Source organism: Pelobates fuscus, chromosome 6 (genome assembly GCF_036172605.1).
Source record: "Pelobates fuscus isolate aPelFus1 chromosome 6, aPelFus1.pri, whole genome shotgun sequence".
Taxonomy (NCBI): domain Eukaryota; kingdom Metazoa; phylum Chordata; class Amphibia; order Anura; family Pelobatidae; genus Pelobates; species Pelobates fuscus.
The window spans coordinates 279823385-279895473 of NC_086322.1; the positions used below are offsets into that span (position 1 = coordinate 279823385).

The 72089-nt window shown below is 41.8% G+C and overlaps 1 protein-coding gene across 1 annotated transcript; it reads left to right on the top strand.

Moving 5' to 3' along the window:
- Positions 1-10309: 10309 nt before the first annotated feature.
- Positions 10310-52944, top strand: ABI3 (ABI family member 3). Its single transcript, XM_063425530.1, has 9 exons — positions 10310-10589; positions 12164-12331; positions 13559-13735; positions 27848-27933; positions 30900-30974; positions 31646-31749; positions 34178-34273; positions 38915-39004; positions 52492-52944. Exons 1-9 carry the CDS (start codon positions 10443-10445, stop codon positions 52545-52547), a joined length of 999 nt encoding a protein of 332 aa, XP_063281600.1. The 5' UTR covers positions 10310-10442; the 3' UTR covers positions 52548-52944.
- The last annotated feature ends 19145 nt before the right edge of the window (positions 52945-72089 follow it).

Here is a 72089-nt window from a genome sequence, read left to right on the forward strand (position 1 = left end):
TTGATTCTCCCAAGTTCCTAAATAAAGATTGGCATAGGACGGGGCACACGAAGTCCCCATAGCTGTCCCTTTTATCTGTTGATAGATAGTGCCATTAAATAGGAAAACATTCTTGGTCAATACCATTCTGAGTACATTTGAGACGAAATCGATATAAAGGTTTGAGGACTGGGGTTCTTGTTCCAAAATGGCTTTGATGTTATCAATGCCCTTCATGTGTGGGATGGAACTGTACAAGGATTCTACATCCAGGCTACATAAACATGCTTGCTCTGGTATGCATAAGTCCTTCAAAAAATTAAGCATCTGCTTAGTATCTCTTATGTGAGATGGTAGTCTTGACACCATAGGGGATAAGATTTTATCAAGGTATATACTCAAATTCTGAGTCAAGTTGCCACACCCCGACACAATTGGTCTACCGGATGGATTATCTAAAGATTTGTGGACTTTTGGCAAGCTGTAAAATGTTGAGAGTACTGGCTGTTTAACCAACATAAAATCAAACTCATTTTTAGTGATTACTTGGTCTAATAAGCCTTGGTTCAACAAGGTTTTAATTTCGGCAGAATATTGTGAGGTGGGGTCATGACAAAGGATCTGATAGGTTTCCCTATCGTCCAACAGGTGTTGTGCCATTTGAATATAGTTGGACCGATCCATAAGCACAATATTCCCCCCCTTATCAGATGGTTTAATCACCAGGTCATCATACTCAATCAGTTGTTTTAATGCCATTTTTTCTTTATTAGTCAAGTTACTGCAGATTTTAATTTTCTGATTTCTCAAGTCTGCTTTCTCAATGTCCCTACAGATCATATCTAGAAAGACTTCAATATTTTTGTAGTCCTTCAGATGAGGGGTAAACCGGCTCTTAGGTGCGAGATTCGTGGTTGGAATCTTGTCTACAGGATCATTAGAGTCAAGAAGTTCGATCAAGGTGTCTAGGCAGTCCATGTCTGTGACTGTCAATCCTAGGCTTAATGCTTTTACTTCTTTTTTGTGTGTGTGATACTTGTGTAAAGCTAACTTGCGGGCGAACAGATGCAAATCCTTTGTCCACATGAATTTGTTAAAAATTGGGGTAGGTACAAAGGATAGACCTTTAGAGAGTAGTTTGTTTTGTACGGCTGTTAGGGTAAGTGAGGACAAATTTATAACCCTTAGGTCACCAGTCACTGACGTCGGTATGGTCTCCGACCCCTGCCTCTCTGTGACTGTCTCGTTCTGGGGCGTTGGACTTCGTCCGCCTGTCTCAACCCTAAAAAATCCACCCCTTTTCTTAATATGCTTTTTGGTGCTGCTGGTACAGGGTTACTAGTTAAATTATCGCCTTCATTGTCTGTTGACTCATATTCAGATGTACTAAAATGATCTGAATCAATTCTAGTTCTCCTTTTGGTCTGGCGATAGATCCTGCCTGTCTCGAAATCTGAAGTGTCTCTTACAAATTTATGATGTTTTTTAATTTTTATTTGATAAGAGAACTTATCCAAATTAGATTTGAGTTTTACTTCTAGAGTTTGGAACTGGGGTTCATCTTTAAACCTTTGAATGTTTTCAATTTCATCATCTAGGTTTTTTTGAATTTTAGCTAGATGTAACGTCTCATATTTGCATATGATTGACATAAACGTGGTGGAGCATTTAGCTGCTGCCTCCTCCCATTCTTGATTAAAGCCTTCTATTTCAATATTCCTAGATGGTGGGACCAGAACTCTTAATCCTCTAGGTATAATCTTTTTAGCAATATATGTCTCCAAGGTTGAGATTTCCCAACTTGTTTTGATTTGTTGTTTGAAGACCTTTGTTAATTTGTTAAAACCACTTTGTATATCTACTGGAGGTAACGTTTTAGGTGGAGAGTTAGTAGAGAAAATGGCATCTGCGTCTGAACCGCAAGTCACGGAGGGGTAATACACATGTCGGATACACACCGGCAAATTGTTATAGGCTAATCGTTACAATCCCTATATAAACGAGCATAAAGCCATACGGAGGTTCATTACTCCTGACGACGGCGTGTTAGCACGCTGAAACGCGCGTCGAGTTTTCTTTTATTTATTTTGTTCAGTTGATTCACTTAGGTAGCACTTATGGATTAGTTTAAGTTAAGTTAATTTGTATTTTTAGCTACTTAGCCAGGAAGAGAGAAGGGTAATAGGTAGGCACTTGTGATTTTCACTGTGCCGAGGTATAATAGTTTTAGGGACCTCTCTTAGGAAGAAGGTCCTTATTGGGATTGGGGGCCGTTGTTTATGGGGGATTTAGCTTGCTCCCTTTTTTTTCCCCCTTTGGAGGTGTTCCTCCCCCCTACCCTCTACTTTTTCCCTCAATCTACCTATACTGTCACAACCTTACAGTTTGGAGTAATTAGTACCATTCCTTTTTTCGTTTGGCTATCTCCCTGTTTAAGAGTTGTTTGGATTTGCATGTGTATTTACACATCTTATCCCTGTACCTTGTCTTCTCTACCTGACTATTTTTATTCCCTTATATCCCTAGGATTATTAAAGGTAGGGACTCCTTTCTCATCACAACTCTCCCAATTAGGGACCTTGTTTGGGTTCCGTCCTATTTTTTTGTTATTTATAATTGTGGGTTATTCCCCAGCAGGGAGGAGTTAGTAGGGCTTTTCTCACTTTTTTCATACATTTTCTAATATAGGTGTTAGGCACCGATCTAAGCCCCATAACATCTTCTCTATAGAGTATATTTTGAAGCGATTTGACTATCTAGCCTATTCAAGCCCATGGCGGTATTTCTTACAAACAAAGTAGATCATAAACAATGGTGCTCAGACGCAGATGCCATTTTCTCTACTAACTCTCCACCTAAAACGTTACCTCCAGTAGATATACAAAGTGGTTTTAACAAATTAACAAAGGTCTTCAAACAACAAATCAAAACAAGTTGGGAAATCTCAACCTTGGAGACATATATTGCTAAAAAGATTATACCTAGAGGATTAAGAGTTCTGGTCCCACCATCTAGGAATATTGAAATAGAAGGCTTTAATCAAGAATGGGAGGAGGCAGCAGCTAAATGCTCCACCACGTTTATGTCAATCATATGCAAATATGAGACGTTACATCTAGCTAAAATTCAAAAAAACCTAGATGATGAAATTGAAAACATTCAAAGGTTTAAAGATGAACCCCAGTTCCAAACTCTAGAAGTAAAACTCAAATCTAATTTGGATAAGTTCTCTTATCAAATAAAAATTAAAAAACATCATAAATTTGTAAGAGACACTTCAGATTTCGAGACAGGCAGGATCTATCGCCAGACCAAAAGGAGAACTAGAATTGATTCAGATCATTTTAGTACATCTGAATATGAGTCAACAGACAATGAAGGCGATAATTTAACTAGTAACCCTGTACCAGCAGCACCAAAAAGCATATTAAGAAAAGGGGTGGATTTTTTAGGGTTGAGACAGGCGGACGAAGTCCAACGCCCCAGAACGAGACAGTCACAGAGAGGCAGGGGTCGGAGACCATACCGACGTCAGTGACTGGTGACCTAAGGGTTATAAATTTGTCCTCACTTACCCTAACAGACGTACAAAACAAACTACTCTCTAAAGGTCTATCCTTTGTACCTACCCCAATTTTTAACAAATTCATGTGGACAAAGGATTTGCATCTGTTCGCCCGCAAGTTAGCTTTACACAAGTATCACACACACAAAAAAGAAGTAAAAGCATTAAGCCTAGGATTGACAGTCACAGACATGGACTGCCTAGACACCTTGATCGAACTTCTTGACTCTAATGATCCTGTAGACAAGATTCCAACCACGAATCTCGCACCTAAGAGCCGGTTTACCCCTCATCTGAAGGACTACAAAAATATTGAAGTCTTTCTAGATATGATCTGTAGGGACATTGAGAAAGCAGACTTGGGAAATCAGAAAATTAAAATCTGCAATAACTTGACTAATAAAGAAAAAATGGCATTAAAACAACTGAGTATGATGACCTGGTGATTAAACCATCTGATAAGGGGGGGAATATTGTGCTTATGGATCGGTCCAACTATATTCAAATGGCACAACACCTGTTGGACGATAGGGAAACCTATCAGATCCTTTGTCATGACCCCACCTCACAATATTCTGCCGAAATTAAAACCTTGTTGAACCAAGGCTTATTAGACCAAGTAATCACTAAAAATTAGTTTGATTTTATGTTGGTTAAACAGCCAGTACTCTCAACATTTTACAGCTTGCCAAAAGTCCACAAATCTTTAGATAATCCATCCGGTAGACCAATTGTGTCGGGGTGTGGCAACTTGACTCAGAATTTGAGTATATACCTTGATAAAATCTTATCCCCTATGGTGTCAAGACTACCATCTCACATAAGAGATACTAAGCAGATGCTTAATTTTTTGAAGGACTTATGCATACCAGAGCAAGCATGTTTATGTAGCCTGGATGTAGAATCCTTGTACAGTTCCATCCCACACATGAAGGGCATTGATAACATCAAAGCCATTTTGGAACAAGAACCCCAGTCCTCAAACCTTTATATCGATTTCGTCTCAAATGTACTCAGAATGGTATTGACCAAGAATGTTTTCCTATTTAATGGCACTATCTATCAACAGATAAAAGGGACAGCTATGGGGACTTCGTGTGCCCCGTCCTATGCCAATCTTTATTTAGGAACTTGGGAGAATCAAATCCTAAAAGCGCCACATCTACGGAAATATTCTGAGTCAATATCATGCTGGAAAAGGTACATCGACGACGTACTAATTGTTTGGACAGGGTCTGCCAAGGATTTTGAAGACTTTGTTAAAATTCTGAATATTAATGACTTTGATTTAAGATTTACCAGTGAGCTAGGAGGTAACAGAATTAACTTCCTGGATATTACTATCGAAATTAAGGAAGGGAGAATGGTCCAAACAACTCTGTTTAAGAAACAAACAGCTACTAATAGCTTTTTAAACTGGACCAGTTACCACCCTCAGCCACTCAAGGCTGGTATTCCAATAGGCCAATATCTCCGATTACGACGCAATTGCTCGTCAACAGAGGACTTTAAAATCAAAGCCTGGGAGCTTAGGAGAGCCTTTAAGGAAAAGGGATACCCGAATAGGGTCCTTCGTAGGGCCTACACCAGGGCCATTAAGACTGACCGCGACACACTTCTCACTGACGAGAATACACAATCAGCAGATAAAAAACTGATACGATGCATCGCTACATACGACGCTGGGTGGGACTATATGATAGACTCTCTTAAGCGATATTGGCCGATCCTGAAGTCGGATCCACACTTAAAACAAGTAATCACTAGTTTTCCCTCAGTGACGGCAAGGAGGGGAAGAAATTTTCGAGACACTTTGGTGCAGAGTCACCTGGCACCAAGGAAAAGAGGCACCAATAATTACCTACCGAAAGGCTCGTATAAATGCGGGCACTGCAGCGCATGTGAATTTATGGAAAAGAAGTCCAAGGAATTCACTGACAGCAACAATACAGATGTTTTCCCTGTTCGATCATTTTTTAACTGCAGAACAGAGGGTGTGATTTACTTACTAACCTGCTCATGTGGTATTAAATATGTGGGGAAAACCTTTAGAGCATTTAAACTATGGATCAGGGAACACGTGAATTCAGTTAGGAGACCGCTAGAAACTCCCATATCCCGCCACCTTAAAATACACCATCAGAACTCATCTAAAAAATTGAGGTTTATGGGAATTGAGCATATCCCTCAGACTCAAAGAAAAGGTGACTGGGATACGAAACTGAGACAGCGCGAGTCCTATTGGATCTACAGATTGAAGACCCTTTCCCCCGCTGGCCTAAATGAGGGCTTTTCATTTTCCGCTTTTTTATGATTACTCTTTTAGATGTAATATATAGTTAGGGACATCCCTCACAATCCTATGTATATAATAAGTAGATTGGACACTTGTATATAGTTACTGTTCATATAAATGAATATATTATCCTCCACATGTTTCGCTTTTACCCTGGTGCGAGATTTAATATAAGGATCATAAATTTGGACAGCTCTTGTATGTGCTTTTCTCCACAATTTATCAGATTCACCTGTTATGCTGTAAAATAGGGAGATGTATGTAATTCCTAATACTCCCATACAGTAGGCTCCTTTATTATACTCCCATCATTAGGCTCTCGCTTATGTATTTTCGGTTTACGTTGGGAACATCCTAATACTCTCTATATGGCTATGTGTCATCACACCTAATAAGGATCCTCTTTATTGATGTCCTAGTAATGTACTACTAGGATACTGTGGCAATGGGACTATAAACTCTGGCTGGCAAGCCATACCCTGTGACCACCCGTTTATGTGCCAAAATTCCCTGTCAAAGTATCATGATGGGTTGCTCTGGACACGGACAATATGGGAGGTCTCATCAGGTTTGACAATCCACGTCACCAGAGGATCTCTTAGGTATTTGGAGTTTACGTAGACCGCATTCTACATGGGAGGAGTCATTTGGGAAGGATAACGGCGTCATTGATTGACGCGATTAAGCCACTCCCCCCCCCTACGCCCCCACGTGGGTACTGTCCAATCGGACCGTAACAGCCTGCGGTCATATGGTCCAAGAGGCCATCCAATAGGAAACTGGGTTGGCCTCCCTGTGACCAATCAACGAACCGCAAGTCACGGAGGGGTAATACACATGTCGGATACACACCGGCAAATTGTTATAGGCTAATCGTTACAATCCCTATATAAACGAGCATAAAGCCATACGGAGGTTCATTACTCCTGACGACGGCGTGTTAGCACGCTGAAACGCGCGTCGAGTTTTCTTTTATTTATTTTGTTCAGTTGATTCACTTAGGTAGCACTTATGGATTAGTTTAAGTTAAGTTAATTTGTATTTTTAGCTACTTAGCCAGGAAGAGAGAAGGGTAATAGGTAGGCACTTGTGATTTTCACTGTGCCGAGGTATAATAGTTTTAGGGACCTCTCTTAGGAAGAAGGTCCTTATTGGGATTGGGGGCCGTTGTTTATGGGGGATTTAGCTTGCTCCCTTTTTTTTCCCCCTTTGGAGGTGTTCCTCCCCCCTACCCTCTACTTTTTCCCTCAATCTACCTATACTGTCACAACCTTACAGTTTGGAGTAATTAGTACCATTCCTTTTTTCGTTTGGCTATCTCCCTGTTTAAGAGTTGTTTGGATTTGCATGTGTATTTACACATCTTATCCCTGTACCTTGTCTTCTCTACCTGACTATTTTTATTCCCTTATATCCCTAGGATTATTAAAGGTAGGGACTCCTTTCTCATCACAACTCTCCCAATTAGGGACCTTGTTTGGGTTCCGTCCTATTTTTTTGTTCTTTGTACCATAACCACTACACTGAATTGTAGTGATTATGGTGCTTAGCAAACCCTTTCAAAGTTTTAGAATAGCTCATATCAACATGTATTATATGTGTAAATGTCTAGAAATAGATATTGTATGAATTTGGTAATTATGTTATACTGTGTGACTTGTCTCCTGTATAATGATAGTAGGTACGCTGTACTGTATGAATAGTGGTACCTTTATAAATATTTACCCCACTTGAAATCCTATGCATGTGTTCCGATTGCTTACCTCCCATTGTTGAGAGGTAATGCCATTAGTCTTTGTAATGTTTTGTCAGCTAATTTCTTGGTCGATGCTCAAAATATGTTTCCCCTTCTCTTATCAGAAACCCTTGTTCCAGGGTAACCGTTTTTCTGCTTTAATCTTTGTCTGAATTGGATTGCTACATATTGCCGAACATCTATACTCCCTCTACGTTAGCCTGGCTCTATTTCTTTGTGTTATGTGGCCAGTGTGTGCCCTGGGGGTCCAGCCTCGTTCTCAGTCTTTGGTGTACTGGTCACAGCCTTCCTGCAGAGCAGGATTAATCGTAAGATGGCATTAGGTGGCGGCCTTTTGCCCAGGGGTTAGTCAAGGGCTCCATTCACCATACCTATGTCAAGAATGAGCACGGAAGACTCCAAGCTGATAACCTGCGGAAGGTCCATGCGCCACGCTCTAGTCCTCCTCTGCTGTGTTCCAGCTTGTTCTCTCATTATTAGTTTAAACTGCACTCGTTACATTTGCTGTTTGTCTTAAAGTGGCCCTGTCACCTTTTGGGGTCTTTGCAAAAATCCCCGATGGTAACTTCGCCTCTTGGTGTTTAGTGGCCACAGGGTGCAAGGGAAGGTGAGTTTTACTTTCCTGAACTTGTTCCTCATGGCCGCCATCATCAGCATCCGGTGGGTCCTCTTCACCTCCTGGTGCTTCATCTGCCAAGAGCCAATGCCAGCATTGTACTCCTGCACATCCATAAATATTGTCTCTTGATGAGCAAGACAATGGTTTATTCCCCCAGACGTCCTTCGCAATGGCTGATAAAAGTGACAAAACATGACGAAAGTAAACCTGCCTTTTGTCCAGTGTTGTCAAGCGGAGGAAACTTGCATAAGGCAAAGTAGTATCTAGTTTGCCTTATGTATTGTAGGAGAAGTACATTGAAAAAGAACAGATTAAGAGTGTGGAAGAGAAGAGGAACTGATTGAAGTAAGATAAGTATAGGATGACAGAGCTGCTAATGGAGTGGTTATGGTGTACCCCTGCATTCTCAATGCTCAGTACTCAATTCTCAGCCATTAAGGAGATACATAATTTTGTTTTTGCAGCCCTAGTCACGCCTCCCTGTATGTGTCCTACACATTTCCTGTAAAGAGAGATCTACTGTTTAAATTTCCTTTTATTAAACATTTGGTTTACGTTTGTTTCTTAACTCCTGCTAGAGCCTGCAGGAGCCTCCAGTGTGTGGTTAAATGCAGTTAACACAACAGGAGAGAATTTTTAAAGCAAACACACTGTGCTGTTACATCTAATTTGAAAAATAAACAATTTGTTCATGCAGGCAGTGCGAGTCACAGGCAGAGGATATGTGTCTAGGGTTGCATAAACTGACTACTATAGGTACCCAGACCACTTCATCTCCATCATTTTCATTCTTCTGTTGAAAACATTGCCGTTCTAAAAATCGGCAAGGTTTTCTTTGCAGGGTTAACCTGCTTCTATTGGCTGTCACACTGACAGGCACTAGAGGTACTTCCACGAAATGGTGGAGTCAAACTCCACTATTTCTATGAAATGTTTTTAAAGAGATCATCCGATTGGCGCAGAGTGGCGTTTTGCCGTGCACTGCACTTCAAATGCTTTCCTGTGGGAAAGCATTGGATTGGTTGAGATAATCGATGAGATCATCGATCTTGCTGATCTCTGCCAAAGAGGCAGAGCATCACAGAGGAGACCTATATAATGACTATAGTGTTCGGAATACATAGTTGTATTCCTAACGATATAGCGCCCCTTTAATTGGGCACACAGGAAATGACTTTATTGTAAAATTGCAACAGTTTGCCTGGTATAGTCCTTTCTCAGGGTACAGACTGCTTAAACTGCATCAATATTGGTATTACTATTTGTAAAGTAACAACATATATGGCAGTACCTGTCCGGATCTCATGCACAGTATTTTATACATTCCTTGTTTCGGGCTAGGTTCCTTTCTCTAAAAGGACTGTGACGTTGGGTAGAGCATGAGACAATATTAGGTGGATTTTAGGATCGATTTCCACCTCTGCATATTTTATTTGGGTTGTTTGGGACATATAGCTGAGAGTATTGGTACACCTGCATTTTAATTAAAAACTGAAATGCACCCTTCGCCCTGAACTCCGACTGGAGTTTGCCAAAATGCATGTTAACAAGCCACAATCCGTTGGGGGAGAATGTCCTTTGGACAGGCAAAACAAAAGAAAAGAACACTATCCCTACCGTAAATCATGGAGGAGGCTCAGGTATGTTTTGGGGTTATTTTGCTGCATTGGGCACTGGGTACCTAGAATCTCTGCATGGCACCATGAAATCAGACGACCATCAAGGCATTGTGGAGAGAAACATACCGCCCAGTGTCGAAAAACTGTGTCTTAGTTGCAGATCAAGGGACCTCCCTCCAGCAGGATAATGGCCTAAAACATACTTTTTATCACTTGAAAACTACTCGGTTTAATGCATGCTCCCTAAATGGGGTTATGATTTTTATGAAAAGCACCCCCCCCCCCTTCACCCCCCAGATTGTCTTTGCTTCCTACACTGATGCATCTAAGAAGACACCCAGGTACAGTCGACGAAGCTGTAAGAAGATAGCCAAACACATCCCTGATGTTCCAAGTGCTTTCTTTGTACATATGAGAATTGTGTCAGAGGTTATGTGTGGAGCAACATTAAAGGGTTCTTGGTATCATTTACATAATGTGTCTCTTACTATGTCATTTCATGTCGGTCTTCGCTTGCTCTGTGGTTTATACTGAGGAAGTGCTTGACGGTCACAGTCATTTTCTCAGACACTGTTGAACGAAGTGTGTGCTGCTGCAGAATCTCTGAGATGGAACGAAGCACGGGAGAGGTCTCCACAATGCAGACAAACCTTAAAGACCACTACATGAATATTACTACAGCTAGACAGGCCTTGAGGGACAGCTACCAAAACCTGCTAAGTGTTGCAGACTACTGCGAGACAAACTACGTGGAGGTAAGAACAACGTCATGGGATGCTGAGGTTCAGTCAGAGTGTAATAGTGTAGGCAACATTCGGCACTTGCCATAATGCTGGCAAAGCATCATGGGAGATGTAGTCCACAACACCTGGAGTGCCGAAGGTTGCCTATCCCTGGTGTAGTATCGAACAAAAGATATAAAGCAGCCAATAGGTGGATGGGCGTGTGAGGTGTACAATTTACAGGTATACAGTAGGTGTGTATGTATATAGAAGTACATAAAGGTAACATTGTATCCCAGAATGCACAGGGCTATCTGCTACAATGATAATTCAAAGTGCATTTCGTGTTTGAGGTCAAAATAGGCAAAATAAAAACATTCTCTAAATCAGCTACTTTGACATTAAATTTGAAATGTACTGTGAATTCTCACTTTATGAGCCCTGATGGGCTTTTTTTGTTTTACAAAAAAATAAATCACAGTATATATTTAAGGTATACACCCTACATGCAGAGATTGAATGCATGAGAAAATGTTAGAAATACTGTTTTTGGTTCATAGAGAGTTTTGCAACATCCTCATTTTAAATAAAGAAAAGTTTATCCGTAAGAGAGGATTGGGTTGACAGATATTACAGAGGACACAGTAAGTGAGTCTATCTACCTCTTTATATATTGACCAGTGCAATTCAAGGAAAGAAGAGGGTTATGGGTAATCTAAGACATTGAAGAAAAATAAGATGGGCATAAAATATGTTTCGGGTAAATACAGAGATTTATCATTAAGAATAATATTAAAGGTTTACTCTAGGATTACTAGCCTGTTTTTTACTTTATAAAACACTACTTGACATTTTGTACTAGGTCCCGTCTCCCCTTTGTAAAATTAAAAAGAAGGAGTTAAACTTACCTGGAATCCAGCGCCGAGCAAAGATCCCAGCACCGCTGCCTTCCACGACCCAGTCCAATGTCAGCGGTGCCCGATTAAGATCCAACCAAATGCTTCTCTTTGAGAAGCATTTGATTGGACTGTATGCCCGGTTCAGAGCATACGCGCATGCTGTGAGATGGGTAGAGGTGGGAAGGAAACGGTGGACGAGGGAGGAGATACAAAACCATCAAAAAAACGATTCAATGCAGGGAGAGACTGCTCAGTGTGAGGGAAGAGCAGGCTATCCCTTGTAGGTGCACCATCTACAAGAGAGAAGATGGCTTTGTCTGTCGCCAGCGTAGTGAGTGCCCTGGCGACAGACGTACATTTTGCACAGAATTGACATTTTGGCAGTCCGGAACAGCGCTCCTGGCTGCCAAAGTCATGTGTGCTGAGGGTGTAACTAGCGTTTCAAACAGAAACACTTAATTTACAGATTCCTACCACCACAATAACTTCTAAAAGCAGAAGTGGTCATGGCGGTTTGGAGCAACTCTTTAAGCAAGTGTTATTACAATAACCTTCAGAGAAAGCTATCTGGTGAATTAAGAAATTCCTTTCCAATATCAGAGATCCTAACTGAACCTCACTTAATGCTGTTTGGCATTTTTATTGTATCGCAAATCCTTTGTGCATAGAAAAGGTTGGAATTTCACCAACAATGTGTTTTTTTTCTAGGCTTCTGACAAACAAAAAGCTCTGCAAGACACAATGTCGCTAGTCACCCAAACGCTTGCAAGTGTGGCTTCCCAGGTGGTGATAGCATCACGTAATGTGCTTTGCATGTTGGAAGAGCAGGGCAATATTCTTGTTCAAGAAGAAATTAAACTCCACTTCATGTCTCAGGTGAGTCACCGTCCATTGATTGAGGTGTTAATCACCTTGAATAATTCCTCTTCTTGCATTGCCTTTAGAAAAGGACTCATCTCCGTAACACACACAGCTAGTTAGCTAGTTTTGCTGTTATGAGCCTGGAGATTAGATTATTTGAATAGATACTCCTTTGGCCGTCCCTGTCCACCTGTGCTCCTTGAGGGGACTAAGATTGTCTGAGAATTCCCAGCCTCTTCCTGGTCTCTTGGAAGCCTTCAGATTTGCAGTAAACTATTTGATTTAATTTATTTATTTGCATCCGATATCATCTTGACCCTGCACACAAAAAATTTAAAATTTAAAAACCTTGTGTGGAAATATTAGGATACCTTTGTGATATAATTAAAGGAACACTATAGGGTCAGGAACACAAACTTGTATTCCTGACCCTATAGTGCTAAACCCACCATTTAGTTGGCTTGACCCACCTTAGTCCCCCTATAAAAGTTTAAATCTCCCCTTATTTCCAGAGCTGCACAGGTCCGCCGGCGCTGGCTCTGCCCCCTTTGTGACATCATCAAAATGGCAGATTTTTAGCCAATCCAATGCTTCTCCATAGGGAAAGCATTGGATTGGCAAAAATCGGCACGGGGGGCAGGGAAAAATGTGGTTTTGGCCAATCAGGACCTCCTCATAGAGATGCATTGAATCAATGCATTTCTACGAGGAAAATTCTGCGTCTCCGTGCAGAGCGTGGGGACGCTGAACGGCATTCTGCTTACTGTGCAGCCCTGAGCCAGGAAGCCCCTCCAGTGGCCATCTAAGGAGTGGCCACTTGAAGGTGTCCCTAGGGGAAATGTAAACACTGAACATGCCTGAAGGGAGCTGTTATACTCACCAGAACAACTACATTAAGCTGTAGTTGTTCTGGTTACTATAGTGTCCCTTTAAGTTCAATATGATGGGCATTAGAAAATTAATATCAGCAATAGAAACCCACATACCCAACTACAAACATTTTTAAAAACAAACACTTTGACTGTCTACTTCATTATAAAGAGTATGTAATGGTCAAGACAAAAAATAATTCTTTGATATGTATCTCTTTAGGTGTATTTCTCGCGTACAATATATTATTGGCATAAACATTTTACTTATTTAATTTTTTAAACTGTATTGTGTATACTTCTTCAAAATAGTCTTGCAATTGAGCCTTACAATTCAGTAATGTGGATGCTAATACGCGTGTAATTTTACCAGCTCCTAGATATCCACTCCGAAAAAGTTTCTCGTCATAAAATTGGCCCTTTGACTACCAGAAAGAGATTCCCACATGCCGAAAAAATTCTAAGTGAGGAGAAGCCAGGACGACCAACTACGTATACCAGGAATCCACTTAATTTTAAAAGCCTGGATAATATTGGTCACGGAGTTATGGTGAGAATTATGTGTCTTATTTTGGAAAATCAGGGAAATTTAGGAAACTGAAAAAAAGTGAATTAAGCATTGCACGAAAACTGAGATTTAAAGAAAACGTTAAAAACGGGTGAAAGCCAGACACCGAAAAACTCACAGGGTCATTTGTTAAAGGTGAATTGTTGGAAATTCAATGTGAATTGCAGATTTTAACCCAAGATAGACAAACTGTAAACCTATCGTCCATGGGGTGTGTGTGTGTTCGTTCTATGGGGAGTTCTGCCTGTGTGTGCTGGTTGGGTATTGTGTGTGGGGGATGAATTTTGTCAGGTCCAGTGGGGGAGCTCCAAATATCAGGTACAGACCACTTTAAAATGCCTTTTCGGATTTGGCGTTCAGTCAATGATTCAGATCTCCACATGTGGCGTTTTGAATCATTAGGAAATGCTGGGCGGACCACAAGGGTACTCTAAAAGTGATCTGTACCTCATATTGGAACAGATCCCAATGCTTCATCAATTAAATGAGAGCGCACAGGGTCCTGCAGAGAGATTTGTTGATCTTCCTGACCGTTAGAGGAGGGACCGTTCAGAGATCACTGGGCCCTAGACGACTGCCTAATCGCCTAATATGTACTACGGCTCTGTACTAAGAAACTTCCCTTAGCAAACTATGCACAAGAGCATCATTCGATCCACCCATGCTGAGCTGAATGGTGCTGGCACAGAGTAATATCAGTCTGCGCATGCACTGTTCTAGGTGAGGCTGGCCGGGCAGGCTGTCAGTCATTCCCCTTATTTGGGCAGACATGGCCCTTTACAGACTATCGGCCCATTTTACTAGTGGCACTACCGTTGAGATCCGCCTACTCCCTGTCCTGGTTTCATACCGCTCAATGTTGGTAAGTATGTAACAGACTTGGAGAATTTCTCGAATTCCCCTTTTCTAACTTAGAATTTGAAATCCATTTTGAATTAAATTTGATTTATTAACAGTTCAGACATTAATGAAGAACCCTGAGAATGTATTGCAATGGCGATATGATCAACAAAGCAATGTAAGTTAGCAGAATTCCCATATTTTTACTTTTCGGAAGTATAATTTTTAGGCTTTACATAAGTGTATATAAAAGGTGTAGGTAGTGGAGCGCTGAATGAGAATAAATGTAGATGAGAATAGGGTGCAAAAATAGGAAACCTAACAACCTATACCAGGCATAGGCAACCTTCGGCTCTGCAGATGTTTTGGACTACACCTCCCATGATGCTTTGCCAGCATTATGTGTGTAAGAGCATTATGGGGGATGTAGTCCACAGCATCTGGAGAGCCGAAGGTTGCCTATCCCTGACCTATACAATACTAGACAAAATAATCCGATAAACCCTTCTCTGATGGAGTGGACATCTTAAGCAATTTTTTTTGGGAACCTAAACCTAAACTTATTCATTCGTTCTACATATTTAATTTATTGACGTTTGGTGTATTTTGAGTGTGTATGGTTTCCAATTCAAGCCATTAGCGTAATACCTATTAGAAGAGAAGGGTTTATCAATAATTTTTCATAAGTGTATATAGTTTACATTCCTGCTTTATATTTTTTTGTGTATTCAAGTGACCGCTTATTTTAATCTTTCCGTGAATGTAATTACCTAAATAGAAAGTGATCATGCCAAGGAAAGTTCATATAAAATGTGACTTTCACAGTGAAGAAAATGGAAATATGAGTACAACCAATTAGGTCATTGTAAGAGACGGAGGATGGTGCATCACAATATTCTAACTAGTTATTGTAATATTCCGACGGCATTTACCACCAGTGCTGTATCAAGCATCCATATGTTCTAATATGGGTTTAAAGTGTGGATATAACACAGTGATACCTGCCTGGTGCTTCTCAGCAAAAGTACAAAAATCCAGTATATAGGTAGCACTCTCACGCCTTCACCGTTTCAATTTCAACAGCAAAACCTTCATCAGGACAGGATGTGCTATCTATATACTAGATTTATTTATATATATATATATATATTATTTTAACCTTCCGACACTGTTGCTGTTTTTTTTTTCCCATTCTGTATAGTTCTAAACTTAGACTTGGATCATACCTTGCGGTATAATGTGGATGCTGTGAATCGTGACAAGCTTATTTGATGGCTCCAAGTATAAATAAAAACAATATAAATACAACTCCCCCTCCAAGATTGGCATCCCGTGAATTTGAAATCCAGTGGGAAACCAGGAGGGGCTGGTGACGTGAACGCCTAAAGGGGGCAGACCTGTAAGAATAATTGACAGTCCAGCCTGGCTTGAATGCAGGCCAGGCTTCCTGCCAATCACACAGGCCTGCCCACTTCCTGCCAATCACACAGGCCTGCCCATCATTTCAATGCTCTGCATGGTCCTAGTGCTATTAGTGAATTATGTTCTCGCGCTACACTTTTTGGGGAAAGTTTCCTGCTGTATCCAAAAGTAGGACATCAGGAAACAACCCAGGGTGGCGATGGTGGTGGGTCCTTAAATCGTGAATGTCATGCCAAAGTCGTGATGTTTTGGAGGCGCTGTTGCTTAATCTGTGTTTTTGTATATGTTTTTGGTCTATACGGCAGCACCACTACTGACAAGTGCATGTTCTGGGTGTGCCTCCAATTCCCATTTTCCCCACAGATTAAAGGCAGTGCAACATTAGGAATATCACTATTACGTGCGTCAAGATAGGCAGACAGAAGAGATATGCCCCTCCCCATTCTACCCTCTGAGCTATAAAAGACCACAAAGACCAAATTGCCTCAGTTGTTGGCCTTAAGCAAGATAGGTAGCCAGGACTCTGCCGTCATGTGAGGCAGCTGTGGCCGGGGAGGGCTCTGCCAGATTGGAGAGCAGATCTGGTTTTGGCCAGCTCTTTCCTCCTCGAGCAATGGAATGTATAGCAGGTTCCTGCATGCCACGCTCTTAGCACTTGCACCAAGTCTCTGCTGGGTGCTGGAAGTGATGTGGGCTTGCACGACTGGGAGACTCTGCAGGTGTAACGCACGTACTGGTTGAGATGCACTCACTGAGAGATTGCAACATGCATGCACAATGTTAATTTAGCTCTGGCGCCAAATTCAAACAGGAAGACCCTTGGAGACTATATATACCCAGTGTGATGGACAGCCTGGTACCTCCATCAAGCTCGCTTCCTAGCTCTCTACTGGGACACCTGTAGTGCTTCAGCCCCTAGCTGCTGCAGCTTGGCTGGGGTCTCTCCATCACTTCCAGCCCTGGAACAGGGTCCTCAAGTGATTAAGCTCTCCTGCAGAGAGTATGGCTGCATACCCAAACACTAGCCTAGACTCAGTGAAGGGTGAAAATTAACTGTTTTTTCAGGCCAAGTTACCTGCTTATATACACGACCCCCAGCAGGGGGTCTTCATTCATGCATACAGTAACCCTGCCCAGGAGTCTCTGTGTCTGGGACTGGGAGATTTGCCTTTAATAATAATAAAACACCCCAAAATACATATAAAACAGATAGGAACCCCCACAAGTCCTACATCCCCATATAGCCTTGCTCTGAGTGCCCAAGTTGTCCAAATAGCGCTCAGTATAGGGGAAGCGCCACTGGGGTAAGTTCTGACTAACCGCACACATGGTCCTATGTTCAAAATAGTTTTTGGGGTAATTAGAGCTTTTGCCAGTCAACTTTCGGAAGCTCCTGTGGATGAACTACAGGATGCTTCTCCTGGCTCTCGGGGAGCGTTTGTTCCTTACCGTCTCGGGCACCTTCCCTCCATAAAGCACTCTCCTGGCAGGCCAGCAAGGGGGTCAAAACACCAGACAAATATGACCGGGAACATAGCCGAAAACAGTTCCAGAGTGATTGCGGCTAAGTACAGCAGGAGTCTGTTCGCGGGTTGGTTCATGTGAGCGACACCAGAGAGCAAGTGTTTGGCTGAATTCGGGAGAGGGAAGGTACCGAAGCGGAACCAAGGAGAAGTCTCTTGGGGAGGCCAGGCAGGTTAACTCCCGAACAGGGTGTTTGGATACGGCCCATAGTCCTTGGGCAGGAGGCTAGCTAGCATGCTCATCAAGGAGCTGAAGAATTTGAGAAAGCTGAATTGTCCTCTTTCCTGTCTTGTTTCCAGTCCAGTCTCCAGCAGACTTTTTGTGAGATAAAAAAAAAGCAGCTATTCAAGGCGGCTTAATCTTCTGTTACCCCTGAGTGGGATTTAAGACCCACTCATAAAATAAGAAGTGTAAAAGGGAAGAATCTCCTGACTCAAGTACCGATTCATCAGATAGTTCATCATCTCAAGATTCTGATGCTTTATCAGAGTCAGAGGATTTAGCTTTTCCCAATGAGTTATTACATACGCTCATTAAAGAAGTTTCCTTATGTATGGAAGATACTCCCGACCTCCGCAAACATAAGAATATGAAAATATTTCCTTTTCAGTCCTAAGCTTATTGACTTTATGCTTAGAGAATGGAAATTTTAAACCAAAAAGCCTTTTCTTAAACACGTTTAAACTATATTTTCTATTAAGAAAGAAGACCACAAGAAACTGGAAGAACTCCCGAAAGTCGATGTCCCTATTGCACAAATGGGCAAGAAACATCTCTGCCTATTGTTGACTGTATGCCATGGATAAGAAAGTGGGAACTACATTACTAGATTTTTCTAGTCAATGCTGCACAGAGTAAGTCCTTCATTATGGGTTCTACTGTAGCAGAGGCACAACGTGCATGGTTGGTTTCTCTGGGGGGGGGGGGGGGGGGGGGGGAGGGGGGGATTTTGGAGAATCTAAGGAAGATCCAGTTAAACTCCTACAAAATATTAGAATAGCATTTGATTACATTTTGGTCAGACTCTTCTTCTGAAGCTCTTAAATGGGCAACAAAATCAATTGGCCTCTCTACAGTAACTAGAAGGGCAGTCTAGCTGAAAAGGATGGTCTGCAGACCCTGCATCCAAGCAATCCTTATGTGATATGCCATTTGAACAAGCGAGGATCCCAACTAGATGAGCTCTTGAAACAAATGGCAGAAGAGAAAAAAAGCTCTTCCTCAGGGGAAAAAAAAGGATAATTGGAATAAATGGTTCTTCTGGGAAAACAAAGGAGTGAAAATTCTGATGCCATGACAATAGGGGGAAGACAACTAGAACTTTTCAAAGAATGGCAAGATATTGCAACAGACACATGGGTCTTCCCAGTTATCAAAAGAGGCTATCACATATAATTTGACAGTTCACCTCAGAGTTGGTTCCTTTGTTCCACAGTTCTATCCCCTATCATGTCAAGACATCTACATTTAGAAATTTTAATATTGGTCAAGAAAAAAAGTCGTAAAAAAGCTTCAGCCCACAGATTACTTTGAAGGTCTCACTCAAGACTCTTTTTGGTAAGTCTAGACCAATTCTAGATCTCATAAAGGTTAATTGGCATGTTTCAAAGAAAAGATTCTCTCTTCAACATATATCATCAGAAAAGGAGTTCCCTGGCTCTAAAATTTTTAAAGATTTTTGCATTTCGGTAAAAAACAAACGTATCCGTCTTCATTTCAGAAGTCTTCACTTTGGCCTGTCATCTGCTCCTTGAGTTTTCACAGATATTCTAGCAGTTATTGCAGTAGCTCTGAGAAGAGAAGATTTTTACACTATCCCTTACATGGACGATTGGCTGTTAACCACTGACTCCGCAGCAAAAATTCTCCAGGATATTCAGAGAGCATCCAGGTGCCCGGAAAAACACAGTTGGATCCTAAATAATCAAAAATCTGAATTAGTTCCAAAAATAATTCAGTTCTTTGGTCTCATAATCAATTCCTCTCTTATGAAGATTTTCCTTTCCACGGGAAGAGAGAATATAAAAGCAGCATTATAAGGCCTAATAAAAAGGACAATCTGTAATTTTAAGGGGGGCAATGAGGGCCTAGGTCTCTCCAGGCAAGACTGAGCCCTTTACAAAGAGACATTCTAGAAGCATGGAACATGGATCAATCGTCTCTAGATGAACTCATGAAGATTCGACCGGATGCCATGAAAAGTTTCACATGGTTGGGAGCATTCAAAGTTGCTTTCAGCAGACCTTTGATTGAGGTTAAAAGACAACATTCTGGTTACTACAGATGCTTCAGCAGTTGGTTGGGGAGCTCACAAGGGAAACCTATCTGCAAATGGTCAGTGGACAACTCGGGATTCCATAATATCCATACATTTCAGGGAATTAAAAGCTGCTTGTATGGCGCTCTTGAATTTTAGACATCTCACTCTCAACCAACATGTTCAGATTCACTCAGACAATGCCACTACAGTGCCCTATATCAGCAAACAAGGAGGGGTCCATTTCTCTTTCCCATAAAATCTATGTGCAAAATGTATGCTTTGGTTATATTTCTATATTAAGTCATTAACAGAAGTTCATATCAAAGGGAAGGTCAAAATCTTAGCAGATGTACTAAGTAGAAATCCTCTAAAACAGGCAGATTGGTCACTCACTCACTAGACTTTCCAGGAAGTCATTCATTATTTTGGAGAACCAGAAATACACCTTATGGCCTCAAGCATTAGTAGAAAAGTCTGAAAGTTAATTTCAACCCAGATTTCATAGACACCTTGGCAATTCCTCTGGCAATTCCTCTGGCACATGTTTTCCCTCCAATATCCTTTAATTCCAAGAGGCCTTAAAAAGGTGATCAACGAAAAAGCAAAAGTGATCACAATAATTCCTTTCTGGTCCAAGTTGTTTTTGCCTTCTAATTATTCTATCAATAGGAAAATTCCGGTGCCTTCCTCTAACAGAAAACACATCCTGGAAAAAGACCTAGTGGGTTTGAAAACACTGGAAAGCTTCAAGCTCACAACCTGGTATCTGAATGGCAGATTGTAAGTGCTAAAGGCCTATGTCCCGAAATCATTGATATTCTGTTTTTTGCCAAGAAGGAGTCAACTGGTAGAATAAACATCACGATTTGGGAAAAATAAATTCTTCATGGTGCTATGCAATTAACACAGATCCAGTCACAGCTCATATTCCTTACAACCTAAGGTTCTTCGATATGCAAAAGGATTACATCTCACTTAGAATCCTGGTTTCTGCTATCAGCATCTATTCAGTCAGAGATTTGGCTTTGGATCCTTTGATGACCAGCTTTTTCAGAGCAGTTTCCAACTTGCCTCCTACTATTCCCCATACCCATCCTTGGAGTCTTAATCTAGTGCTACCTGCCATCTGCGAATCTTTATTTGAGACATTATAAGAGTGCCTTTTAAGGAATTTAACATGGAAGACTGTATTTCTGATTGCTATGACATCAGCTAAGCATCTGGGGGAACTGCAACCTCTCTCTGCTTGGCCTCCTTATTTCACGTTCCACCTGGATGAGGTACTGTTAAAACTACAGCCTTCCTTTGTTTTCCCCAAGGCTGCCTTATTTTTTTTTTCAATTTGAAATTTGGTTTTATTAATGTATCACAATAGTTAACGTTTGGCTCCTGCTCACCAGGGAGGACATTTTGTTACATCGTTGGGGTCACATACATTTAAAATTTTTCACATAATGCTTTGATACAGTTTCATCCTATGTTCAATTCAGTATTGCTCTTTTAGCTATAGATTGGCTCGGACTCCCCTGGTCCCCTTGTTGTCAATACATGTATTTTGTTCTAGGTATGAGTTGTTCGCTCGGTGTCCTGTCCCCTTTGTTACCCCATATTCTCACCATTTCCCTTCTCAGCTCTGTGTCTTCCCCCCTCAATCCGGTCAACCTAGGTGTTCGTCGATATATGCTCTCCATCTTTCCCCCGCTTGGCTTGTGTGCTTCCTTCGCCCTATGTGTTTGTTTGCCATTTGCTCATATTTCCAGTTGTGGGATGTTTGTGTTATTAGTGCTTCTCTAGTGGGCGTCTGTGGTGATTTCCATGCCCTTGGTATTTTGGTCACTGCTGCTACGAGTAGATGGAATACCAATTTCTCTTCTACTTTGCTCAGTGTCGTTGGTATCATAAATAGTATGCCTTGTTCAATTGTTATAGGCCATGGTTTACCTAGCAGCTCCGTTGCTACCCTTTCCACATCTTTCCAAAACGGTTTTATGTTGTCCCAAGACCACCATATGTGGCTCATTGAGCCTTCCCTCCCTCTACATCTCCAGCATTCAATTGTCATGCCCTTGTATATCGTCGCTAGTTTCTCTGGCACCATGTACCACCTGTATTGTAATTTTCGGATTGTCTCTAAGTGAGTTGTGCATAGCGTATTCCCCTTGTGTATTGTGAATGCCCTCTGCCATACCTCCGCCCCAATGCCATAGCCCAATTCTGTGTGCCATGCTGTTTGGAAATTCATTACCGTCTCTGTGTCTGGTGTTAGTAGGTAGGTGTACATTGTAGACAGTGCTTTCTTAGGGGGTCTGCCCGTCAGGCACAGTTTTTCGATGCTGTTCGTGTGTGGGGTCTCTTGTCTCAGTATTGACGTGCCTGCCAGGCGCGACTTCATTTGTAAGTACGCGAACAGCGCTCTATTAGGTATATTGTAAAGTGTCTGGCGTTCTGGGAAGGGCAGTAGTTTGTTTTTCTTATAGAGATCCTTAACCTTTGTACAGCCCCGCTCTTCCCATTGCTTCGTGTCTAGAGATGGGATTCCCACTTTGAGGCATGTAAGTGGCGCTTCCTGCCTTATTACGTTTTGGTCTGTCTCGCTGCCCCTAACCTCTTCCCAGTGTTTAAGTGTCAGACTAGTAGTCGGTAGGGGGTTCAGGTGTTGTGGGCGCATGGCCTTCGGGAGCCAAAACAGGTCCCTCAGGTCCTGTTTATTGATCCAATGGGCCTCTATTTTGGTCCACTGTGGTGTTTCCCCCTCTGCTGTGGCCGCTTTGACTGTCGCTAGCTGCGCTGCCTTGTAGTAGTCTTTGATGCTTGGAAGGCTTAGCCCCCCTCTCCGAACGGGTTGTTGTAATATGCCAGCTTCAATGCTGCCTTATTGAATGACATTAATCAGGAAATATTCTTACCTATATTTTGTCCAAATCGACAACATGATAAAGGAAAGAAGTTCCATTGTCTGGATGTTAAAAGAACTCTTCTCATTTACTTGGAAAGAACCATGAAATTCAGACACTACACATTCATTTGTCCTCTACCAAGGTCACAAACAAGGATTAATGGCCTCCATCGGATTCTTGGCCAGATGGATAAAATAAGCTATATCTTTGGCTTACAGTTCATCTGGATTATCTCCTTCACTCCATATCAAAGCTCATTCCACCAAAGCACTGTCAACCTCCTGGGCATATAGAGCTTTTACTACGACAGCTCAGATATGCAAAGTAGCAAATTGGTCTTCTATTCACACCTTCGCTAAACATTACAGGTTAGACATACAGGCTTCGGGTGGCACGATTTGGGAGAGCAAGTTGCTTCAAGCAGTTGTTAAGTGAAGTATCCCCACCCTTATGGATTGCTCATTAAATCCCTAATGTTGCATTGCCTTTAATCTAAGGGGGGGGGGGGGGGAGATAAAAAAAGACACATTAGAAATAGCATGGTATTAATGTGTTTTGTTTTTTCCAATATATTATGTACTATTCGGTGTCTATACATGTCCTATAGATTTTAAGAAGAATACAAACTCTAAAATGCCTATAGCATGTCCTTGCAGGCGTAGTACTGTAAACACTGCCTTTTCAAAGTAAAGGCAGTGTTTACATTGCTGCCTAGGAAAACCTCTAGTGGCAATCACTCAGATGGCCAATAGAGATGTTTCTTATGTCAGTGTTGCACACTTCCCGAAGAGATGAAGTAATTCAATGCATCACTATGAGGAGATGCTGATTGGTGCAGGGGAGAGCACAGTATTGGCTGAGATCATCAAGATTGATGATCTCAGCCATGGAGGCAGGGCCAGCAGCAACAAAACCAGTGTTGCGTGGGAGAAAAGATAAGTAAACTCACCTTTCCCATGCAATCAAAGGGTGATGGGGACCTAAAAAGTTTAACGCTCTAGTGTCAGGAATACATGTTTGTATTATTGATACTATAGTGTTCCTTAAAAGCTGCAAAAATACATCATCCATGATAGATACCCCTTTGGCTGATTGGCACCCCAAGGAGCCTGATAGGATTTACAAGGAAAAGGATGTGAAGTATGAAAAGTTGAATAATAGATTATGAAGAAAAAAAATGATGATAATGAAAATAAAAATAATGTGCAGCAACATTGTGTGAAAGAAACGTACTGCACTGTACTAGGAAGGGAGTTACTGTAGTGGCCGGCGCCACGTTAAACCACAGACAGAACGAAAAGGGAAGTCAAGTTTGAAAACAGAAATAGAATTTTCAGAAAGTTCCCTATTCTTAATTTCACTGGTGGCTCATGAGAACTAGACTGTTAATTCACAATGCAGAGTTACAGTCTCAAGAACCTGGGAACCATTGTGTAAACGAACATGTTACAATCACCTAAGACGTAGCAATGACTGCTTTTTTAAAACACAAGGAGGAACCGTATTTTAAAAATACAAATTTTATGTGTATATATATACACACACACATCAGCCACAACATTAAAACCACTGACAGGTGCATTAAATAACATAGATTTTATCGTTACAATGGCACCTGTCACGTGGTTGGGTATATTAGGCAGCAAGTGAACAGTCTGTTCTTGAATTTAATGTGTTAGAAGCAGAAAAAATGGCAAAGTGAAAAGATCTGAGTGACTTTGACAAGGGCCGAATAGTGATGACTAGTAGACTGTGTCAGAGCATCTCCAAAACGGCAAGTCTTGTGGGTTGTTTCTAGTATGCAGTGGTTAGTACCTACCAAAAGTGGTGCCAGAAAGGACAAACCTTGGGTCCTGGCTTTTATGTGGATGTTACCCCACTGTTTGCCACACTGCAAAAATGGTTCAGGGCTGGTTTAAGAACATAACAAAGAGTTCAAGGTGTTGCCTTTGCCTCCAAATTCCCCAGATCTAAATCCGATTGAGCATCTGTGGGATGTGCTAGAACAACAAATCCGATCCATGGACGCCCTACCTCTAAGCTTGCAGGATCTGCTGCTAATGTCTTGGTGCCAAATACCACAGGACACATTCAGAGGTCTTGTGGAGTCAATGCCTCAACGCATCAGAGCTGTTTCGGCAGAGCTGTTTTGGCAGCACGTGGGGACCTGCACAATATTAGGCAGGTAGTTTTAATGTTGTGACTGATCAGTATATATATTAAAATGAGCATTGGATGTCAACATATTGCAATAATCCAATCTTCTCCAGTCTGAAGCCCCTATTGGCCATCTATCAGACAGCCAGTAGCAGGCGTGGAAAGTCCCATTTCTTAATAGGATGAAAGGATTTTGATGATTATACAGTTTACAGATGCCTAATTAGCACCTATTTATATCCCCATTTAGCGAGATAAAAAAATATCAATGTTTGCAATCCCACCATGTATGTAACATGTTAAAAAAAAAAAATGATTTTTTTTTAAATAAACTGTCACTTTCAATGGAATTGATGGAATTAGACAGTTGATTGTCATTGATATTGTGACAGGATACCGAAAAACCCAGATGAGAGTAATTCTGTTTGGGAATGTGCATGGTCTCTCTCCACACCTTTAGAACTCTAGGATGGAACTGTGAATGTAAATATCTCTCTATCCATGCTGTAGAAAGGTAATCATTAGGCACGATGCTGGTTCTCCAGGGATTGGCAGGGCCATAGACAATATGGTATTTCTAAAGATTCCTCCTCGGAATCCTTATCTATCTAATGATAAAATATGGCAGTTATTTCTACAAGATGAATTATATCCACAGGGTAATTCCTTTCCAGAGTTCCGAGGTATATCTTTGATATTAGTGCTGCCCCTTTATTTGTGTTCTATAAGCGTGACCCATGTGCATTCTGATCCCACCCACGTGTTTGGAACTCCAAACTTATTTTACGTGTTTTTTTTTTTCATATTGGCAATGTTCTTTTTCAGTCACTCACCACACCCTTTAGCCAGTATTCCTACAACATTAAAGACAGACTAGTAGGAGACAGTTCCCAGGTATGACGGCCACACTGTTTAAGAAAATGTAATGACTATTCTACCAGACTGATAAAGATTATGGTTGGCTGAAACGTTGTCTTTTTTTCCGCAACATTGAGAGCCATGATATTAACATTGGAAGGGTGTGATGTCAAAGACGTGTCATTGGTGAAATGCACATCACCTTTGCCCAGAAAGAGGTTGCGCCCTAAAAAATGTCCATAGGACTGACCTACGGCCCACAAGCATGTCTACAAGGGTTTTTGCATGTACGGAGCACTGTAGAAGTGCTTTGTATGGGCCGAAATGTCCAACTTTCGATGTTTACAAGCCTGTGCACTTATAGGGTTGGAGGGGACTGTTTGAAGGTTTACATTCATAAATGATGCAGTCAGCAGTGTACCGTCTAGAATTTAAACAATAAATTAGAAGCAGACCGTATAGAGCTTTCTAAACTACTTGGAACCTTGTCCTATTTATGTTTACATTTACGGGTATTTTATTTAATTGTATTTAATCTGAATACTCCTATAAATACAAAAAGAGAAGTCCTGCGCTTAAGCTGCAAGGACTACAACACACATCAGCCCCAATATATAGTAAAAACCAAAGAAAAGAAAATGTTACTTGCGCTTTTTCCTTAATCCCTATGTATATTTAGACAAATGGAGGTCATTTAGTTGCTCCAATGGCCATTGGAGGGATGCCCGCCTGCCAACGTCAAGGCAGACCCCCCCTAAGCGGGTCCTAACACTGACCCTTCAGCCTGCTTCCTTGAGCTTCTGGCAAAGATATCTCTAATGAGACAGAAAGGGGTATTTTTTATATACACCCCTTTACTTATTAACCCTTAATAGGGAACACATGGGATGGGTAGCAGCATTGTAACCAGGCTGTGTGATACAAAGTAAATACAAATACAAAAAGAGAAGTCCTGCGCTTAAGCTGCAAGGACTACAACACACATCAGCCCCAATATATAGTAAAAACCAAAGAAAAGAAAATGTTACTTGCGCTTTTTCCTTAATCCCTATGTATATTTAGACAAATGGAGGTCATTTAGTTGCTCTGTCTCATTAGAGATATCTTTGCCAGAAGCTCAAGGAAGCAGGCTGAAGGGTCAGTGTTAGGACCCGCTTAGGGGGGGTCTGCCTTGACGTTGGCAGGCGGGCATCCCTCCAATGGCCATTGGAGCAACTAAATGACCTCCATTTGTCTAAATATACATAGGGATTAAGGAAAAAGCGCAAGTAACATTTTCTTTTCTTTGGTTTTTACTATATATTGGGGCTGATGTGTGTTGTAGTCCTTGCAGCTTAAGCGCAGGACTTCTCTTTTTGTATTTGTATTTACTTTGTATCACACAGCCTGGTTACAATGCTGCTACCCATCCCATGTGTTCCCTATTAAGGGTTAATAAGTAAAGGGGTGTATATAAAAAATACCCCTTTCTGTCTCATTAGAGATATCTTTGCCAGAAGCTCAAGGAAGCAGGCTGAAGGGCCAGTGTTAGGACCCGCTTAGGGGGGGTCTGCCTTGACGTTGGCAGGCGGGCATCCCTCCAATGGCCATTGGAGCAACTAAATGACCTCCATTTGTCTAAATATACATAGGGATTAAGGAAAAAGCGCAAGTAACATTTTCTTTTCTTTGGTTTTTACTATATATTGGGGCTAATGTGTGTTGTAGTCCTTGCAGCTTAAGCGCAGGACTTCTCTTTTTGTATTTGTATTTACTTTGTATCACACAGCCTGGTTACAATGCTGCTACCCATCCCATGTGTTCCCTATTAAGGGTTAATAAGTAAAGGGGTGTATATAAAAAAATACCCCTTTCTGTCTCATTAGAGATATCTTTGCCAGAAGCTCAAGGAAGCAGGCTGAAGGGTCAGTGTTAGGACCCTCTTAAGGGGGGTCTGCCTTGACGTTGGCAGGCGGGCATCCCTCCAATGGCCATTGGAGCAACTAAATGACCTCCATTTGTCTAAATATACATAGGGATTAAGGAAAAAGCGCAAGTAACATTTTCTTTTCTTTGGTGAATACTCCTATACTCTAAACCTGTACAGATTTGAATTAATAATTAAAATTTATGTATATTATCTTATCCTATTCACAGGATTTGGATTCACAATTTTCGAAAACTGGTACCATGTCTCGTAAGGCTAGCACAAAATTGCTGACACAGTCTCAAGGCTCCTTGGGGTGAGTTTGTTCTAAATTCCCAAGAAGAACACAGCACATATGATGTCATCAAAAAAAGGTGTCAAGACCCGTATTCACTGATAATAAATTAGAGTTCCGTTTGATTTTTGGCCTAGACTTTTGAAGGAAAGGATTGACCTTAAGGCAATAGCAACAGTTGATTAAGGACTCATAATTTTGCCCAAAGCATGTAGAACAGAGAATGTCTACCAAGTCTGCCTCTATTACAGTCATCCACTATTCTCATTTATAGTATGAGAATAGATTGTTATGAGGCTTAGAATACCCATCACAGTGCTGGTTAGATAAGAGACCATGAAATACATTATCTCTACATACAGAATTGCTATCAAACGTTTTGATGTTTTCATAGATCAAAATGGAAAAATATGGTCCATTCTTTCACTTGCCAATGAATTGTCGACATAGATCTCTATGCCAACATTTGAGTGACAAGGGAAAGTAGTAAAATCTTACTTTAGGTGGTTCTCCTGCTATCCATCACCCAACTACAAAGAGTGACAGGTGTTACTCCATTCTTCTGCTGATGCGCGACATATCAGTGTCATGGGGTCGGTATCATCTGGATGGAGACAACTAGTAACAGATTCTAAGGCAATTAAAAATATAATTTAAAATTAAATATGTAATTTGTCTTTATGATAAATAATATCTTTATTGCTTTAAGATTGTAATTCGTCATGACAGATTCACTTTATATTGATTAAATATTGCAAAATATTTGACAGACCATATAGGATACTGTGACGAGATGTTTTCAGAATCTTCTGTTGGTGTGTGGCCACAATGGTTCATATCTCATTTTAGGAATATGGTAGATTTCTCAGATTAACCACATATATTCTTTGATACAGCTGACATCGCTATGCATTTAAACTCTAATAATTTAACTGATTAAACTGATCTAATCAATTAAATTATCATGCCTAACGTGTCCCACAATTTGTGCGCAGGCTTACAAATTATTAAACACTAGGGCCTCGATTTAATTATTTTGTAATCTTTTCAAAGGATTATAATCTGTGAGAAAAACTCGAGAAAATGATTCTATAGAAATGATCTATACAAAACACCATTAAAGTCTATGGGAGTAAAAAACAAACAAACACAAACAAAATACAAACAGATTGTGATCATTTTAAAAGCTTATCCAAAAGAATGAAATTGAGTCCTAGGTTAGCTAGCAGTCTTAGTAATGCTATGTGTGGTATGTTATATACAGCATGTGGCTTCAAGTTGTGGCTGTTCCTTTGTCTTTTGTGTTTCCTGTCAGTTCAATCTACAACACACTAGTTAATGTCATGCACATTTCCCGAGATAATAAACATCAAGCAGCAGTTTTGCGTGGGTTAAAAATACACACTGAACTACATACTGTCTCTATACCAAATACTCAATCACTATGAGGTTTGGTCACTAAACAATAAATTTTCATGAATGCAAAATCAGATGTCAACATTTCAGCCGAAATATCTGATTTGGATGAAAAAAAAATGTCCAATTTTGCTAATTTCTGGTCAATAGATGAAAACGGCTATTTCATATTTTTTTGCAATCTCCAGTTTAATAAATCCTTTATGTGAAATGTTATATCTGTTTGTATTTGAGTGACTGTAGAACAAGTGTGAATGCGTGTGTTTTATTTGTACACATAGTCTGTTTGTTTATGTGTAGAGTCAGTATGTGTGAAAACATGTGAGTATTGTATGAAATGTTTTTGTGAAAGCACAGGTGTATTGAGTGTAGAATGCATGGGTGTATTCAAATCAAGTCCAAGTTTGTGAATGCAGTTTATTTGTGAATCTTGCATTGCCAGAGTGCATGTATCTTGTGTCAGTATGTGTAAACGTAGGGGTTTATCTGTTTGTAGTGTCAGTGTGAATGCAGTGTGTTTTTATTGAGTGTCAATGCTTTGAAGTAGTAATGTGCAATTTGTTTGGAATGTGAGTGTCTGTGTATGAATGCCAGGGTGAATATGTGTGCAGTGTTTGTGTAACTGAATTTTGGGTGTGCGTGTGTTTGAATGCAGGGATGAATTTTGTGTGTGAATGAAGAGATTAATGTTAGTATTTCAGATAGGGATGTATTCGTTTATTTTATTATTATTCATTTATGTCCACAGATTTTTTGTTATTAACACCCATTACTGTATCACCCCTTCCCCTAGGGGGGGGAACACCTTTTGTCTATTTTACCCATTCCTCCCTCCAATATCTGCAAAGTCTGAGTGTGGAAATGAATAAAGTAACATTTCTATGGCAGCTGATTGTTAAGTTTCTTAATTGTTTGCGTTCGTTCTGCATTGAGTATAATATCAGACTGTTTACTAGTGTTGAGACGTAGAGGGGAAATAGTTGGGATGTGCAGTAAAGGATGCAGACACACCTCGCTAATATGGCAGATTAGGTACCAGACGAGCGCTGTAAAGCGAATCGCAGACTTTTTCCCCCTTCATTTGTTAATGCATATACAAACCATGCTTACACAGTCAAACATTACATGTATATTAGATGTGTAATCAGGGCCGGTGGAAGTATTTTTGGCTTCAGAGGCGAAGATGCATTTTTCCCCCAAATACATCTTCACCTGTGTCTCTTAACCTAATTTTTTGGATTCCTTGCCCCCTTTAGCCCCTTTTCTGTTTCTTATCCCTTTTTGAATGTCTTACTTGACTGTATTTTATCCCCCTTTCTGTATCTCTTACAGCCTCCCCTCGCTTCGTGCATCTTTCTCTCCCCACCAACAAATCTGTGAGTCACCAATCCCAGCACTAAATGAAATAGTCTCTTTGTCATTACATAAGCTTCCGTTACTCACCACAACCAGACTCTCTTATGTCTGCATTAGTGCATGCCAGGACATCGTGTTTCAGAATGAGTAGGATAAGAAAGCATATATGTATGTGTAATATGTATATTATTTTTGTTTTGTTTATTTATTTAAAGGAGAAGTTCTCGAGCAAAAGATGTTCTTCCACCCCTGATCCCAGAGGGTAAATTTCCATCTCCATCAACACCTCCGTAAGTAACATGAAAAAGGACTCAACGTCCAGCGAAAGACCCAAAGACCTTGCACTAGAGTTGGTTTGGTTGCAGGGTATAAGGGCATAACCCTAAAAATAATATGAGAAGAGAAGGAGACTGGACAGGGATTAGAATGGAATCCTCCCAATTCACAATCCCTATACCCCGAAGTAATACTCGTTCATAATAGAATGGCAATAAAAATGCCCGTATAGAACTTGAATGAAATATAAAGAAAATAATAAATTTTTATTAATCCCTCTTAGGGAGAAAATAAATAAAGATAGGTGAGAAAAATCCGTGAAAAGTGTGTATAAACAGTAAAAACATATATACAGGAATCGTCTAATGTTTGCTAAATGCTCTGTGCACCTTTTAATAATAGTACAAAGCTACTGAAATAGGTTTCTGGGATAGACAGTGTAAATATGTATTCATATGATTTGTAACAATGTCTCAATGCCCACAGTAGCTATCTTAGTGTGCAGAGCATTTAGCAAACATTAGACATTTAGCAAACCATATCAAAATGCTTTGACATCTTGCTATGGGATGGCACCAAGGCACTCCTGGAACTATAACCTATATGGTTATGGTGCTTGGAGTGTTCCTTTCAATTTTTCTTTTTCCATTTAAAGCTAAATTTGATGTCTATTCTTTCCCTCCAGAATTCTGAATGCATCGTCTCCTCTGTCTCCGGTATCACCTCATCTTTACAACTCGGTCGATGACTTCCCTCTACCCCCACCCCTATCTCTGCCAGGAATATCAGGTAAATGATAAAGTTTGTTGTGTGTTTTAAGGTGGCTGTCTAGGCATTAGGGTACAGACCATGTCTTAGCGAACCAGGAGACAAGGACTGTACATCCTAATAGCTCCATAACCAATACATTGGCGTGTAGTGGTTATGGTGCATTGACTGCTGGAACTATAGAATGTAACTTGCATAGAAGAATATTTGCACAGGGCTGGATTGCAAGTATGTATTTCCTAGCTGGTCTCCTGGATCATATTCTCTGTTTGCGCATAATACGATTTCTCCTCTGTACGTCAGCTCCCCTCCTCTTCCTCCTCAATTCCCCTCCCCTCCTTTTTTCTATTTTTTTAACCTTACTTATAGCAATGCCCAGTAGGAAGGCTGAGATAGGTAGCCCACTTACTATAGCCCACTATAACAGACACACACTCATACATACATACAGACACACAGACAGGCACACACACACACTCGACACATACATACATAAGACACATATACACACACACACACACACACACAAGACACACACATACAAAGACAAACACACACATTATATTTAAGTCACCCTCCTGTTTCCTTTAACCCTCCTGTTTCCCTCCTGTTTCCTTTAAGGTGCAGGAGGGTGACTTTCCCTGGGGGCCAGTGGTGGCTCAGATGGATGGGAGTCAGAGTTCCCACTCTGACTCCCTCTGCTTCCTCCCGCACGGTCTGTGTGTTAGCTGGAGGAGTGACGTGCAGTCACTTCCTCCCAGCTCTGTGAAAAATCACAGGGGGCCCGGTCGCGCTGTTAAAGCGCCCAGCGCTGACCGGGCTCCCTCACAATCCACATCCATCGGGTGGCCCTGACAGCATTTGCCACACGATGGACCCCTTGGATGGCGGCCCTGGTGGTTTGCCGCCTGGGCCGCAAATGGTGATGGCGGTACCCGGTCGCAGGGGTACCGCCGGCTCGCACCCGCCCGCCCACCCAATCTCTCCAAATGAGGAAATCCCTACCGCCCACCTGGAATCCTGAAATGCCCACTAGTGGGCGGTAGGGACCAGGTTGACGACCCATGAGTTAAATGATAATATATTGTATATTGCACAATACTTGTTACTTTTCAGAGTCCTCTGTCCACAACTGAATTACAAAAATAAAAACATTGTACGTTGTTTATTTGTATAAAAATAAATTGATAATATGCCACTTATCATTACTGCTCTATGAAAGGGATTAAACAGCTAGGTTAGATCGTGCCAAGACCATCTTTTTTTTGTTTGTTGTTATCCTCTCAATCTTGAATTATTGATCTCAATGTTGTGTGATTAAAAACACATCTGACATCTGATGTTGAGCCCGGTTTTGAGTTGATAGAGATTTCTATTTTTAATGGAGGTACAGACAGAAAAAGACTGACATTTTTGGATTGTAATTGTGTCAGAAACATTATTGATCAAATTCTAGCACTCGATTGAGATCAAGACCCATGAAAAAGCACACACTGTCAAACCATGTGCAGAATATGCATTTAAATAGCTATATAAGTTTAATTATTTTTACATTTAGGCTTCAATTACCTCAATACCTACATTAAAAAATATGTATTTTGGAACTTGTGTCCTGCATTTGACTATTGTCAATTTGCACTCACAGTTATACTTAAAGAGTACGGATAAATGGATAAATGTTCCCTGGATTTTGATAGTGGGCATAATTACACATACAAGTTTGCACGAAGAACTGACAATCAAAAGACAGCTGATCAGGAGATTTTATGAAACGTTATTGAATTTATTTTTCATTTGAACTGCAATAATTTTGATAAATTGATATTTGAAACACATAGAAAGAATCATACACAGTTTGAATGGGAAAACGATTGAAAATTCTTGCCTAAATCATGTTTTGATGCCTAAATCATGAAAGCATGTGAGCACTTTGGTAGGCAAAAGTGAGATTGTTTTTTTTTTTTTCCAATGGATAAAGGATCGCAATAGAAAAGGTAAAAAAAAAATAATTAAAATTCCCATAATGGTTTTCTGAAATTTTACAAACTATTTTTCTATTTTCTTCTATTCGTTGAAATGCATAAAACCCCCCAAAAAACAACAACCTGAAGCTAATCATTCGGCACATGCATTCTTTAAATTCTTCCTTAAACAAATTGATATGTCTGGCAAAGAATGCACATTATGAATAATCTAATTTGCATAATTATATCCGGCTGTATTTTTAGTAAGTTGACACAACCACAAATATTTAGAGTGATGTATGCAACAATTTGCGAATTAGTTTTTTTTTTTGTTTTTTTTTACATAATATGCGCTACATTCTTAATTTTATTAATCAAAATCCAAAATAAAATGGTTTTCTATTTCCAAATGAGAATGATCCAATCGTTTCTATACTTGTGAAAATTGCTATTCAGATTTCTTATCTCCTTATCGAATTCTACAGGGCCAGAGTTCCCTGCCCCATTGGAGCTGAATGACTTCCCTCCTCCCATGACTTATGATATGAATGGCTTGTGGCTTCCTGGTCCCATAGAAGAAGGTATGACCAGTCCAACATTCGTTGTAATTATAAATATATATTATATGTTTTGCCCAATTCAACAACGCCGCTCACTTGAGGAGTCCACCTGTTGTAGCACCTCTTCACACATTAGGTCTGACGCATGCTTGAGAATTTGATCTGAATACAGTAGAGCTTTGTAATTAGTTATGGTAAAAATATCTACACAGACAGGAGAAGATCACACAAAAATATCTGCACAATGAAATGACTGGCTAATTAAGAATGTTAGGGTGCTGTCCGAAATAAACTAGCTCCCCCTACCGGCCAAGAAAAACTGTATAATTATGCAGAAGCACATTGTATGTCATATGCAACAAAAGATCTTTATTAAGAGTTTCAAAATACTAATTTAAGCCTGTGATACTTTATTGGACCATTTATTTTCTGTGCTATGCATTTTGTCTTTTTTGTTAATTATGTGATTTATTTATGTTTTGCATAACTGTGCATGCGTAAGTATTGGAGGATTTTCTTAAACCGTTTTATTTATTAATTTGATCTATTTGTAAGAAATGTTTATTTTTTTTAAACTTCTTGAAAGATTTTTGCACGTGATATAAGCTGTGCATCAGATTATATATAAAAATTTCTATCCCCAAGGAATTTAAAGAGGAACTGTCTCTTCTCTGTAAACTACACCATTAGAGAAAACCGTACAATCCCCTTTCTTTTTTTGTGTGTTGCTCCATCTACTTGGTAAAAGTATATGAAGGTTTAGCATATTAAAATCACAATTCAGTTCCATCCTGGCACAGTCAGGGCACACATTGCATTGGAAGAAGTGAGACAGGGCTGAGATTATACCAATAAAAGACAGACCGTCAAGGTGAGGTCATCACATGCCAGCACAACATAAATTGTAGATATCCAAACAGGTAGATTTAATTTTTTTTTTTTTCAGCCCTCACACATACATTTTTGTTGAACTTTATGTGATAAGTAAAACGACAAAGGAGTCCCATAAGAAAGGCGCTATGTTAAGCGCCGAAACGCATTAGATGATTTTTTTTAATCACTTCACGTTATTTTTCACTTTATTTTAGGTGTTATTATTTCGATGGGGGATTTTGAGTTATGATTTATTTCTATGTTAGCTAGGAAGGACCCGGACTTATTACTAGTCACTCGAGCAGTAGAAAGCACTATTGTGAGCTTATTTGGGAAAATACAGGGAGACTACTCTGGGGAATACAATTTTAGGCTCAATTGACTCAGCTATATTACTTTACCAGAGATACTTCCTTTTCTTATTATCTGCCTATTTGCATGTATCTCTATATCTATACTCTGCTGCTGGATGGTGTACTAGGCTATTAATGGGATTCTAGGCTGCTTTAATTTCTCTAAGGGGTTAACCCTTTGAGTCCCTTCTTGGTTTTCACATATCCAAGATTAGGGCTTATTATCTGCATTATAGTTGCTATTTAGGAGCAACTAGCCTTGTCCTATCCCCTTTTTCATTTTGGGTTCCCTTCTCAGTAAGATATCATTTTCTAAAATATATTTTCTTTTCCCCTTATTTTGGGAGTCTGTCTGTGTGTATCTATTTTTGTTTATGTCTAGTATGTACTAATAAATTATGGTTTTTAGCAGCATCAGTTTACACTGAGATATCCTATTTGTGGATCCTGGACACTTTGTCCTAGGGTTCCCCTTTGTTCTATGTGATAAGTAAACCTAATGGCAATACTCTTAGTTCAAGAAATAGTTTTAATAAACTGTAATAACGCACAATGTATCCTTCCTGATGATCCATTCTAGTACTATATGCAGTCACACTGTGTGTTATGTAAAAAAGGATTACATCGTAGGGTGAGTTACCATGAGAGTGTTGAAGGATTACTCTAACCACCATAACTACTTCAGTGATTTGAAGTGGTCATGGTGGCAGGAGTTTGCAGCGTTTCAAGTAGAATCGTTGGACATGCACAATCAGAGATTTATTCATTTATAAAATGTTTTACCAGGAAAGATACATTGAGATTTCTCTCGTTTTCAAGTATATCCTGGGACCACAAAATATTGGATTGATACAATAGGGTACAATAAAATACAATATTAATACACAAGATATACAAAATTTAACATAGAACAGGTAGGAAATATATAATCAACCATGACAGGTGCATTCTGTTTTGAGGTATGTAGAGAGGGATCTCTTAACCCCTTAAGGACACATGACAACATGTGTGACATGTCATGATTCCCTTTTATTCCAGAAGTTTGGTCTTTAAGGGGTTAAGGGACTTTAGGCTTGGGGAAGATATTTGCACTTGTGTGTCGGGGGCTAGTTGCACCCCTGGCACACGTGACTTTGGCAGCCGAGAACATTGTAATCCAAATCATAATCCTAAAACCAATTCTAAACCGAATACTAAAATTAATCCTAGAGCTAATTTTAAACCTTTACCCTAATCCCAAGGGTTTCCCTTTGCTAATATCAATACTGATATTAGTACAGGGAATTCTAAGACCAAACAGTAGAAAGCAGTATGTTGCTCCCTCTACTGGCTGTTTTCAGCATGACAAGGATACATATCCCTATCAAACCTAAAATACAATGACATTACACTGTGATCGGTGCTGCACAACTAGCAAGGCCTGGCACTGATTGAAATGGCATTGGGGCATGGGGGGAGACCATCTCATGGTCTTATCAGATCCCGAGAGTCTCCCTCCAGCGAGCTGTTTACAGAGAATCAGTATGGTTCAGGTCAATCGCTCAGCCACTGTCTTCTCAATGCATTTAAAGAGCTGCATGCAGTGCTTCATACATCTGATTTCAGCCCTATCTGACAGAGGGGAGCCCCATGTATCGATTAATACCTGGGTCTTCCTGGTGTGAGCAGGGATTTAACCATGCTCATACTGCCGTACAGTCTATGGCGATTTATATTCTCTTTCAAAAGGGTTGCATGCCTATATTTGATCTGTGTACTGCCTTTATAAGCTTTATTAGTCAAAAATAAAGAATTGGGGTGAGGGAGAATACATGCAATGCTGACTTGAAGCACTACATGCAGCTCACCTGTCAGTCTGGGGCTACTAATTCTGTCCCCAGCTAACAGAGAGAAGCCCCAGTATTCAATGATACCTGGGGTTCCCCCAGGTTATCAGCAAGGAAATGGTCCCTGCTGGTAAAATACCGAATGTTGGAACAATTCCATCATGAGTTCTTTTTTTATTATTCTTTATTTTCATTATCAGAGGTTACATGTACACATCATAAGTAACAATAAACACAGTTTAAGTCTCTGCATGCATGGTATACAGAAAAACGTGTAACATGTTTAAAGCATCAATTTACCCCGATCCATATCATAGTGCTCCTAACCGATGCACTCTACTAGGGGCGCTCCTCCTTACCGTGTTATTTACTCAATCAAGTTACCTCGTGTCAATATATATATATATATTTTTTTTTTAAAGACCAACAGCACTTCTTATAGTCTTGTCAGTTTAAATAGTACAGTGCAAACATTGCAGGTGTGGTTCTCACTGGCTGGTATGCCCCTTTTAGCTCTCCATCATGAGTTCTTAAGGGAAGAACAAGAATGTGTCGTTAAGAACCCCTAGACACCTGCATAAACACAGATTACAGCCCTTATACAAATACACAACACACACTACATCCCCTATACTCATGCAAACACACATATTGTAGTGGTTATGGTGTTAGGAGTGCTCCGGGGTCTGCTAGGCGCTGTTCCCTGCCTTCACATTATCAGCCAGAGAGTGTATTCCAATTCACTCTCAGCCAATGGAATAAGCCATGCACCACCTATTTATCTCAGGCAAAAAGGCTCCCTGGCTAATGTCGTAGAGTCGGGATGCAAATCCCAGTAGGCACCATGTAAGAAGTCAAAAAGTTCTAAATCTGTTTTGACCTCTTACATGGAGAGGGCACTCTGGGTACCATAACCACTACATAACTATGTAGTGGTTATGGTGATTGGCATGTTCCTTTAATTTGTAGCCACCATATCCCACATCCAATTGTGGCACATAATTCTAACAACCTCTTCTGCTTCTGTGTTTTTTTGTTTGTTTTTTTAGCTCAGCATTGCATATTCATTTCCACTTCATTCACATTATAGTATTTTTTTTAATTTTTTTTTAAATCTTTATTTTTGATGTGCACGTAAATAATAACAGGCTGGTCTGAGGTGCCCCAGAAGCATTCCTCGGGCGTTTCCCACGCGCAACATGCGGGGTAAATGATCGTCTGGCACAGTTTTTATACATATAAAAGTGGTACAACATTGAAAACTGCATTTAGTATTGTAAAAACAGGCTGTAAGCAGGAGTAAGACATTATAGTATTTTAGTCACATAAACATAAGACAGTATATTGACATAGTTACACTCTAGATGTTTATGACCAAATGATGGAACATAGTAAGAAACAAAGCAAGCCTTCAGTAAAATTAGTAAAATTTTCACAATGCAGATTATTTAGCACTATACAAATAAAAGGTTATCATTGCAATATTTCTAGTTCCTGAATTTAGCAAATTGGCCATTAGATGGCAGTGTGTAACTATATAACATCCCCAGTTAAGCAATGTATCCGTCAATGCCCTAATTCTCACTGTAACATATTTCTTTATACCATAGAAACGCCGTCATCTCTTCAGGAGTACAGTGATTCCCTCCCTCCACCTCCTGATTGTGAAATAAGGAATGGTTTGTGGCCATCAGCAAATGGTACGTCTACATTTACCAGTATGGTTTCAATAATGCTCCTGGGTGGTCTGTGAAGAGCCTACATGTTTGGTTGGTTCCTAATATTATCTGGGGCTGAACGTGCGGTATTGACTATATACATTCAGAGATGTTTCCATGGACCAGACACTCTATCAGGAGTGCATATATTTACTCATATCTCTTTTTGGGAATGCGGTCACATGTACATACTTGTCAAGTCCAAGAACATACTCTAATAACTTGAAATCCCCTTTCAGGAAATAGTTCTTGTTTTGACCTAGCACCTATTTATGTAATATTGATTATGTTTGTCGTTTATTCAATATCTCATAAAATAAACGGGAGGGGGGTAGTATATTCAAACTGCAGTTAGCTAACTGAACAGTAGATGGTGACAAATAACCATTCATGTAATCATGCAAGACAAAAAAAAAATCAATAAAATCACATTAAAAAAGACATCACATTATCAAACAATCACTATGCTCCAAAGGTTACAAACAGACTATTCTCTACCAAACTCGTCTTTTTGTGCTGCTCTCTCAAGATAAGTAAATGCTACTATTATCCCCAAAACCATATCATGCGTGATGTGACTGTTACATACCTGTCAATTAGCACATGGAAGAACAATGTTTAAAAAAAATTGCCTCTTCCTGCCCTAAAAATTGCCACAGAAAGGAAAAAGTTAACGCTATAGTTGATAGTACTGTCTCAGATACTGGTATCTCAGGAGGCTTTTTATGGTCAACCTGGGACCTATCTGAGGTTCAGATAAGTCCTAGGTTCAGATAAGTCCTAGGTTCAGATAAGTCCTAGGTTCAGATAGGTCCTAGGTTCAGATAGGTCCTAGGTTCACCATAAGAAATCTACTGATATGGACTGTATTTTTTAATTCTGACAAGGATGTTTTGTCATTCCTTGATCCCCAGAGCAATTTACTCTTCAACATAGACAACCTGAAACACCTCATGTAGGCAGAGTTGACCCCTATGGAGCATATTGCCAAATATCTCTCGTTTAGAGTACAGAATCATAGGAACAAAACCAGCACCAATACGTTTTGTGCTGAGTGTTTCCAGTAATGTCTGTCTGACACTAGAGATTAGGACCAAAAAATCCTTGGCAAAATCAGCTGGAAGTCAAAAAGGGCCCCAGATTTCCCTGTGCATTTTCCAGAAGACAAGTGAAGATGTAATTGGTCCATTGACAAAGTGTCCGAACTAGCTGAACAATCCATTTTACAGGACAAACCGATGGACCCATTTATTCAAAAAGGCTGGATACAATGAGCAACATACTTTATCAACAATGCAAACACTGATTTATACACTGATTTAATCCTACCAGAAATTGACCAGTGTGTCAGACATGGCAGGTGGGGAACAATGGAGGTTTTAAACCTCCATCGTGTAGAGTCATCCTGACTCCCATAGGATTTTTTTGTTTTACACTTTTAAAATATTGTAGCGGGCTAACAGTACTGCCCACCGCCACATGGTTAACCCTTGTGCTGCAAAGGGTTTTCTTAACTGGTTGGCTGCTGGATTTTTTTATATCAGAGCCCTGGTTTTTTTTTTTTTCTTCAGCATCCAAGCTTTGATTTTAACCTACCAGCAGTAATACAGACCAAATTCCAACTCCTTCAGAGTCTGGTTTGCAAAATCTGGACATTATGAAATAATGTGAACATTTAATATCCAAATTTTACATTCGGAATGGACCTTAAACTGATTTTGCTCATTTTCATTAAAGGACCGTTTATAGGCACCCAGACCACTATACAGCTCAATGAAGTGGTCTGGGTGCCAGGTCCATCTAGGGTTAACCCTGCCTGCTGTAAACATAGCAGATTCTCTGAAACCTCTGTTAGGGTTAATCCAGCCTCTAGTGGCTGTCTCACTGACAGCCGCTAGAGGCGCTTCCGCAATTCTCACTGTGATTTTCACAGTGAGAAGACGCTGCCGTCCATAGGAAAGCATTTCTCAATGCTTTCCTATGGACTGACTGAATGCGCGCGTGGGAGCCCTGGCGCTGGAGAAAGGTAAGTGTTTAACCCCTTCCTCCTCCTAGAGCCCAGCGGGAGGGGGGGACCTAAAGACCATATAGTGCCAGGAAAACAAATTTGTTTTCCTGGCACTATAGGGGTCCTTTAAGGAATCATTTGGTCTACAGTGACTAACCCTGGAGGTGATTTTAAAGTAAATGTCAAATTCAAGGACAAAGTTGCCAAACCGGGTGCATAGCTTACTTGGAGAATCAGTTTGACTATTTGTCCTTAAATTTGAAATTCATGTTGAATTCCCCAGAATTCTGACTATATTAAATAAGCCTTAAGTGTTTATTAATGTTATCAGCTAAAGCTAGAATTCAGTGAATTTCAAATATAACTTCTAACTAGCAAAATTGTAAAAACAAAATATGTAGATGTCAGCTATGCTTTCAGTACATCTACTCTAGCCTTATGTTTGAAATTAAGCTTGAATTCAATTTAGTAAATAGTCCTGTAGGGCCTTATTAAAAAAATATTTTCATTATCTGCAGTTAGCTAACTGAACAGTAGGTGGTGCAATTTGTCAAACACTAGATTCTGTATGTCAAAATATGTAATCATTTCAACATAGCTCCACTGTGTATTTTATTCCATTTTAAATATGTTCAGGTGACAAAACAGAAACAAATGGTAAAAGTTGTCTACAAATGTATTAATGAACTCCTAATCAATTATTTTAAAGCAAAATTGATTTTATGCTGGAATTTGTCAGTAAGAAAAATTATCCCTCCTTAAATATTTGGAAGAACAACTTTTCAGTTGTATATTCCAGTTTTACTTTTAGAGTATTTGGACCATATGTTTGAAACCATTTGTTTAAAATAAACAAAAAAGTATCCAAAGGAGCACTTTCTGGGTTATTTACAAAAGCAAGAATTCAAAGTGAATTTTATATTTAAAGGGATTCTATAGTGTTTTACCTATAATACACATACATTTACAGGGCTATTCACCAAAGTAAAAATAGCTGAGAATTCAAAATTAATTTTACATTTAAGGCCAAAATAGCTGAACTGGAATAATTCTGCTATTTTGACCTTGACGTGGTCTGGTTGCCTATACTGCCCCTTCATCTCAATGAAGTGGTCTATGTGCCGCACCCCTCAAGTTTTGCTCCCCCATTATAAAACGTTATGGAGAGAAAAAACGGTTCGCAAGAGTATTCTGAGAACGGACAGCAACTGAAATAGCCTGCCCTTCGGTAGGTCCCCGCTCAGAACTCAAGCTGGTTTTAGCTCATCTTGTGCCATTACAGAGAGAACATATCTGAAGCATATCAGACTGGTCCCACCCATACGGGTAGTCCAGATCCGAAATGCCAGCAAGTTCTCTCTGCACGAGAGATACAGCAACCCCAGACAATCGTTTCAGCCTTGTTAGGCATCATCAGTGAGGCATAGCTAATATCTCTCTAGGCACCGTGAGCAAGGGGTCCACGTCTGGATTACCCTTTAAACTTATGGAGAGAAAAAACGGTTCGCAAGAGTATTCTGAGAACGGACAGCAACTGAAATAGCCTGCCCTTCGGTAGGTCCCCGCTCAGAACTCAAGCTGGTTTTAGCTCATCTTGTGCCATTACAGAGAGAACATATCTGAAGCATATCAGACTGGTCCCACCCATACGGGTAGTCCAGATCCGAAATGCCAGCAAGTTCTCTCTGCACGAGAGATACAGCAACCCCAGACAATCGTTTCAGCCTTGTTAGGCATCATCAGTGAGGCATAGCTAATATCTCTCTAGGCACCGTGAGCAAGGGGTCCACGTCTGGATTACCCTTTAAACTTATGGAGAGAAAAAACGGTTCGCAAGAGTATTCTGAGAACGGACAGCAACTGAAATAGCCTGCCCTTCGGTAGGTCCCCGCTCAGAACTCAAGCTGGTTTTAGCTCATCTTGTGCCATTACAGAGAGAACATATCTGAAGCATATCAGACTGGTCCCACCCATACGGGTAGTCCAGATCCGAAATGCCAGCAAGTTCTCTCTGCACGAGAGATACAGCAACCCCAGACAATCGTTTCAGCCTTGTTAGGCATCATCAGTGAGGCATAGCTAATATCTCTCTAGGCACCGTGAGCAAGGGGTCCACGTCTGGATTACCCTTTAAACTTATGGAGAGAAAAAACGGTTCGCAAGAGTATTCTGAGAACGGACAGCAACTGAAATAGCCTGCCCTTCGGTAGGTCCCCGCTCAGAACTCAAGCTGGTTTTAGCTCATCTTGTGCCATTACAGAGAGAACATATCTGAAGCATATCAGACTGGTCCCACCCATACGGGTAGTCCAGATCCGAAATGCCAGCAAGTTCTCTCTGCACGAGAGATACAGCAACCCCAGACAATCGTTTCAGCCTTGTTAGGCATCATCAGTGAGGCATAGCTAATATCTCTCTAGGCACCGTGAGCAAGGGGTCCACGTCTGGATTACCCTTTAAACTTATGGAGAGAAAAAACGGTTCGCAAGAGTATTCTGAGAACGGACAGCAACTGAAATAGCCTGCCCTTCGGTAGGTCCCCGCTCAGAACTCAAGCTGGTTTTAGCTCATCTTGTGCCATTACAGAGAGAACATATCTGAAGCATATCAGACTGGTCCCACCCATACGGGTAGTCCAGATCCGAAATGCCAGCAAGTTCTCTCTGCACGAGAGATACAGCAACCCCAGACAATCGTTTCAGCCTTGTTAGGCATCATCAGTGAGGCATAGCTAATATCTCTCTAGGCACCGTGAGCAAGGGGTCCACGTCTGGATTACCCTTTAAACTTATGGAGAGAAAAAACGGTTCGCAAGAGTATTCTGAGAACGGACAGCAACTGAAATAGCCTGCCCTTCGGTAGGTCCCCGCTCAGAACTCAAGCTGGTTTTAGCTCATCTTGTGCCATTACAGAGAGAACATATCTGAAGCATATCAGACTGGTCCCACCCATACGGGTAGTCCAGATCCGAAATGCCAGCAAGTTCTCTCTGCACGAGAGATACAGCAACCCCAGACAATCGTTTCAGCCTTGTTAGGCATCATCAGTGAGGCATAGCTAATATCTCTCTAGGCACCGTGAGCAAGGGGTCCACGTCTGGATTACCCTTTAAACTTATGGAGAGAAAAAACGGTTCGCAAGAGTATTCTGAGAACGGACAGCAACTGAAATAGCCTGCCCTTCGGTAGGTCCCCGCTCAGAACTCAAGCTGGTTTTAGCTCATCTTGTGCCATTACAGAGAGAACATATCTGAAGCATATCAGACTGGTCCCACCCATACGGGTAGTCCAGATCCGAAATGCCAGCAAGTTCTCTCTGCACGAGAGATACAGCAACCCCAGACAATCGTTTCAGCCTTGTTAGGCATCATCAGTGAGGCATAGCTAATATCTCTCTAGGCACCGTGAGCAAGGGGTCCACGTCTGGATTACCCTTTAAACTTATGGAGAGAAAAAACGGTTCGCAAGAGTATTCTGAGAACGGACAGCAACTGAAATAGCCTGCCCTTCGGTAGGTCCCCGCTCAGAACTCAAGCTGGTTTTAGCTCATCTTGTGCCATTACAGAGAGAACATATCTGAAGCATATCAGACTGGTCCCACCCATACGGGTAGTCCAGATCCGAAATGCCAGCAAGTTCTCTCTGCACGAGAGATACAGCAACCCCAGACAATCGTTTCAGCCTTGTTAGGCATCATCAGTGAGGCATAGCTAATATCTCTCTAGGCACCGTGAGCAAGGGGTCCACGTCTGGATTACCCTTTAAACTTATGGAGAGAAAAAACGGTTCGCAAGAGTATTCTGAGAACGGACAGCAACTGAAATAGCCTGCCCTTCGGTAGGTCCCCGCTCAGAACTCAAGCTGGTTTTAGCTCATCTTGTGCCATTACAGAGAGAACATATCTGAAGCATATCAGACTGGTCCCACCCATACGGGTAGTCCAGATCCGAAATGCCAGCAAGTTCTCTCTGCACGAGAGATACAGCAACCCCAGACAATCGTTTCAGCCTTGTTAGGCATCATCAGTGAGGCATAGCTAATATCTCTCTAGGCACCGTGAGCAAGGGGTCCACGTCTGGATTACCCTTTAAACTTATGGAGAGAAAAAACGGTTCGCAGGAGTATTCTGAGAACGGACAGCAACTGAAATAGCCTGCCCTTCGGTAGGTCCCCGCTCAGAACTCAAGCTGGTTTTAGCTCATCTTGTGCCATTACAGAGAGAACATATCTGAAGCATATCAGACTGGTCCCACCCATACGGGTAGTCCAGATCCGAAATGCCAGCAAGTTCTCTCTGCACGAGAGATACAGCAACCCCAGACAATCGTTTCAGCCTTGTTAGGCATCATCAGTGAGGCATAGCTAATATCTCTCTAGGCACCGTGAGCAAGGGGTCCACGTCTGGATTACCCTTTAAACTTATGGAGAGAAAAAACGGTTCGCAAGAGTATTCTGAGAACGGACAGCAACTGAAATAGCCTGCCCTTCGGTAGGTCCCCGCTCAGAACTCAAGCTGGTTTTAGCTCATCTTGTGCCATTACAGAGAGAACATATCTGAAGCATATCAGACTGGTCCCACCCATACGGGTAGTCCAGATCCGAAATGCCAGCAAGTTCTCTCTGCACGAGAGATACAGCAACCCCAGACAATCGTTTCAGCCTTGTTAGGCATCATCAGTGAGGCATAGCTAATATCTCTCTAGGCACCGTGAGCAAGGGGTCCACGTCTGGATTACCCTTTAAACTTATGGAGAGAAAAAACGGTTCGCAAGAGTATTCTGAGAACGGACAGCAACTGAAATAGCCTGCCCTTCGGTAGGTCCCCGCTCAGAACTCAAGCTGGTTTTAGCTCATCTTGTGCCATTACAGAGAGAACATATCTGAAGCATATCAGACTGGTCCCACCCATACGGGTAGTCCAGATCCGAAATGCCAGCAAGTTCTCTCTGCACGAGAGATACAGCAACCCCAGACAATCGTTTCAGCCTTGTTAGGCATCATCAGTGAGGCATAGCTAATATCTCTCTAGGCACCGTGAGCAAGGGGTCCACGTCTGGATTACCCTTTAAACTTATGGAGAGAAAAAACGGTTCGCAAGAGTATTCTGAGAACGGACAGCAACTGAAATAGCCTGCCCTTCGGTAGGTCCCCGCTCAGAACTCAAGCTGGTTTTAGCTCATCTTGTGCCATTACAGAGAGAACATATCTGAAGCATATCAGACTGGTCCCACCCATACGGGTAGTCCAGATCCGAAATGCCAGCAAGTTCTCTCTGCACGAGAGATACAGCAACCCCAGACAATCGTTTCAGCCTTGTTAGGCATCATCAGTGAGGCATAGCTAATATCTCTCTAGGCACCGTGAGCAAGGGGTCCACGTCTGGATTACCCTTTAAACTTATGGAGAGAAAAAACGGTTCGCAAGAGTATTCTGAGAACGGACAGCAACTGAAATAGCCTGCCCTTCGGTAGGTCCCCGCTCAGAACTCAAGCTGGTTTTAGCTCATCTTGTGCCATTACAGAGAGAACATATCTGAAGCATATCAGACTGGTCCCACCCATACGGGTAGTCCAGATCCGAAATGCCAGCAAGTTCTCTCTGCACGAGAGATACAGCAACCCCAGACAATCGTTTCAGCCTTGTTAGGCATCATCAGTGAGGCATAGCTAATATCTCTCTAGGCACCGTGAGCAAGGGGTCCACGTCTGGATTACCCTTTAAACTTATGGAGAGAAAAAACGGTTCGCAAGAGTATTCTGAGAACGGACAGCAACTGAAATAGCCTGCCCTTCGGTAGGTCCCCGCTCAGAACTCAAGCTGGTTTTAGCTCATCTTGTGCCATTACAGAGAGAACATATCTGAAGCATATCAGACTGGTCCCACCCATACGGGTAGTCCAGATCCGAAATGCCAGCAAGTTCTCTCTGCACGAGAGATACAGCAACCCCAGACAAGAGAGATATTAGCTATGCCTCACTGATGATGCCTAACAAGGCTGAAACGATCGTCTGGGGTTGCTGTATCTCTCGTGCAGAGAGAACTTGCTGGCATTTCGGATCTGGACTACCCGTATGGGTGGGACCAGTCTGATATGCTTCAGATATGTTCTCTCTGTAATGGCACAAGATGAGCTAAAACCAGCTTGAGTTCTGAGCGGGGACCTACCGAAGGGCAGGCTATTTCAGTTGCTGTCCGTTCTCAGAATACTCTTGCGACCCGTTTTTTCTCTCCATAAGTTTAAAGGGTAATCCAGACGTGGACCCCTTGCTCACGGTGCCTAGAGAGATATTAGCTATGCCTCACTGATGATGCCTAACAAGGCTGAAACGATCGTCTGGGGTTGCTGTATCTCTCGTGCAGAGAGAACTTGCTGGCATTTCGGATCTGGACTACCCGTATGGGTGGGACCAGTCTGATATGCTTCAGATATGTTCTCTCTGTAATGGCACAAGATGAGCTAAAACCAGCTTGAGTTCTGAGCGGGGACCTACCGAAGGGCAGGCTATTTCAGTTGCTGTCCGTTCTCAGAATACTCTTGCGACCCGTTTTTTCTCTCCATAAGTTTAAAGGGTAATCCAGACGTGGACCCCTTGCTCACGGTGCCTAGAGAGATATTAGCTATGCCTCACTGATGATGCCTAACAAGGCTGAAACGATCGTCTGGGGTTGCTGTATCTCTCGTGCAGAGAGAACTTGCTGGCATTTCGGATCTGGACTACCCGTATGGGTGGGACCAGTCTGATATGCTTCAGATATGTTCTCTCTGTAATGGCACAAGATGAGCTAAAACCAGCTTGAGTTCTGAGCGGGGACCTACCGAAGGGCAGGCTATTTCAGTTGCTGTCCGTTCTCAGAATACTCTTGCGACCCGTTTTTTCTCTCCATAAGTTTAAAGGGTAATCCAGACGTGGACCCCTTGCTCACGGTGCCTAGAGAGATATTAGCTATGCCTCACTGATGATGCCTAACAAGGCTGAAACGATCGTCTGGGGTTGCTGTATCTCTCGTGCAGAGAGAACTTGCTGGCATTTCGGATCTGGACTACCCGTATGGGTGGGACCAGTCTGATATGCTTCAGATATGTTCTCTCTGTAATGGCACAAGATGAGCTAAAACCAGCTTGAGTTCTGAGCGGGGACCTACCGAAGGGCAGGCTATTTCAGTTGCTGTCCGTTCTCAGAATACTCTTGCGACCCGTTTTTTCTCTCCATAAGTTTAAAGGGTAATCCAGACGTGGACCCCTTGCTCACGGTGCCTAGAGAGATATTAGCTATGCCTCACTGATGATGCCTAACAAGGCTGAAACGATCGTCTGGGGTTGCTGTATCTCTCGTGCAGAGAGAACTTGCTGGCATTTCGGATCTGGACTACCCGTATGGGTGGGACCAGTCTGATATGCTTCAGATATGTTCTCTCTGTAATGGCACAAGATGAGCTAAAACCAGCTTGAGTTCTGAGCGGGGACCTACCGAAGGGCAGGCTATTTCAGTTGCTGTCCGTTCTCAGAATACTCTTGCGACCCGTTTTTTCTCTCCATAAGTTTAAAGGGTAATCCAGACGTGGACCCCTTGCTCACGGTGCCTAGAGAGATATTAGCTATGCCTCACTGATGATGCCTAACAAGGCTGAAACGATCGTCTGGGGTTGCTGTATCTCTCGTGCAGAGAGAACTTGCTGGCATTTCGGATCTGGACTACCCGTATGGGTGGGACCAGTCTGATATGCTTCAGATATGTTCTCTCTGTAATGGCACAAGATGAGCTAAAACCAGCTTGAGTTCTGAGCGGGGACCTACCGAAGGGCAGGCTATTTCAGTTGCTGTCCGTTCTCAGAATACTCTTGCGACCCGTTTTTTCTCTCCATAAGTTTAAAGGGTAATCCAGACGTGGACCCCTTGCTCACGGTGCCTAGAGAGATATTAGCTATGCCTCACTGATGATGCCTAACAAGGCTGAAACGATCGTCTGGGGTTGCTGTATCTCTCGTGCAGAGAGAACTTGCTGGCATTTCGGATCTGGACTACCCGTATGGGTGGGACCAGTCTGATATGCTTCAGATATGTTCTCTCTGTAATGGCACAAGATGAGCTAAAACCAGCTTGAGTTCTGAGCGGGGACCTACCGAAGGGCAGGCTATTTCAGTTGCTGTCCGTTCTCAGAATACTCTTGCGACCCGTTTTTTCTCTCCATAAGTTTAAAGGGTAATCCAGACGTGGACCCCTTGCTCACGGTGCCTAGAGAGATATTAGCTATGCCTCACTGATGATGCCTAACAAGGCTGAAACGATCGTCTGGGGTTGCTGTATCTCTCGTGCAGAGAGAACTTGCTGGCATTTCGGATCTGGACTACCCGTATGGGTGGGACCAGTCTGATATGCTTCAGATATGTTCTCTCTGTAATGGCACAAGATGAGCTAAAACCAGCTTGAGTTCTGAGCGGGGACCTACCGAAGGGCAGGCTATTTCAGTTGCTGTCCGTTCTCAGAATACTCTTGCGACCCGTTTTTTCTCATTATAAAACGTTATTTTGAAGATATGGTTGTGTTTTCATTGCAGGGCTAAATAAAGCTGCTGTGACTGTTACACTGATGGCCATTAGCTGGTGCTTCCGCAGTGAGAACCAAGTCTGGCTTTGTTCTTGACATTAGATGTCCTCTCGCATTGCTTGGAGATTCCGAACATTCCATCAATGATTCTCATTGAGAAGTACTGAAATAAATGGGCTATATAGAACCAGATTAGATTAAGTTCACTTTTGGTGACAGAACCACTTTAAATTAGAACTTTATTTTGAATTCCGACAATTCTCACTTTCGTGAGTAACCTTAGAAAAAAAGGGAATTGGTGGGCACCAGTGGCGTACACACAATCCATGGGGCCCCGGTGCGGAACTGATCCGTGGGCCCCCTCTCCCCTCTCCTTACCCCCCCCCCCCCCCAACAGACACACATACACAGACACACACACACACAGACACAGAGACACAGACATATAAAGACATATACACACACATATATAGAGACACAGACACACACACACACACAAAATGTTTCCTACCTTTTGTGACTTTCCCTGGGGTCCAGTGGGGGCTCAGCCTGATGGGAGTCAGAGTTCCCGCGCGGGCTCAGTGTATGCAGGGAGGAGTGACCAGGGAGTCACTTCCTCCCAGCAGTGATCTCATCAGAGGGGGCCCAATCGCACTTTTAAAGCGCCCAGCGCTGACCGGGTCCCCTTCCAATCAGTCTCCATCAGCATGGGCCACCCGAAGGACCCCTTAACATGCGGCCCCGGCGGTTAGCTACTCGCAGCTGACAGCTACTGGCAGCTGGTACCCGGTCGTGGGGGTCCACAGGGCCAGCCGGGTCCCCTGCAGTGACGGGCCCAGTCAGAGCTGCGACCCCTGTGACCGCGGTATGTACGCGTACGCCACTGGTGGGCACACCCGGTACATACATCTCTCGGACATGATGCTGCCGTAGAGACCAAAATTTATACAAAATACAAATTAAGGAACAGCGCACACACAGAAATACCGTTTTAAATTTTATAATACCTCTTAAAATCACCTGTCTCAGCAAACTAATATGGGATTCAGTTCTACCATATGTTCTACCATATGGCCATATCGTGCCAAGTGGCGCAAATGGCGAACGCGAACTTCCGCAAATGTTCGCGAATGGGCGAACCGCCATAGACTTCAATAGGCAGGCGAATTTTAAAACCCACAGGGACTCTTTCTGGCCACAATAGTGATGGCCCCCCCACCCACCTGAGCGGTGGGTGGGGGCCCTAAACACAAATGGGGGGGGGCCTAATGTCCTCCCCCCTGGCCCCCACCCCTGAGCGGTGGGTGGGGGCCCTAAACAAAAGTAAGGGGGGGAGGACCTAATGTCCTCCTCCCTGGCCCCCACCCCTGAGTGGCGGGTGGGGGCCCTAAATACCAATAGGGGGGGGGAACCTATTGTCCTCCCCCCCCGGCCCCCACCCCTGAGCAGCGGCTGGGGGCCCTAAAAAAAATGCCCCCCCAGGTGACTAGGGGTCCCCAAACCCCTAGTCACCCCGTCCCCCCCCAAAAAAATGATCCCCCTACCTACCCCCCTCACCCTAAAAATAATGAGGGGGGGGGCATTTAACTAAGAACCTGTAAAAAAAAAAAAAAATGTTTTCTTTCTTCTAAAATCTTCTTTTTTCAGCCCCAAAAAAGGGCAAATAAATATCCATAATAACCGCAATAAAAAAAAAAAAAAACGAGCGCAAAAAAATAATCCATCTTCACCCGGCGAGGGCTCCGCGCAGACTGAGCTCTGCAGGGCAGGGGAAGGCTTATAAAGCCTTGACCCACCCCGCAATTAGGCTCAGAGCACTCTGATTGGTGGGTTTAAGCCATCCAATCAGAGTGCTGTGACAGGTAAATGTAGAGACTTAACTGTCAGTCTCTTCATTTACCTAAGTCTCTACATTTACCTGTCACAGCACTCTGATTGGTTGGTTTGAAATCCACCAATCAGAGTGCTCTATGTCATTTTACAAAGCGTGGGAAAGTTCTGTGGAATTTTACCACGCTGTGTAATTTGACTCATAACACTCTGATTGGTGGATTAAGTAACCAATCAGAGAGTTATGAGTCAAATTACACAGCGTGGGAAAATTCCACAGAACTTTCCCACGCTGTGTAAAATGACACAGAGCACTCTGATTGGTGGATTTCAAACCAACCAATCAGAGTGCTGTGACAGGTAAATGTAGAGACTTAACTGTCAGTCTCTTCATTTACCTGTCAGAGCATTCTGATTTTTTTTTAATTGCGTCGGTTATTATGTTTTTTTATTTGGCCTTTTTTGGGGCCAGGTGGGAGGACATTAGGTGTCCCCCCAATTTGTGTTTAGGGCCCCCACCCACCGCTCAGGGGTGGGGACCAGGGGGGAGGACATTAGGTTCCCCCCCAAACACAGGTTACTGGCTATGGGGTGATAATTTATAATAAACACAGGTTACTGGCTATGGAGGATAATGTATAATAAACACACAAAAAAAAATGAATGCAGCTTCAGAATTAATCTAAATTATATGCTGTCTAGGAGGTGGAGGGTCTGGGAGGGAGGGTCTGCTGCTGATTGGCTGGAATGTGTCTGCTGACTGTGAGGTACAGGGTCAAAGTTTACTCAATGATAACGAATAGGGGCGGACCGAACATCGCATATGTTCGCCATCTGAGGCGAACGCAAACACACTATGTTCGCCAGGAACTATTCGCCAGCGAACCGTTCGGGACATCACTAGTGCTAAGCCCACCACAACATCACAGTACCCCAATATCGGTGGGTCCTACACTAACACCAACGTGGGAGACACACGTTTTTAGTGAATACCCTATTAGTTTCCAGTATATATCCTAAGAGTTATAGTCACAGATGATGATAATTTGTTGTGCTTCTAACCGTTACATGTTTTGCTTCTTCACAGTACCTGATCTTCAAGCGTCATATCTGGATTACCTTCCTCCTCCCCCAGATTTCTGAAACACTGCACATTATACCAGAGTATTTACCAGCAGAGACAATCATTTTTGTTTCTTTGTCCACCCCGGAGCCCTTCAAAGCAAAGCAGAAGGTTTTTAGGCAGATACGCCTCTTGCTGACCCAGGATATTTCTCTTTATCATCCATCAAGTCGTATTGCTTTGTCACATAATAATCTAAATATCTCTGATCTTGAAAAGTCTACATTTTGTGCTCTGGTGCTCTGACCTGGAACTGCTTTAACCCTTGCAGGTTATTCAATAAACTCAGAATTTTCATAAACTACATCCGATTGGCAAAACTGAGGCCCAAATAGTCAAGTTCCAGAATTTCAACAGTTTGTCTATATTTGCTTAAGTGTTGTCATTCAGAACAAATTTGTGAAAATTGAGAGTTTATTAAATAAGCCTGTTCTAGTTCTATCATTGGGTTACTTGTAACTGCTTCTTGTCCGGTCCTGTCTCCTACTAAAGCAGGGGAAAAAAATTGTCTTACATAGGTAATCGTTCTAGAATCCTGCTGAATCTTATAATTATGAGACCTAAACTGGCTGCAATATTAATTCTCCAAATTGTGGCTTTATTAGGAATGTCAATGTGTGTATGTGACTGTGTGTGTAATTTCCCTAACAAAGGGTAGGTTATTTATGATTGCTAAAAGGCATGATTAAGCAAATATGTCTTTGAAAATATCTTGTATTCTATGCCTAAATTCCTGAGAATGATGTGCTACTGCTGGAATTGAGTTTTTTTTTTTAACCCCTTAAGGACCAAACTTCTGGAATAAAAGGGAATCATGACATGTCACACATGTCATGTGTCCTTAAGGGGTTAAATAGCATGAAAGATATGTATATGTATGTAAAATATATATACTGTAATAATTTCGCTTTCTCTCTGTACAATAGTGATAACCACACAGACACGGCAAAATATCTATTGAAAGGGCTTTGATAAGTTATTTTAGTACATAGCATATTATATTTTAAGAGGACTAATTTTACAAATTCTGTTTTGGGACGCTACGACAATACAGTGATTTTGGTCCTTATCAAGTAAGTAAGATGATTACTTATTTTTTTTTAAAATTCTGAAAAATTTATTCTATAACCAGTTGACCAACTTTCTAGAATACTCCATGGCTATGGAACTCTCTAAAGCCTCAGGAGAACCTACAAGAACTCTCTAAAGCCTTGGGAAAAACACAAGCCATTAGTGCCACAAGGACAAGGGCAATGAGACTGGTGCTAAAATGATTAGGAGCATGAGAAATCAATTTGCTTAACCGCATTAAAGGGACACTATAGGCACCCAGGCCGCTTCAGCTCATTGAAGTGGTCTGCGAGCAGTGTCCCAGACCCACTTAGTCTTGCAATGTAAAACATTGCAGTTTTAGAGATACTGCAATAATTACATTGCAGGACTAAGACGACCTCTAGTGGCTGTCAATCAGAAAGCCTCTAGAGGCACTTCCTGCATGTTAGGCAACTTTTGGTCCCCAGCAACCAAAGTAGCAATGCTTTCTTAGGGGGAGGGCCTAATGCACTCACAGCGCTCACCACACATGTGCATTAGCCCCCTCATTGTGGGAGGGGGCGGAGTACTCTGAGTACTGTAAGATTTTTTTTGATAACCCTTACACTGCCGGGGGGGGGGGAAGAAGGAAGTACAGTGCTAGGAATACAACTTTGTATTCCTAGCACTAGTTTCCTTTAGCCATCCCTATGTGAGGACTGGTGACCTGCTCGGGACCCTATGGGATCTTAATCCTTCTCTGCAAAAAATGTATTATTAGGAGGAATAAAACCTGTTCACAGATACTTCTCTAAGTCCTGCAAAATATGTTTTGAAAATACCAAACATGCTTCTATGTATGCTATGCCTTAATAAAGCAGTGGTATTCTATAATATATTAAACATTTACTTTTATTTAAATGTGTAATAGTTCAGTGTTTTTTTTAATTTTTTTTATCACCTTTGTTAAGGAGATACTTGTAATTAACGCGCAAGTATTCGCTGTGTTATTTGTATGTGTTACATGTGTAACATTTTGACTGTTCAGTCCCAGCCAATCACAACGCAGCGAATTTCCTGATAAAAATCCAAATGTAAATTAAAATGAATCAGAGTCTATGGTTGGAACTCAAACTCACTCAGAAACGTTTGCAGGAAGCACAAAATACAGATTTTACTGTTTAGTTATGAATGGAAACACTTCTGTAACGATTGAAATATTTGGAGGTGAGGGAATGAGATGGAGAAATCTCAGCAACTTGGGAACTCCTGATTATAAGAGAACTGGGTTAGTTATTTGCTTAGGACTAACAGGTAGGGCATATTCTGATCCTTTATTTGTGTTGTCACAATACTAGAGGCTTGTGAACCAAGTAACCCAATTCTACTCACATGTAGGGGGTCTCACATTCCCTGGTTAACTAGAACAGACAAACAGGCATCAGCAGACACAAGTTGCTTAAAGGAACACCCCAAACACTATAACCACTACAGTGATAGCGGCCTGATGTTTTAGAACTGTTTGAATTCTTACCTGGGGTCCGCTGAGCACCTCTCCTAGTCTCCTCTCAAACTCCAGAAGAGCTGGAATGTGCTTCTTAGCTTACACGCACTAAAACCTCTAGTGCATGGCCAGCTCACTTGCTGAAAGCGATCAACTGATACTAAGCGCTATATCGCCAGGCAGAGCGCGGCGTCTGTTGGACCACACATAAGATGTCAACCCATTCTAAAATAGTGTGCCTAATACACTGAGGGTGCCAGGGAACTCCTATAAGGAGTGGTACAATAAGTGTAATTTAAATCATTTCCAGGCTATATAAAACCACACATCTTAAGTAAAAATACGGTTATATGGTCACACTAGTCAACCATAGATTGTTGAGCCCCCACTACAACTACTACTACAAAAAAAAAAACAATATTGGTAGGTCCTAATCTAATTTTAACATGAAAGAAACATTCGAGGTGCACTACTGGGGGCTTCAGTGTACACTGTACTCACTATAGCCACTTCATCTGATTGAAGTTGTTATAGTATGTACAGCAGTCCCCCCCCTTGGCTTTTCATAGAGAATCATTGGAGAATGGCGGCAAGCACCACACATCTGCCTATTATACGAGGAGCATTGGATCGGACTGTTACCCCAGTGTTTTTTTTTATTGAAAGTACACATGGGAGGGGGACTAAAACAAACCAGGACAAGAAGACTGCAGAGATAGGAATACAGATTTGTAATGCTAATGCGCTAGTGCAGTGTTTCCCAACCCAGTCCTCAAGGCACACCTACCAGTCCAGGATTTAAGGATTACCCAGTTTTGTCTAAGGTGTTTTTTCTTTTTTTTTTTCTAAAAACACCTTAAACACCTTAGACAAAACTGGGTAATCCTTAAATCCTGGACTGGTAGGTGTGCCTTGAGGACTGGGTTGGGAAACACTGCTCTAGTGTCCCTTTAAACTGCTCCAATAAGCATCCTGGCTCTGTCTAGTGGGGTACACTACACACCAGTCTGTAGAGTAATCTGGTGGGATGCTCAACTTAAAGAACCCGATCTGGTTATTTTTAAAAGTGATTATTAAACATTTTCTCGTAGGACACTTTTTAAGCTCGAACTGGCATTACTCTGTACAATAGCCTAAAAATACTGTGAGGCCTGGGATAGGGCATATTAACCAGCACGGAAACTTGCTGAGTAAGTATCCTTGTAATGATCTAGGTGCTGAATAGATAAAAACCTGCACGTATATTCTATTCGAGACATCAGCAGTTTGTATAAGACATGAGACTGTGTTATATCAGCGCTCAGAGTTGCCCAAGGCAGTGTATCCTGTGACCTTGTGTAACTTCAGGACGGCTGTTGCTCTTATTCAAAGAATTATCGAAAAGCCAAAGCTCAGCACTATTTCTTTTATTTCCCTTTTTTTGTGTTTTTTTTTAGATTTTATTACTTTTCCATCTCCCGCTCCTCCCTTTTCTTTATTTTCATGAACTGAAAGGGAGGGGGGGGGATGTGTGAAAAATAGTTTAGAAAATGCAATACATAAATAATACCAATAATAATATGTATATAAAATTATACTGTGGATTTTAGCGGAGTATCAGCCTGTATATATGTTTTGTCCCTTTTCCTGGTAGATTTCGGTTTTACTCCCTTCCCTCTCCAAGTTTTTGCAAGAATATTACCTATCCTTAGATTTAGAACTATTCAAATTAATCTGGAGACATGGTCTTTGTCCCTTACCGTATGACCTACAAACACGAGGATATTGAATAAGTATATATGTAGAAATCAACAAACTTCTCATGTCTTAAAGCAAAAAAAACAAAACACAAAAAAACACGCTAAACAGATCATTGCAGGATCATCTATATTGCAGTGCAAGATAGGGGAGTGGGGGGAGAAACAGTATCTGGCTAAGATTTCCATAACAGACTGCACTCAGTGGAAAAAAATTATACTTCTAATCTTTCTAATCCTCAAGTATAGCAATAAATAGAAGTAAAAATAGCCATAATTGCAAAAAAAAAAAAAAAAAAAGTGTAGCTAGTTATCTTTCAGAACATGTGTATTGCATTTAGACATTGACGGAATGCTCCAAGCACTATAACCACTACAGAACACTGTAGTGGTGATGGTGTCCGTAATTCCCAGGTGCAGTCTAATGGTGAGTTTGACAATTTACCTGAGTCCCACAGGTAAATCTCCTGTATTACTAACAGAAATAGGAATCTTCTCTAAATCTTCAAAACGATGTTGAGAATCACTGACGTATGTAAAATTCTCTAAATTATTCCGTCATGTTTTATTATTGCATGAAGGGCATTCAGTTCAGAACAACTAAATTGCAATCCTACACCTCCCTTCTTTCCACACCCAGTTACGGGCAGGGGGAGAGGGGAGTTTTTGGTGTGAGCAGATAGCAGAGGAGCATTCATTCGTGTTAAGAAGAGATTAGCTTTTTTTACACAGTCATTCATTTAGAGCATATACATCCTCGATCTAAGCAATGTGCATGGCTTGTTATATAAATGACATATTAACCTTCTAAGATCCAATGGAATTTAAAGTTGTCATAACAATCTGATCTGAAAACCGTAATGTCAGCATGAAATGTCTTTTCTCTTTATCATGAGCAACTCATTTAGGAGGGGGAAAGAGGTGGGACAACGGACCAACAGGTAAATACATCTAACCTTGCCCCCTCCTATTTCTCCTCTGTACCCACACCCCCTTAAACCAACACCATTAGCATGTGCTTCTTCTCGATTCTGTTCATTCTTGATCCTAGCCCTCTGCTACTGGAACAAGCTCACATCCAGTCAACCACCTCTTTCTTACCTTTTCCCAAACTTCTAAAGTCACCATTCTTTACCCAAATATTCTCTGATACTCGATAACTCATTCCTCTGATTATCTCCCCTAAGTTCGCCTGATCTGGTCACTTCCCAATATCCCGCTTTTATTCTGATCCTTACCTCTCCCAAGCCATAACCCCAATCAGTTTTTCTTAAATATATATATATATATATATACACACTACAACTCAGTATAACTTTTATCGCTCTATAATTTGTTCTATGTAACCTTGCTGTCCTTGTATGTTCAATAAACTACTGTAATTCTTCTTTAGTATAACACAAAATATCCTCCAAGTATTATACCCATGTTTATCGTAGCTCAATGACTATCAAAAAAATTTATTTTCACTCACTGTATAATTTGATCAAGGGACTTGATTCACTTGACGATTAATTGATTTAAACCAGCAAACAAACAATTTCAAATAAACAAACAAATCAAAATAAGGGAAGCAAAACTTTGAAAAGTATGTAAAAAACATTTATATGCTTACTATAAACGTGGCCATGTTGCATTGTTAGGCACACCTCTCAGCTGGGGGAGTTTCTTCAGCCATCCGTCTAATTCACCTGTCTCAGTTTTAGGCTAGTCCACTAATGAAAGAATGAGGGCATCAGCAGGAAAGAGAAACCAGACACAGGAGCCTGTTTTAATCCTGGTTAATTGTTTTTTTCTGTCTGTTCACCTGGTACTCCAGCATATTCTACAGCGCAGTACAATGAGGACTAACAAACAAGAGGAGTTGGACGTACACCAACAGGAGCATTCGTTAGAGAAGGAGCACTGATCTGTGCTCATTAAAATATGTTTTTAGTAGTGCCATCAAGTAAGACCAGACAGTGGAAATGAAATCATATCTATTAAACTAAAAAGCAATGGCCAATGCAACTTTGTAATTTAAACATTAACTAATTCCAGCTTCAAAATTTCCAATTGCCACTTGCAAAGAGCAAGTGAAAATTAATCAGGAATGTGCTGGTTTTTGGTTGAAATTGTTAGTTCCCAAAAACTCCAGACCTAGCTTCTGCAAGAATTATAGGAACATACCAACAGTGCCGTAGGGTTAGAATCAAAAACTGCTCTTAAGTCAACATGATTTTTTTCACAGTCAGTCGCTTAGAAGCTGCGGCCTAGTATGGACATGCAAGAATAACACCTCTGGAGCCGTCTGCCCAAGTTCATTGCAAGTTGATGCTTAAGAGGACAGAATAATTCTACTGGACTTTACATGATAACAGAGGTTGCACAAAGAAAAGAAAATACAACAAATATAAGTAGCACACTCATTGTTCCCACTCTAGCATCATACTATTGTAATTTTGAGAACGTGAATTTTTTGCCTGTTTTACGTAGTTACATTGTAATCTAGGCTGAAAAGAAAAGTCTCCATCAAGTTCCACCTTGCACACGAACCTCTTGACTGTCAAAGGCAACATTGTTTACAATCCACCCCATGTCCCACAAATTGACACAAGACCACTAAATAAGAGGGTAGAAGAGCTTTGTCATGTATAAATAGGGGCAGAAATTCTCGGGATGAAAATATAATTTTGCCTCTTTATAAATCGCTGGTAAGACCAGACCTTGAATATGCTGTGCAATTTTGGGCGCCTGTTCTAAAGAAGGATATCATGGCACTAGAAAAAGTGCAGAGACGAGCTACAAAATTGATAAAAGGAATGGAGCATTTTAGTTATGAAGAAAGGTTAAAAAATGTAAGTCTCTTCAGTTTGGAAAAACGGCGCCTTAGAGGGGATATGATAACATTATACAAATATATTCGGGGCCAGTACAAACCATTATCTGGAAATCTATTCATTTTTTTTTTGTAAATCTTTCTTTTATTGAGGCATATGCGTCATGGGGTACAGAATAGAAAAAGGAGGTATTAAGGGATAACATACGTTAATGATAACAAGATGGTTTATACTACACTCCTATGAGAGACTGCCATATTTTTCTTTTTTTAAAACATGAATAAACATAGCGAACCAGGCTTAGTTAAGAGAAACAAAATAAAATAGCATATAATAAGGTAAATAAATGATGCGTATTCCAACGAGTTAGGCTAAGTTGTAGCTTTGGAACAGCCAGATAGTACTTAAACTCAACCTATCATAGTACCACCGCGGGCAGAGTTACATGCTGAATGTGAAACTATCTTGTTCTAGTAGTCATGCTTATAGGCTAAGTATACAGTATACAGTCGTTTGCGGTCTGCCCCCCTATAATCGTGGTGCAGATAAGGTTTTCTGATAGATTAAACATGCAATACAAGAATAACATATGAGTAAGCTGCGTGTATAATAGCATGTAAAAAGAACATGTGAAACAAGATTGTACTTTAGCAATTAGCCAAGCCTAAGCTGAGATGTAGCAGGTAGGGTTAATAGCTTAAAACTTATCGGTGGTGTGAACAGTGAGATTCTGTCAGCAGTATACAGGGAAAGGCAAATACATATTGCTAAGATACTATACTGCTCACGGTTTGTCAAAGGATAAAATGCACGATGTGGTTCAGTCTTGCCTCCGCAGTGCTATCTGCAGAGTTATCTGACATACAGTCCGATTTGCTCAGCCTATGCCGGCTCTGAGTGCTGCATGGCCGGGCCAAACATAGTTTTCGGATTGTTGCTTCTGTGAACCGTCCTGTCCGACAGATCTTGGGGAGAAGCTCAGTCCAGGTCTGCTGCCGGTGAGGGGCAGTGGTCGTCGAGTGTGGGGGGGGGTGTGAGGGCGGTCGGGTCTCCCCGTGGCCCCAGGCTCCTAGTGGGGTCTGCATCCTGGCTCCACGAACTCGGGTGCTACAAGAGGCCCAGTTCTTCCCTGTGAGGGCGCTTCGGAGAGCCCTGGTGTTACGGCGCCGCCAGCGGCGGTTAGGCTTTCGGCGATGTGGCTGATGCTGTGGAGTTATCCTCCTGGTGACCCCCGGCCCGGGTGGGCAGTCGGCGCTCAGCTTTGGCGCTAAAGGGTGTGTAGTGCCCGTGGTAGGCCCTTTCCGCCCTTGTTTCCCCGGCCCACATGCTGTACCTCCGTATTGTACGCGGGGTGTTGCAAAGAGTCTGTCCAGCTTTTCCATGAATTGTTGGAAGATTAGATCCAGGCTTGTGGCTTGTACGGGTACTGGTTCTGTACGGCAAGGGGCTTCTGCAGTAGTGCTAGGCCCGGAGCCCGAACCAGTGTGGGCAGATGCCGTCCGTGTAGCCATGTGTGTCGCTTCAGTGGGGACCGGGATAACCCCCGCCGGTCCATGGGGGGGGGGACGGGGTTTCCAGCTTTGCCTTGCCGTGTTCGTCTGCAGCGGGAGAGCGGCCGCCTCTCCCACCGCCACCATGCTTGTAGGCCGCAAACCTGCGTGGGTCGGGCCCGGAACATAGGGCCACTCGCTTGGTGTCAACATGACGGGCTCGATGTCCTCTATCACTTGGGAGCACTGGGTCATCGGTTTGCTGCCTCCGGTTAACGGGAATCGGCTTTAGGTAAGTTGAAACGCGGGAGCAACAGCGACATGCGTCTGCTCCCCTCCGCAGTCAGGCCCCACCCCCTGGAAATCTATTCATAAACAGGGCTATACATAGGACACGAGGTCACACATTTAGGCTTGAAGAAAGGAGATTTCATCTAAGGCAAAGAAAAGGGTTTTTTACAGTAAGAGCAATAAGGATATGGAATTCATTGCCTGAAGAGGTGGTTTTGTCAGAGTCTATACAGATGTTTAAACTGCAATTGGATAAATACTTGCAAAAACATAACACACAGGGATATAATTTCTAATTAGTGGGGTAATAGCTGCTTGATCCAAGGAGACATCTGACTGCTATTTTGGGGTCAAGAAGGAATTTTTTCCTAGTTTGTTGCAAAATTGGAAGCGCTTCAGACTAGGTGTTTTGCCTTCTTTTGGATCAACAGCAAAAGCATATGTGAGGAAGGCTGAACTTAATGGACGCAAGTCTCTTTTCAGCTATGTAACTATATTTGTCAACAGATTAATGAAACCAATTGTAAACATAAACCATATTAAAGTAAACCAGGTCAGGATTAATTTCCACCAAAGCATGCTGTTTCTACCTTGACAAGAGCAAGCTGTTTCCTCCACAGACAGCACAGTTTCAATCCCGGTCTGCTAAATATGGCGAGACCAATGTCATTAAAATGAACCCTGTCCTGCCTCATTAGGTCCCTATTCTCCCCCTCCAGCTCAAAACGATGAACAATCACACACCAAAGTCTACGCACTAACTCGGATACTGAATAATTCAACTTGCACCTAGCCTTCTCCAGGGCCCTTAGACGTAGATCTCTCTATGTTCCCAGCTGGTCTTACTTTACAATTATCTTCTACCTATTTAACTGAGCCTCATCCTTTCTTGTTTGCCAGTTCATTAATGTTAAAGGACCACTATAGGCACCCAGACCACTGCAGCTCAATGAAGTGGTCTGGTTGCCAGGTCCATCTAGGGTTAACCCTGCAGCTGTAAACATAGCAGTTTCAGAGACTGCTATGTTTAAATTAGGGTTAATCCAGCCTCTAGTGGCTCTCTCATTGACAGCCGCTAGAGGCGCTTCCGCGATTCTCACTGTGATTTTCACAGTGAGAAGACACCAGCGTCCATAGGAAAGCATTGAGAAATGCTTTCCTATGGACTGACTGAACGCGCATTTGGCGGATGACGTCGGAAGAGGGAGGAGAGTCCCCAGTGCCGAAGGAGCCCGGCACTGGAGATAGGTAAGTGAGGGGGGGGGGGGCATGAGGGTGGGGAGGTGGGGACCTATTAACACTATAGTGCCAGGAAAACAAGTTTGTTTTCCTGGCACTATAGTGGTCGTTTAATGTTGTTGGTCTAGTCCTTTTGTCCTGAGTACCTGAGTTCCCTGTATCCAGAAGTCCATCTCCTACATTGTTATTGGTATTTTTTTTTTTAACTGTCTTCCTTGTACATATCAATACACTTGTTTTTTGATTTGTGTGTATATTCGTTTCTTTGCATTCTGGGTCCCACCCTATAGTGTTTGCTGCACTGGTCAGCACCCCTTACCGTCCGGAACCCTGACAGGCAGGGTTAAAAGAGGGGGGGCTTATAAAGCAGCAGAAAAGAGATCTGCAGGTTTTGCAAGCTGCGTTTAGATATATCCCAATGGAATTTTTTTTTTTTTTATTGTAGTGTTCCTTCCCAATGATATTTTCAGGTAATAGTGAATGAGCACAACCCTCATTTCCAAACCTACTAACACAGCCACCTATCTATTTTAATCATGTAGCTTAAAAGGGCAACTCATTGGTCAAGTTCTAAAGTGAACCCGATGAGTTTGTGAATAAGTTCAGAAATTCCAGACCAGTAGCCGCATATTTTAGTACAAGTCTCCACAGGACGGAGTAGTGTGGCAAAAAACAAATGTGCAGGAAATTCAGGTTAGCTTTGAAAGTGGGTGATACCTTATGATCACATCCTTTTATGCGTTTTCATATAAGAGGGTTTTAGAGAGAAGCGCCTGCAGTTATCTACTAGAATTTCCCACTTTTTAGGAGAAATTATGGTTCGAAGGGCTCTTTCACGGATTTCCATGTAAGAAAGATATGTGCTAACTAATTCCCTAATGCAGGGGTAGTAAAACATTAATGGCCATGGATCTACTTTTTTGGTAGCCATGTCAGCAAGATCTACCACCGTATCAGCATGGCTTTAATGACAAAAACATAGAATAGGAGAACTCTGAGAACGGACTAAAGCTTAGAGAAACTCAGTAGCTTGCCCTTCGGTAAATCCCCGCTCAGCTCAAAAACAAAAACAACAAAAACACATTTCCATATCAAACTGATCCCACCCATACGGGCAGTCCAGAACTGAAATACCAGTTAAGTTCCTTCTATACGATCAATACAGCAACCCCAGACTTCTTTGGGCCTCATCAACGAGGTATAGCCGAGGCACGGGGTCCACGTATGGATTATCCTCTGGTTTTGTTGCAATACATTTGCTTAGGCTCTCCCTAAATTAAAAGGGTAATCCAGACGTGGACTCTGTGCGCACTGTGCATAGAAGCGTCTCAGTTACACATTGCTAACAAGGTCCAAAGATGGCTGAAATTATAATCTGTATCTCTCGTGCAAAGAGGACTTGCTGGCATTGCAGTTCTGGGCTGCTCTTATTGGTGGGATCAGTCTGATATGCAAATGGTATAGGTTCTCTTTGTAATGGCACACGTGAGCAAAAACATTTTGAGACCTGAGCGGGGACTAACCATAGGGCAAGCTATTGAGATTATCTAAGCTTTTGCAGAAAAAAAAAATATGAGAGAATATAAGAACTCTGAGACGCGTCAAAATCTTATATTAAGCATGGGGCCCACATTTGGATTAAACTTTTTGCTTAGGGAGAGCAACAAACACAGAGAATATGAAAATTCTTAAAACAGGCAAGCTTTTGTCCGTTCTCAAATCTCTCTTATTTGTCTACCTTATAAATTGGATCTGGTTTTGGCCACCCTCGCACTACAGCAGGGATAAAAAAACAAAAACAAGTAAAAAAAAAAAAAAAAAAAAAAAGATTTCTTGCACCAGGGCCTTCTCTACATTAGTTACATAGTTACATAGTTACATAGTTAGATAGCTGAAAAGAGACTTGCGTCCATCAAGTTCAGCCTTCCTCACACCTGTTTTTTGCTGTTGATCCAAAAGGCAAAAAAAAAAAAAAAAAAACCCAGTTTGAAGCACAATTTTGCAACAAGCTAGGACAAAAAATTCCTTCTTGACCCCAGAATGGCAGTCAGATTTATCCTTGAATCAAGCAGTTATTACCCTACATTGAAAGATTATATCCTTGAATATTCTGTCTTTGCAAGTATGCATCTAGTAGCTGTTTGAACATCTGTATGGACTCTGATAAAACCACTTCTTCAGGCAGAGAATTCCACATCCTGATTGTTCTTACAGTAAAAAAACCTTTCCTTTGCCTTAGACGAAATCTTCTTTCTTCCAGTCTAAACGCATGGCCTCGTGTCCTATGTAAAGTCCGGTTTGTGAATAGATTTCCACACAATGGTTTGTATTGGCCCCGAATATATTTGTATAATGTTATCATATCCCCTCTCAGGCGACGTTTTTCTAAACTAAATAGGTTTAAATTTGTTAACCTTTCTTCATAGCTGATATGTTCCATTCCTTTTATTAATTTTGTAGCCCGCCTCTGCACTTTTTCTAGTGCCATGATGTCCTTCTTTAGAACAGGTGACCAAAATTGCACAGCATATTCAATATGTGGTCTTACCAGTGATTTATAGAGAGGCAAAATGATATTCTCGTCCCGAGAATGAATGCCCTTTTTCATGCATGACAATACCTTACTGGCCTTGGCCACTGCTGATTGACATTGCACATTGTTGCATAGTTTGTTGTCTATAACAATTCCCAAGTCTTTTTCGTGTGTTGTTATCCCTAATTCACTTCCATTAAGGGTATACGTTGCTTGTGTATTCTTTACGCCGAAGTGCATAACTTTGCATTTTTCAACATTAAATTTCATCTGCCATTTGAGTGCCCAGTCCTCCAGTCTATCTAAATCCTTCTGCAGCAAAGTAATATCTTGCTCACATTGTATTATTTTACTAAGTTTTGTGTCATCTGCAAACACTGAAACATGACTTTCAATGCTGTCTTCAAGATCATTTATAAAAATGTTAAATAGAAGGGGTCCCAGAACAGACCCCTGAGGGACACCACTTGCCACCTCTGTCCAGCTTGAAAAAAAAGTTGCGCCACTTACAGAGCTGCTTTGGTTATAGATATCACAACCGCACTCCATCAGATTGTAACACAAAGGAAGTGCCTTCTCTGCCACTATTTACAAAGGAAATAGGAGTCATTTTTTGTACAAGCGTATTGAGCAGCAGCTTTGTATACCAAGGAGCCCCCGTGAAAAGTATTATTTAAGAAAATTACAGTGCATTCTTGTTTAAAGCATTGTACAAAATGTGAAAACAACTCGAAGAACCAACAATGGGGTAATTTAATCCAGTGAAAGAAAATATAGCGTCATGCGGCTTCTCCTTCACGCGGTTCACGCACAGAAAAGAATTGGAGATCATTTTTTTAATTTCTTTTTTAAACGTTAACATTCCTGTATTTGGATGCGGATTTATATACCTCATTACTTCTAGATTGGAAGTTTGTATGAGCAGAGGCCTCCATACCTCCTTTCTGTTCACCCAATTTGTCGTTTATGTTGTTTATATATCCCCACTGTACAACCCCATGGATTGTATTAGTTCTATAAAAATTAAGCACTCTCTAAGTTTGTTGATGGCATTAACTAATGGATTACTTTTATACGTAATTATTTGAATCCCACCATCAGGTAGTTTATCCAAAATGAAGTAGGTAGGTAGGAATGACAGGAAATAGAACGCAAATGTACATGAAAAATATCCTTTTGGTGCCTTTTAAGAAGATATTTTAGGTTTATTAAAAGAACACCCCTAGGGGGGCGGAGCCTGACAGGGGAGCCGAGCAGACGCACTGTGAGCTCCCGAGCCTGGGCCTAATACTCGACGAAAAACAGGGGCACACTACCTTGGATTGAACCCCAACTTACCTCATCTTGTTATACAGAAGCAGGGGAACAAGGGGATACCTCTCATGCCTGATATGCCCGCTGGAAAGCCTGACCCGAGGCTTGGGGCCTACAACACGCAGGGCAGGGTAGAGACGGCCGCTCTCCCAGCCCATCACTACAAACAGCCTCCGCGACCTCTGGCTTCCCTCCCCCCCCCCCACAGGACCGGCGGGGGTTATCCCGGTCCAAACAGCTCCGACCAGCATACCTCCGTGGTCTCAGAAACTCGACACAACTCCCAGCCACACACAAAACCTGCAGGCCGCGCGCCAATCTGACATGGCGGACACACGACCCAGCGCAGGAAGCTTGCCGGCGGAGCACCAAAACCTCCCAACAGAGCCTCTGAACATTCGCCTGAACAACCTGTTCAACAACTTCTGGGCAAAGATTGAGTCGAGGCACACTGCTACACGGATCCAGCAGCGGGAGAGCAGGAGCGCCAAAAGCGCACAGGGAGGCGACACTCGGAGGGGGCCTGAACAACCCTCGGGCACTACTACGCTGAAACAGCCCGTCACTCACCGCATCAGCCCATCCGGGCCGAAGGCTACTAGGGGTACGACCCCACCGCATCACCCACGCAGGTGGAGGCCTGCCCGCCGCAAGCGGGGCAAACACCTCAAGGCCCCCAGACCTGTCCCACCAGGGAAGGACCCGGTCTCTAGCAGCTCCCGAGTCCGTGGGAAAACAATGCTGGCCTTGTCGATGGCCCGGAGCTGGAGGGAAAAGTCGGCCTGCTCTTGGCGGTTGTTAGCCAACATCTGTGCTTACCCGTCGCCACTGCCACAGATCCCCGCTAGAGGAATAGGATGACTCACCAATACAGGCAACGGACGCTACCCAGAAACAAGCGTTGACATTTAAGCTCTGATGATCCGAACTTACAAGTTTGTGCACATGCTCCTGTACACATTACTGGACTCTTTTCACTTGTCACACAAACCTGATCCAACTGACCACCACACTCCCTAGGTCAGACAAGCTACTGCACACACACCTGTCACACGCCAACATTTAGTGACCCTGCAAATCTCTGACCAACCAAATGTTGAAATACTCCTGTCTCTTGCTTTGGTGGCCGGGGTTACACATAGCTCCACACAGCCACACGCATTTAAACCCCTTCATACTAAGTCCACGGAGGTACAACTATTGCCTACATACTTAAAATAGAATGTATTACCTGCATGTAACCTTATCCTGTTTCTATTATACAAAAAATGTGCATTGTCTAGCAATTACCCTATGTCTTATCTATGCCATGAAGCTCAAGGAATGCCGTTGGGGTACCTAGAGCCTGTTGTTATCACTATATGCACTGCAAAAATAAAATATTCAAAAAAAAAAAAAAAAAAGAACACCCCTAGCCCAGTGCAGTGGCTATGGTTCCAAAACAGTCACTTTTAGAACAGTTTTACAACTTACCTGGATATCCTTAATACCCGTGCTGCATCCAATCATGTCCTGCTGCAGATGAAGCCCAATGTCTTCACTGAGCTGAACAGGTCCTATAAAGGAATGAGTTCATTGGTGTAGACTAGAGTACTCAACTGATGATCTCACCCATTAAGCGCGGCCCTCTCTGCTCTCCTTCAAAGAACCTCTAGAAGCAGGTTGGGCAGCCGTGGGCAGTCGACGAGTTCCAAAATGGTAAAACAGGAGAGAGGATGCCCGGGCATTCATGGCACCATAACCACTACAGTACACTTCGTAGTTATGGTGTTTAGCTTTTTTGGAATTATATATAAAAGCAAAATATTAAATATATCACAATTCCTACTACATTCGGAGTTAGTGATTTAAGTTCCCATTTTCTCTTATGCAATCTTAAGGTAACACTCTGCAGTGGTCAAATGACAACAGGGAATATTTACCTCTTTTTTACTATATTATATATTTGTTAAAAAACATAAGTCTAAAAAAGAAAATTCAAACCATATATAAGCAGGACTGAATGCGTGCCTATAGGTGCCGTTAGCACAGGCCTATGATTTCGAAGGGACAATTTCCTACTTTTGGGTCCTGACCCTTGTTGATGATTACTTCCCTGGTATCCTGCTTTTGGGGACACTAGTGAATTGTCACCATCAATCATAGCACAATCGTATCATTAGATATGCTCTGAGAGGTATCTAACCTCGTATCAAAATGCCAGTTCCCTGTTCCATGGCTTGGAGGATGTACAGTACAAATGTGCATTTATTTATGGTCATTTGGTGTACCTCCCCTCGTGGACTGATGGGTGGGGGTGCTTAGGTGGCTTGAAGTGGTCAAGACCTGAGCTGTGGTTGGGTAGAGTGAATTAATAACATGCAGGGTTAGGTTGAGTGGAAAATACTCACGAGGTTACAGTGGTTTGGTAGGAACGAGCTCGTTGGTGGCTCCGAACCTGGGGGTGTAGGGGTGTCAAGGTATACCCCTACAGTTTGTCATATATTAGAAAACATGCCACTTGGTTGGTATGTTATCATTTATGTAATTAAGTAGGTTATATCATGGTTTATATGTGGGTCATTGCCTGGGTTAATTACATGTGGTAAGTGAAGGATATTTAAGTAACGGGTGTTTGGAGGGGGCAATGACCTTATGTTGCTAATATGTGTTTTTATAAAGCTGTGGACAAATATTTTCCAACGTTATATTGCAGTCTGCGTTTTAATGGGAATAGGTATCAAGGTTAAGCTGGATATGCCGAAAAAGGCAACTATGTGCATGTGATGTGACTTACTGCAAAATCCCATTACATTACATTGTGGAAGGATAATACAAAGGACTTACAAAGGAATACCGAGGACTATAATGTTTAGATCTCATAAAGGAACATTGCAAAGATTTGTTTCTAACCACTTGATATATCCCCCAAAACCTTGCATTTAATATTTGCTAGCGTATTCTTTGGATATATGTAAAGCTAGCTTACATTAGTTGAAGAACTAGTTTCTGTAGATATTGTAAGCCCTCCTCTCTTTCGGTCACAGACTTTTCCATCTGTGCTTGGCATAGTCCAATCACGACATTCATTGAGAAGTTTGTACACAACTGGACAACCATTCACTTCCCAATGTGCTGTATAACTGCAAAGGGAAAGCTTCCTCAATGGCTGGAGGTGGGGAAATGAATATAATCAGTGACTATCAGAATGTGATTAGAGGAGAATCGGGCAGTATCTATGAGGGCGAGGAGGAAGATGGAGCACTATCTATGGGTGAGTGGAAGAGCTCTTAGGAAGGCTGAACTTGATGGACGCATGCCTCTTTTCAGCTATGTAAATATGGAGGTAGAGGATGGAGCACTTTCTATTGGGGGAGAGTAGGAGAATGGGGCTTCAGCTATGAAGGTAGAGGAAGGTAATGGGGGTCTATCTATGGGGTGAGAGGCGAAGGATGGGCATCCGCTACGGAGGGAGAGGAGGAGAATGGGGCACTATGGGTGAGAGCAGGAGGATGGGGCACTATGTATGCGGGAGAGGAGGAGGAGGACAGGGCACTATGTGCGAGAGCAGGAGAATGGGACACTATCTATGGGCGAGAGGAGGAAGATGGGGCACTATGCATGGGGAAGAGGGGACAGGAGGAGAATGGGGCTCAATCTATAGGGGAGAGGAGGAGGACAGAACACTATGAGGGGAGAGGAGGAGAATGGGGCTCAGTCTATGGGGGAGGGGAAGAATGGGGCACTAACTATGGGAGGAGAGGAGGAACATAGGATAGCATTAATATGCGAGGAGGGGAATGGGCTCAGTGAAGACAGCTCAGTACTAACAACAGAGGGCAGAGAATAGTCTTCTACCTATGGGGTGTAGAAAGGGCTATTATCTGTGGGGCAGTAATGGGCTACCAGCTATTGGAGTTTAGCATGGCTACAGACAATGAGGGGTACAAATGCAACACTTAATTTACACAGACAGTGCCATGCCATACATACCCCTGGATTCACTCACACATTGACCCTCTACACACATACGCCCCATTATTTTGAAGCCCTATGAATGCTTTCTTTCACATTGGAGTAATGGTTTTTCCAATTTTACGTTTTCTTTTCCACCTCTATACCTGCACACTATGCTGGCACGATGCCTTATTGGGCTGGTATTTACTTTTTCAAGGGATGCGGTTAATTTCCAGTCCGGCCCTGCTTTTGATTAAGTGGGGGTTTCACCGAAATTTTAACAGTCTTTATGAGCGTTTTATACAGATTATCTTTAAGAAACGCTCAAATTTCTTTAAAACCGCTACAGCCTGTGTCTGTAATTCCCAAAACATTAACTGTAAATGCAATAATCTATTGGCTTGTGAGTCATGTCAATACACAGTAAGGTTTGTCCTTGTTTGACTCAAAACTCTGATCCAAATAGGAAGCCCGCAGGCTAAAATGTTGGGTTTAGTATTGTAATCACAGCTGTCTTACAATGCCCAGCCCAATGACATCATTATGAAAAGCATTTTAATATTAATATCTATTTAATATCTTGTCTTATTTACTAAACATTTTATCATGAGAAATGCAATTTCATGTGACTGTGTATAAAACAGAGAATTGAGCAGTGACATTATAGGGGCGTGATTTATACACCAAAGCTGCTTTATTAAGCTAAAGTTGTTTTGGTGCTTAGAGCATCTCAGATCAGATATGGGAACTTGCTGGACAACCAAGGTAGACCCCCCTCCAGGATCGACTTGCCTCGGTCAGAATCACTTGATCAAGGTGACAGCCAGTCATCGCGATCACAGATATAATGTCACAGCCAATTAATACTAACATTGTCCAGTATTACTTTGTTTTAACCCTTTCCTGGGTTACACACAGACCTGTATAATACAGAGAGAAACACTATACAGGGAGCACTGACTGTCCTAGAATATTATACACACAGACCTGTATTATACAGAAAGCAGCAATATACCGGGAGTCAGGGGCGTACCTAGAGTGTTGACCTTGAAATGCATGAGTGTATTTGTGTGTAGTGTTGGCGAGATTTTGAGATGTCTGCACATATACGGACATACACACATGCAGATACACATGGACACACATGCAGACATCGTAGCAACTCTAAGAACAATATATATCAATATATATGGGGGGGGGGGGGGGGAGGGGGGCACATAAGATACCACAGTCAAAATGGGGGGGGGGGAGAGGGGGAGAGGGTGAGCTGTAAAACTTTTCACTAGGGGATTGGGTAATATGCTGCCATTGGCTGTTTGATGTTAGCATGCTGTGTTCTGTTCACATTAGCCACCCAGATTTCTTGTTGTGGGCTAGCTGACACCTCTTAACTTCAATCTTTGTTTAGCAGATAACTCCTCTATTTGCTATCCTTTGTGGGCTTGCCATATTTAAGGACACCAAATAAGGTTCTATCTGCTAAACAGCACCCTCATTTGGTATCTTTAAATATGGAAATCTCACATACGGGCACCAATTCAGGGAATGATCTACTAAACAGCTAAAGGATCAAGATTTTAAAAAGCCCTTTTCTTATTTTCTGTTTAGTAGATAAATCCCTTATTTGTTATAGTTATGTGGGATTGCAATATTTAAGGACACCAAATA

Excerpts from the sequence above, each read along its gene's own strand:
- ABI3 (XM_063425530.1), top strand. The coding sequence starts at position 10,443 with ATGGAACGAAGCACGGGAGAGGTCTCCACAATGCAGACAAACCTTAAA. Across the intron at positions 30,975-31,645 it reads CCATCTCCATCAACACCTCC|AATTCTGAATGCATCGTCTC; the intron begins GTAAGTAACATG and ends CTTTCCCTCCAG. Across the intron at positions 34,274-38,914 it reads TCCTGGTCCCATAGAAGAAG|AAACGCCGTCATCTCTTCAG; the intron begins GTATGACCAGTC and ends TTTATACCATAG.